This window comes from Eleutherodactylus coqui, unplaced genomic scaffold, assembly GCF_035609145.1.
Source record: "Eleutherodactylus coqui strain aEleCoq1 unplaced genomic scaffold, aEleCoq1.hap1 HAP1_SCAFFOLD_527, whole genome shotgun sequence".
NCBI classification, from domain to species: Eukaryota; Metazoa; Chordata; class Amphibia; order Anura; family Eleutherodactylidae; genus Eleutherodactylus; species Eleutherodactylus coqui.
In genome coordinates, this window is record NW_027102324.1 from 1 (window position 1) to 55,000 (window position 55,000).

The 55,000-nt window shown below is 48.9% G+C and overlaps 1 protein-coding gene across 1 annotated transcript; it reads right to left on the minus strand.

Moving 5' to 3' along the window:
- Positions 1-1,568: 1,568 nt before the first annotated feature.
- On the minus strand, positions 1,569-28,412 carry PEX26 (peroxisomal biogenesis factor 26; the record flags this gene model as incomplete). The annotated part of the gene is made up of 6 exons (XM_066588850.1): positions 28,217-28,412; positions 26,570-26,801; positions 23,874-24,014; positions 16,646-16,956; positions 3,383-3,529; positions 1,569-1,610 (listed from the first exon to the last, which is right to left on the minus strand). Coding segments are annotated over exons 2-6 (844 nt in total), but the record flags the coding sequence as incomplete, so codon positions are not given.
- Positions 28,413-55,000: the final 26,588 nt, after the last annotated feature.

Below are 55,000 nucleotides of genomic sequence, written 5' to 3' on the forward strand. Positions count from 1 at the left end.
TGAGAGAGAGAGACAGACACGCAGTCAGAGAGAGAGAGAGAGAGAGAGACAGACACGCAGTCAGAGAGAGAGAGAGAGAGAGAGACAGACACGCAGTCAGAGAGAGAGAGAGAGAGAGAGAGAGAGAGACGAGAGAGAGAGAGAGAGAGAGAGACACGCAGTCAGAGAGAGAGAGAGAGAGAGAGACAGACACGCAGTCAGAGAGAGAGAGAGAGACACGCAGTCACGCAGTCAGAGAGAGAGAGAGAGACAGACACGCAGTCAGAGAGAGAGAGAGACACGCAGTCAGAGAGAGAGAGAGAGAGAGAGAGAGAGAGAGAGAGAGAGAGAGAGAGAGAGACAGACACGCAGTCAGAGAGAGAGAGAGACACGCAGTCAGAGAGAGAGAGAGAGAGACACGCAGTCAGAGAGAGAGAGAGAGACACGCAGTCAGAGAGAGAGAGAGAGACACGCAGTCAGAGAGAGAGAGAGAGACACGCAGTCAGAGAGAGAGAGAGAGAGAGAGAGAGAGAGAGAGACAGACACGCAGTCAGAGAGAGAGAGAGACACGCAGTCAGAGAGAGAGAGAGAGACACGCAGTCAGAGAGAGAGAGAGAGAGAGACACGCAGTCAGAGAGAGAGAGAGAGAGAGACACGCAGTCAGAGAGAGAGAGAGAGAGAGAGAGACGCAGTCAGAGAGACAGAGAGAGACACGCAGTCAGAGAGAGAGAGAGAGAGAGAGAGACGCAGTCAGAGAGACAGAGAGAGAGACGCAGTCAGAGAGAGACAGAGAGAGAGACAGACACGCAGTCAGAGAGAGACAGAGAGAGAGACAGACACGCACACACGCGCAGTCTGAGAGACGCTCAGTCTGAGAGACGCGCACGCGCAGACTGAGACGCGCGCACGCGCAGACTGAGACGCGCGCACGCGCAGACTGAGACGCGCGCACGCGCAGACTGAGACACGCGCACGCGCAGACTGAGACACGCGCACGCGCAGACTGAGACACGCGCACGCGCAGACTGAGACACGCGCACGCGCAGACTGAGACACACGCACGCGCAGACTGAGACACACGCACGCGCAGACTGAGACACACGCACGCGCAGACTGAGACACACGCACGCGCAGACTGAGACACACGCACGCGCAGACTGAGACACACGCACGCGCAGACTGAGACACACGCACGCGCAGACTGAGACACACGCACGCGCAGACTGAGACACACGCACGCGCAGACTGAGACACACGCACGCGCAGACTGAGACACACGCACGCGCAGACTGAGACACACGCACGCGCAGACTGAGACACACGCAGACTGAGACACACGCAGACTGAGACACACGCAGACTGAGACACACGCAGACTGAGACACACGCAACACGCAGACTAAGAGACACACACACGCAGACTAAGAGACACACACACGCAGACTAAGAGACACACACACGCAGACTAAGAGACACACACGCAGACTAAGAGACACACACGCAGACTAAGAGACACACACACGCAGAAAAGAGAGAGACACAGAGACACACACAGAGACACACACACTTAACCTCACATAATATACTTACCCGCTTCTGTCAGCAGCTCTTCTGCAGCTCCGATGGCGTCACCTGCAATATGAGTATCAGGACCTCTCCCATGGTGGCCACGCTCTCTGGCCTTCTGCTGCTTCGGTAACTGCTCTCTTTACTTCTCTTCAGCCGCTTGACATATCCTTCCAGTGGCTTCTCCTGGTCTTCTTGTAGCGCTGGTGCCAGCCTGGTGTTCCCGCGCGCATATTTAGGATTTCAGCCGCAGTTCAGCAGCACTGCTGATTAGAGCCACCTGATTGGCTCTTCGGCACCACGTGACTACACAGCGTGCACGCGGATTACCTTCAGCAGCCGTGCGCTACACAATACACTTAAGCAGCACGGGGTTAGGTTTAGGGTTAGGTTTTGGGTTAGGGTTACCTAAACCTAAACCTAACCCTATCCCGAAACCGAAACCCTAAACCCTAACCCCGTGCTGCTTAAGTGTAGTGTGTAGTGCACGGCTGCTGAAGGCAATCCACGTGCACGCTGTGTAGTCACGTGGTGCCAAAGAGCCAATCAGGTGGCTCTAATCAGCAGCGCTGCTGAACTGCGGCTGAGATCCTAAATATGCTTCCGCGCACTGCTCCGCTGGCTCCCGCTGACGTCATGTCTGGTATGTCACCTCTGTGCCTCCTCCACAGGAATAATCTGCTGTACCCAGCCCTCTAGTAGTATGGCGTCTTAGGTTAAGGAAATGTGAGCTGCAACTAACTACATGCTCTTCCCTCTGCTGTGCTGTAAAAAGTGCATCCCTACATTAACCCCTTACCAACAAACGTTATGCATGTACAATGCACATTGAATACCATTGTATGGAGCGGGTTTAAGGAATACTATGTTTGCTCCATATACAGCCAAGTATCATCTCTCTTTGAGAGCTGACACCCACCCACAACAGCCATGATTGAAGAGAACACTGATTGCAGCTGCTAGCCCTTTGAATACCACTATCAATTCTAACAATGACATTTAAATGTCCCGCTCAGCATAGAAAAGTCCTTAATGACCTCTCACAACGAGGTGTCATCTGGATGTCATGGCAGCCGAGTGCATCTAATGGCTCCCAGTGATGCAAAGACTGCCTGCCCATTATTATGTGCCTGTGGCACATCTTAATAGAGCACCAGTCAAAATATAATAGAATGCAATATTGTAATATAGTATTCTACTACATGAATATTCCACCCATCGCAAAAATAAAGTTCCTTATCAGGACAAAAAAAAAAGTCAAATTAGGTCAAATATTTTTTTTCATATTATTAGAAAAAAAAATAATTATATATTATATATATATAATATAAGTTTAGCTCTGTTCCCTTTTTCCAGTCTTCACATTAAAGGAAAAAAAAAAAATTAAATCCAATATCTTATGTGGTATGTTAAATGGTCTCTTTGCAAAACACAACTCATCCTGCAAAACACAAGGGGTCATGAAGCCATGTCACCAGAAAAATGAAAATGATTTTTTTTTTAAAGTGGGGGAGGGAAACAACTGGAAGACAAAAAGGGGTGCAGCGTGAGCGATTAAAATGGCTGTCCCACTTGCAACCATTTTGCTGTGGGAAGCAGACAGCGCTAAGTGGGACAATCCCTTTAATAATTTACAATAGGTTTTTGATCACCTTCTGTGACTTGTCTACATCTATGTAAAACCAGTTGGATGTCAGCAGCCACTTTTTATTAGCACGATGTGATTTGCAGACACTCTGTCACACATGGAGATCACTTTTTATCCCCACATCCTGATCATTGCTGACTGAAATGTCCTGTAATCCGCTATAATGCACCTGTTGGCATTAGTCTCTTACCTGGATCCATGCGCAGCACAATGACAGCCAGGAGCAGGAGAGCGAGCAGCGCCGGTCGGACGGGAATGTTACGAGTCCACGTCAATGCAGCAGTCAAGGTAGCATAAATCAGCCGAGCAACCTGTAAGTATCTCGCTCGTACATTTCCTGCAACGCAAAAACAGTTGGAAAGTCACAGAAAATCCAGAAATCGCGTAGCGACTCAAAGACCTGAAATAAATCCACCACATCATCATGGACAAGGAGCTACAGTAAAACCTAATCTCCATATCCCAGCCATTAAGCCAGGATGCCTCCAGACTACATCAAAATCTATTACGTTGCATACTGTAGATCTCTACTTGCTGTCAGTGAATGTGCAGCATCCCATAGGGAGACACCTGACATATGTGGGGAGCTGGGAGGGTAAAGTGATGGCTTGTCATGGCGGCACTTACCAAACTCTTTCCTGGAGGGAACACACGCAGCCAAGGACAGAGTATCACTGCAAGCAACCCCTAGGATAGGGAATGTCAATACACCCGTGACTGTAGTTGTCACGGGTGATGCCACCATTCCTCCACACACCAGTATGACCCTCAACGGAGAACTAAATGCAGTTTCAGACAGTTTTTGAGTACCACAGGTCCATAGGAACGGTTAGAGCCCAGTTTAAACTTTACTTAAAAATTTTAACAGATTATACCAGGCAGTTTACTTCTTTAATCTTTCTCTAAATCTTTACAGTGCAGGCAAGGCACAAAACTTGAGGTCAGGGAGGAAACTCAGGATGACACCCGTCCTGCAGTCTATGTTATCTGCCAGGAACTGCTCCTGGTGGGGAATACTTCAGAGGAGGCAATGGGTAGGGTCACTCCACAGACACTGACAGAAGTTAGATTGAAGTACCTCCACCCAGCCTTGGAGATGCATGGGTGTGACAAGTAAAGGGTGTACCTCTACACGGTGATCCTGGCTCTGGACGACCACATAGGAAAACTTGAGGACTTATTAGTACATTTGCATTGGCCTTGAGAAGAAGTAGTTACTTACAATTGCTCTCTCACTTTTGGGGGCCTCACTCCATTCATATCCAGAACACAAGCTAGACGAGAAATCTCTCCTCCTCTTCAATACTCCAGTACATGAGGACTAAAGGTGTCCCCATGTACCTGGACCTCCTAAACAGCAACACTCCTGAAGACATGGACTCCTTTCCCGCTCTCAATCACTCCTATTTATACCCTCTTTCACACTACATGACATAACTTTATACATTTACATGCAGGCTTTGATTTTAGCAGACATTAAAGGGGTGGTCTCGCGAAACAAAGTGGGGTTATACACTTCCGTATGGCCATATTAATGCACTTTGTAATATACATCGTGCATTAAATATGAGCCATACAGAAGTTATTCCACTTACCTGCTCCGTTGCTAGCGTCCTCGTCTCCATGGTTCCGTCTAAATTCGCCGGCAGCTTGCTTTTTTAGACGCGCTTGCGCAGTCCGGTCTTCTCCATTCAGCACGAGCCGCTTCAGTGTGCTCCCCGCTACAGCTCTTCTGCGCATGCGCAGACGAGCTGTCACTGCTCGGGAGCGCGCTGGAGCGGCCATTCTGTACCTTCCTCTGTTAGAGGAAGGTGCAGAGCTGCCGAGCTGTCCGGAGAAGCCGCCCAGCTGTCAAGCCGCCCAGCTGTCCCGCCGTCCAGCTGTCCTGGTAAGTGATGGGCCGGGGGGGCTGTCGCTGCGCCGGGGGAACTAGCGCTGGGCCGGGGGGGCTGTCGCTGCGGCGGGGGAACTAGCGCTAGGCCGGGGGGGCTGCCGCTGTGATGGGGGAACTAGCGCTAGGCCGGGGGGGCTGCCGCTGGGCCGGGGGGGGCTGCCGCTGGGCCGGGGGGGGCTGCCGCTGTGATGGGGGAACTAGCGCTAGGCCGGGGGGGCTGCCGCTGCACCGGGGGAACTAGCGCTAGGCCGGGGGGGCTGTCGCTGGGTCGGGGGGGGCTGTCGCTGGGCCGGGGGGGGCTGTCGCTGGGCCGGGGGGGGCTGCCGCTGGGCCGGGGGGGGCTGCCGCTGTGATGGGGGAACTAGCGCTAGGCCGGGGGGGCTGCCGCTGCACCGGGGGAACTAGCGCTAGGCCGGGGGGGCTGTCGCTGGGTCGGGGGGGGCTGTCGCTGGGCCGGGGGGGGGCTGTCGCTGGGCCGGGGGGGGCTGTCGCTGGGCCGGGGGGGGCTGCCGCTGTGATGGGGGAACTAGCGCTGGGCCGGGGGGGGCTGCCGCTGGGCCGGGGGGGGCTGCCGCTGGGCCGGGGGGGGCTGCCGCTGGGCCGGGGGAACTAGCGCTAGGCCGGGGGGGCTGCCGCTGTGATGGGGGAACTAGCGCTAGGCCGGGGGGGCTGCCGCTGTGATGGGGGAACTAGCGCTAGGCCCGGGGGGCTGCCGCTGCGCCGGGGGGGGGCTGCCGCTGTGATGGGGGAACTAGCGCTAGGCCTGGGGGGCTGCCGCTGTGATGGGGGGGGGGGGGGGGCTGCGCCGGTTACCTTCTGCCTGGCGGTGGGTGACAGGTCGGCCGTGTTCACTCCAGGGGTCCGGTCGGCGGCTGCGGGGCGTCTGGTTGCCATGGAGACACAGCTGGTAGCGTCTCGGGAGCGCGCACGTCGGGCTACAGCAAGCGATGCGAAAAGAGCTGGCGGCCATCTTGGGAAAAAGTTTTATAAGTTGCTGAAACGCTGGAACGGTAAGTAGAAACCAGCTAGGAAAGTAATTTACAGGGGTAATTAGTAATGTATGTTTAATTAGGGGGACTGGGCAAAAAAAAAAAATTCACTGCTTCCTCGAGACATCTCCTTTAACCTCTCTAGTGCTGCAGCTGTGCAACATACATACTGGGAATGACAAGACAGGCTTGCACAGTGCATCAACATAAGATTAACATGTATGATATTTATGGAGGGGACCAGGATGGTGTACTGGGCCACTACAAATGTGCATATTCTTCTTGTACAGACCTCATACTTCTCACAGAAGAGGGTTGACAACAATTATATCCACATTAGTCAATACTTTGTGGACTCCAGACTGATACATTGTAGCAAACTGAAAGGACAGGAGGGAGATTTGTGCTTCTGATGTGTGAGCTGAGAGGGTTAGGAAGGATTTAAAGGGGTTGTCCCGCGAAAGCAAGTGGGTCTATACACTTCTGTATGGCCATATTAATGCACTTTGTAATGTACATTGTGCATTAAATATGAGCCAAACAGAAGTTATTCACTTACCTGTTCCATTGCTAGCGTCCTCGTCTCCATGGTGCCGTCTAATCTTCAGCGTCTAATCGCCCGATTAGACGCGCTTGCGCAGTCCGGTCTTCTGCTTTTCTCAATGGGGCCGCTCGTGCCGGAGAGTGGCTCCTCGTAGCTCCGCCCCGTCACGTGCCGATTCCAGCCAATCAGGAGGCTGGAATCGGCAATGGACCGCACAGAAGAGCTGCGGTCCACCGAGGGAGAAGATCCCGGCGGCCATCTTCACCAGGTAAGTAAGAAGTCACCGGAGCGCGGGGATTCAGGTAAGCACTGTCCGGTTTTTATTTTTAACCCCTGCATCGGGTTTGTCTCGCACCGAACGGGGGGGGGGGGGGGGGGGGCTATTGAAAAAAAAAAAACCCGTTTCGGCGCGGGACAACCCCTTTAAGTCTCTGAACATGAACAACAATGTTGGCATTCAATGACAACAAGCAAGAAGCTTGTTTCAACTCTGCGCAATGGTATGTTTCACTCATCCATTGCTCCACTCCATCTGAATTTGATTACTCCGCCTTCCCTCCACTGAATCTGCTGTGATACCTTTAAATTTGTCATAATCTGTGCGCAATGGTATGTCCCATTGCTTCACATAAATTGAATTGACTCTATTTGTACTATATGTATTTTCCTCATCACCTCCACCAAATAGTTTTCTCCCTGTCTCATCTTAGTGTTGCTGGACACAGTTTGTTTTTGTAAGGCTGCATTCACACGAACGTATATTGGCTCGGGTTTTACGCCGAGCCGATATACGTTGTCCTCATGTGCAGGGGGGGAGGCTGGAAGAGCCCAGGAGCAGGAACTGAGTTCCCGCCCCCTCTCTGCCTCCTCTCCGCCCCTCTGCACTATTTGCAATGAGAGGAGGCGGAACGGGGGCGGGGCTAAATTCCGGGAATTAGCCCCGCCCCCGTTCCACCTCTCCCCATTGCAAATAGTGCAGAGGGGTGGAGAGGAGGCAGAGAGGGGGCGGGAGCTGAGTTTCTCTCTACACTCGACCGAAACTGCCCTTACAAAAGTAACAAATGACCTGATGACTGCAAAGTCGAGAGGTGATTACTCTCTACTAATCCTCCTTGACCTGTCTGCTGCATTTGACACTGTCGACCATAATCTCCTTCTCACTATGCTCCACTCTATTGGTCTAAAGGATACTGCTCTCTCCTGGTTCTCCTCCTACCTCTCTGACCGCTCTTTCAGTGTTTCCTTTGCTGGTTCTATCTCTGCTCCACTTCCTCTCGCTGTCGGGGTACCCCAGGGCTCGGTCCTTGGTCCCCTTCTTTTCTCTATCTATACTGCCCCAATTGGACAAACCATCCACAGATTCGGCCTCCAATACCATCTCTATGCTGACGACACCCAACTGTACACCTCCTCTCGTGAGATCTCTGGACCATTCCTCCAAAATATCACCGACTGTCTGTCCGCTGTCTCTAACACTATGTCCTCCCTTTTTCTCAAACTAAACCTCTCTAAAACTGACCCCCTTGTCTTTCCACCTTCTAACCGACCTCCCCCTCAACATCTCCATTCCAGTGTCTGGCACCATCATAACCCCCCGACGGCATGCCCGATGCCTTGGGGTCACACTGGACTCTGACCTCTCCTTTGCCCCCCATATCCAATCTCTGGCCCAAACATGCCACATGCACCTCAGAAATATTGCTAAAATACGTCCGTTCCTAACCACGGACACGCTAAAGACGCTCGTGGTTGCACTCATCCACTCCCGGCTTGACTACTGCAACTCGCTACTCATTGGCCTCCCCCGCACTAGACTTGCTCCGCTCCAATCCATACTAAATGTAGCAGCTAGACTCATTTTTCTATCCAGTCGTTATTCAGACGCCTCTGCATTATGCCAGTCGCTGCATTGGCTGCCCATCCACTGCAGAACTAAATTTAAACTCCTCTACCTCACTCACAAAGCTCTGCATGGCGCTGCGCCACCATACATCGCCTCCCTACTGTCAGTACACCACCCAGCCCGCTCACTCCGATCGGCTAACACACTTAGACTAAACACCCCTGTAATACGAACCTCACATGCTCGCCTACAGGACTTCACTAGAGCAGCACCCATCCTCTGGAATGCTCTACCCCAAGGCATCCGGACAATTCCCGATGCACGAAATTTCAGACGTGCCTTAAAAACGCACCTCTTCAGGGAAGCATACCAAATCTCCTGACCTAGTCCCTCGCCCCTCCCTATGGTGCTCCACCCTGTTTGCCTTCTGATAAATGATCTGTACATAAAATTTCCTATTGCCTGTGTTCCCCACCCCCTGCACCTCCTGTACCACCCTCAACCCATTTGTGTCTAACCCAATGTACCTTATATTGTAATTGTTGTATTGTTTTGCATTTATCCATGCCTGAAAGCGCTGCGGAATAAGTTGGCGCTATACAAATAAAGATTATTATTATTATTATTATAACTTCTGACCATTTGCAACCTGTCTATCAGCATAAATTCACAGAAGGGGCAGTCGAAAAAGTCTCCAAAAGTATATATTAAAGCCCTATCACAGAGGGGACTTAGAATAAAAGAATACATTTTTATTAAGAAATATATTAAAATCAGGCACACTAGTGCAGGTCGTTAGGTGGACGATACGACTGATTATTTTAGGACACACATTAAACAATCATTGGAGATATGTATCAAGTGATCACTATGATGGGTCTCACGTAATGTATCTGTCTCTGCATGGACCCAAAGGTGATTGACGTGGTAACTTGACACTGTGACCCTTAAATTAGATCCACTTGAAATCTTGTCCAGAAGAAGGGAAGTGGTTATATGATTAAACAGTGGATCGTTGTGGATCTATATGGGAAGGGTTCTGTCTCCATCAGCTGGTCAGCTTCTGATTAATTTGTGGTGTTCTTATTACCTAGACACCATCAGAAGTACTGAGTTGTATAGCTGTTTGGTAATTTTACAGTGTCAATAGTGCTTAATTCTAGTTCTTCGAGCCTTTTGATATAGGGATCGAAGTGCTAGACTCCAATTAACAAAGTTGTTGAGATCTAGCACCGTATCCAATGTCAAATCTCAACTCTTCGAGCCTATTGATAATATAGGGGTCGAAGTGTTAAACTCCAAAATTTCCTTGGGGGCTGTTAGACTCAACGTGTTTCACCACTATATTAGGTGGATCATCAGGAGTGTTACAGAGCTTTAATGTCGCTTATTAGGAGTATACGTGAGTAAGCTTAGTAATGCAAGAGAGTAATTTTTTTCAGAGTCTAAATAGACAGAATACCAAGATGATGTGTCCTAAGGACAGGAACAACTGCACTTACAGATATGGTTGAAAATGACCACAATGAGTCAAAGAGAATGTATTGGAGGGATGGAAGACTGCCTATGAGCTGGACATTGGTTTTCTCCAGCAGGTTTCGGGGTATTTTGTAGCTTCCAAATTGTATAGTGTGCACACATCATCGACCAGATCAGACACAAGCTATCAGTCTCCTATCCAAAATGGCTCTCTGGGCAGAAACACCCAGACGGCCCCTTTTATTGTAAAGCATAACACCTGCCCTTTAATGGGCGTGCAACAGATTACATCAGTAACATATAGAATTCTCATTTGTCGGATCAAATAGAATCCCCCCTCCTTCCTGCCCACCTTCTCTCAACTCCAATGTATAAGCAAGCCTTTGTCTTACGTACTTTCAGTTTTGAGCACATGTTTGTATCTCTTTGTTGTGAGCTGGATTATGGAGAAGTTTCTGTGTGGGGGATGGGAAAGGACTGGGGAAACACTCAGTATTGAATACAAGCAATAACATAGAATACTGTGATTTAACTCTTTCCTTATGCAGCAGAGTTCCACATTAGGCTGAAGTCCCAAAACGCACATAATCCGTCTAGTTTAATACAAATCGATAGACATTTTACACTGACTAATTATCATGTCTATCACACCTATTGTTCTCACAGGTCGTACTCTTATATCAGATGCAACTGGAGAGCTGATTTCTTTCCGTTTTCAAATCTAGAGTCCTACAGCCTTCGCCAAGCCTCACTCGGGTGGTCAATCTGGAGGGGGCCTGACTAATTGTCGGACTGGTCAGATGGTAAGACTCTTAGCCCTAATCTATAACAGGAGGGCCCCAAGGTAGAGGTGACCATTAGGGGTTATTCTAAGTATATGGAGTCGATACTCCCAAAAAGCACCTGTTTGTTTTACAGGAAGCTTACGCCAAGCAAACCTAATTACAGTTCACTTGATGCAGCTGATTGCTAACCTGGTTGGCGCTTGGGCGCTTTGCCAGGATCTACAGCAGAATAGTGCAGAGCAATGCAGCTATACCCATATTAATTGGGATATAGATAGAGGTAATGCTCCAGAGTAGCACCTGTCTGTTTTAGAGGAAGCTCCGTTGAATATCACTGAGCTATCTAGTTTGCAGCTTCGTCCCTATAGTATACCCAGAGGTTCCCCCTTGATTCGTATATAATCTAAGTAAAAGATGGATAGATGGAAAACAAAAAAGATGGTGTCCGTAGCCCAGATGGTAGGCTAGGGAATGAAGCCTTGTCCAGTATTGACCTGCTTATATACCCAAGTCACCTCCTACAAGGGGGTTGGTTTATATTAGTTCACCAATCATAGTGCGGTACGCCCATCTGTCATCTAGCCATGTGTAACAAACATGTTCATCTGTTCCTCATTAATCCAAAAGTGATATAGTCATCTCACATCCTGACTTAATGTGTCCGATATAGATCTCTAAATCCTTATACTAAGTTCACGATTGTACGTATCGGCTCATAGTAGCGGGAGAGGGTGGAGGCAGGACTTCGCACGTCAGCCGGTGGGGGGGCCGAGTTATAGCGCATTATCGTGACGCGATGCTTCACTGCGTCATTCCTCACGCCCAGTATTTGGGCCAATCAGAATGGTAGGGTGGAGCTAGAGCGCACCACATTGGAATGTAAACGGGCGTTAGTGCGTCGTGACGTAATTATGTTACGTCATGACAATTCCTGCGTTACGTCTAGTGGAACGCATAGGGGGCCAGTCAAGATGGTGGGGCTAGAGCGCGCCACATTGGGATGTGATGTGATCGGGCGTTAGTACGTCGTGACGTCATTCCATTACGTCATGACGTTCTTGCGTTACGATATAGTCATCTCACATCCTGATTTAAAGGGGTTGTCCCGCGAAACAAAGTTGGGGTATACACTTCTGTATGGCCATATTAATGCACTTTGTAATGTACATTGTGCATTAATTATGAGCCATACAGAAGTTATTCACTTACCTGTTCCGTTGTTGGCGTCCCCGTCTCCATGGTGCCATCTAATTTTCAGCGTCTAATCGCCCGATTAGACGCGCTTGCGCAGTCCGGTCTTCTCCGTGTTGAATGGGGCTGCTCGTGCTGGAGAGCTGCTCCTCGTAGCTCCGCCCCGTCACGTGTGCCGATTCCAGCCAATCAGAAGGCTGGAATCGGCAATGGACCGCACAGAAGACCTGCGGTCCACCGAGGGTGAAGATCCCGGCGGCCATCTTCACAAGGTAGGTAAGAAGTCACCGGAGCGCGGGGATTCGGGTAAGTGCTATCCATTGTTTTTTTTTCTACACATGCATCGGGTTTGTCTCGCGCCGAACGGTGGGGCTATTGAAAAAAAACAAAAACGTTTCGGCGCGGGACAACCCCTTTAATGTGTCCGATATAGATCTCTAAATCCTTATACTAAGTTCACGATTGTACGTATCAGCTCATAGCAGCGGGAGAGGGTGGAGGCAGGACTTCGCGCGTCAGACGGTGTGGGGGCGGAGTAATAGCGCATTATCGTGACGCGAGTCGTCACGGCCAATCCTCGTCATGCTTCCCCGAGTCATCCTCACGCCCAGTATTTGGGCCAATCAGAATGGTAGGGTGGAGCTAGAGTGCACCACATTGGAATGTAAACGGGCGTTAGTGCGTCGTGACGTAATTATGTTACGTCATGACGTTCCTGCGTTACGTCTAGTGGAACGCATAGGGGGCCAGTCAAGATGGTGGGGCTAGAGCGCGATCCATACCCGTAGGGACCTTCGCATGCTCAAATTGCATGGCATGCAGATATATAAGAAAGGGAAGTTCATTTGAATCCACAGCAACCGGGAAAAAATACGAAATACGTGATTTTATAAATTGTTTATCAACAAATGTGGTCTACCTTATTACATGCAACTGCAATAAACAGTATATAGGAAAGACCCGTCAACAACTACGGCGTAGAATCCTCGGCCACATCGGAAATATTGGGAGAAAAGAGGCGACCTCGGTATCAAGGCATGTATTGGGACCAATACGGCGGAAACGCAGACTACTTAAAATTCCAAGGAGTAGAATTGATTAAATCAGACGGCATAAGGGGGGACGTTGACAACTTACTCCTCCAAAAAGAGGCCGGTTGGATATTCCGATGTGAGACCACTCAACCAACAGGCCTCAACGAATTATTATCCTTTAATTGTTTTCTCTGATGAATAATTGAGACACAGCCTTCACCTCAGACTAGGGCCCTATATCAGCTTTTTCGATTTTTTTTCGATATTTGACCTATGGCCTCCGTGTGCAATGAGAAACAAATACTTCTGATCACAAGTGATGATCTAAGTTACATCTGCATGATCGATTATAATATGTACCGCCATTCTTGTGCCTGTATCAGTTGAATCTCACAACCTTTAGGGATGTCGATCATCGCAGCATCAAATTATCTCACCCTAAGTTATATTTATCATCATTAACATATCAAAATCGAGTACTTACCTCATACATAAAACCTTTTGGTTACACTCGTGATGTGCCATAATCCTTTGAATCAATTACTACTTTACGAATGGGAATCAACTGTAACCAACTATGATTAACAACCATGTTTTGTCTTTTTAGTAATCTTATTCGTCATATCATCCCCCGATAATCTATTATTTTTTTCATATAGTTCCACCTCTAGCTACAAGAACCATAAATAGATGGTACTGTTAACAACTGATCTGCGACACAATTCCATTCATCCACTTCCCTCTAACATTGTATTAAGGGGAAGGGATTATGTAAATAGACACCGCCTCTTTCTTTATCGGCAATAGGGAGCTTCTATACCACGAAGACGCATCATTCATGACTTCCTACACGCCCCAATAGATGTAACGCAGTCACGTCATGATCCCACGTGATGGAGCCATAGTCTTCTATGCGTTCCACTATACGTAACGCAAGAACGTCATGACGTAATGGAATGACGTCACGACGTACTAACGCCCGATCACATCACATCCCAATGTGGCGCGCTCTAGCCCCACCATCTTGACTGGCCCCCTATGCGTTCCACTAGACGTAACGCAGGAATTGTCATGACGTAACATAATTACGTCACGACGCACTAACGCCCGTTTACATTCCAATGTGGTGCGCTCTAGCTCCACCCTACCATTCTGATTGGCCCAAATACTGGGCGTGAGGAATGACGCAGTGAAGCATCGCGTCACGATAATGCGCTATAACTCGGCCCCCCCACCGGCTGACGTGCGAAGTCCTGCCTCCACCCTCTCCCGCTACTATGAGCCGATACGTACAATCGTGAACTTAGTATAAGGATTTAGAGATCTATATCGGACACATTAAATCAGGATGTGAGATGACTATATCACTTTTGGATTAATGAGGAACAGATGAACATGTTTGTTACACATGGCTAGATGACAGATGGGCGTACCGCACTATGATTGGTGAACTAATATAAACCAACCCCCTTGTAGGAGGTGACTTGGGTATATAAGCAGGTCAATACTGGACAAGGCTTCATTCCCTAGCCTACCATCTGGGCTACGGACACCATCTTTTTTGTTTTCCATCTATCCATCTTTTACTTAGATTATATACGAATCAAGGGGGAACCTCTGGGTATACTATAGGGACGAAGCTGCAAACTAGATAGCTCAGTGATATTCAACGGAGCTTCCTCTAAAACAGACAGGTGCTACTCTGGAGCATTACCTCTATCTATATCCCAATTAATATGGGTATAGCTGCATTGCTCTGCACTATTCTGCTGTAGATCCTGGCAAAGCGCCCAAGCGCCAACCAGGTTAGCAATCAGCTGCATCAAGTGAACTGTAATTAGGTTTGCTTGGCGTAAGCTTCCTGTAAAACAAACAGGTGCTTTTTGGGAGTATCGACTCCATATACTTAGAATAACCCCTAATGGTCACCTCTACCTTGGGGCCCTCCTGTTATAGATTAGGGCTAAGAGTCTTACCATCTGACCAGTCCGACAATTAGTCAGGCCCCCTCCAGATTGACCACCCGAGTGAGGCTTGGCGAAGGCTGTAGGACTCTAGATTTGAAAACGGAAAGAAATCAGCTCTCCAGTTGCATCTGATATAAGAGTACGACCTGTGAGAACAATAGGTGTGATAGACATGATAATTAGTCAGTGTAAAATGTCTATCGATTTGTATTAAACTAGACGGATTATGTGCGTTTTGGGACTTCAGCCTAATGTGGAACTCTGCTGCATAAGGAAAGAGTTAAATCACAGTATTCTATGTTATTGCTTGTATTCAATACTGAGTGTTTCCCCAGTCCTTTCCCATCCCCCACACAGAAACTTCTCCATAATCCAGCTCACAACAAAGAGATACAAACATGTGCTCAAAACTGAAAGTACGTAAGACAAAGGCTTGCTTATACATTGGAGTTGAGAGAAGGTGGGCAGGAAGGAGGGGGGATTCTATTTGATCCGACAAATGAGAATTCTATATGTTACTGATGTAATCTGTTGCACGCCCATTAAAGGGCAGGTGTTATGCTTTACAATAAAAGGGGCCGTCTGGGTGTTTCTGCCCAGAGAGCCATTTTGGATAGGAGACTGATAGCTTGTGTCTGATCTGGTCGATGATGTGTGCACACTATACAATTTGGAAGCTACAAAATACCCCGAAACCTGCTGGAGAAAACCAATGTCCAGCTCATAGGCAGTCTTCCATCCCTCCAATACATTCTCTTTGACTCATTGTGGTCATTTTCAACCATATCTGTAAGTGCAGTTGTTCCTGTCCTTAGGACACTCATCTTCTTGGTATTCTGTCTATTTAGACTCTGAAAAAAATTACTCTCTTGCATTACTAAGCTTACTCACGTATACTCCTAATAAGCGACATTAAAGCTCTGTAACACTCCTGATGATCCACCTAATATAGTGGTGAAACACGTTGAGTCTAACAGCCCCCAAGGAAATTTTGGAGTTTAACACTTCGACCCCTATATTATCAATAGGCTCGAAGAGTTGAGATTTGACATTGGATACGGTGCTATATCTCAACAACTTTGTTAATTGGAGTCTAGCACTTCGATCCCTATATCAAAAGGCTCGAAGAACTAGAATTAAGCACTATTGACACTGTAAAATTACCAAACAGCTATACAACTCAGTACTTCTGATGGTGTCTAGGTAATAAGAACACCACAAATTAATCAGAAGCTGACCAGCTGATGGAGACAGAACCCTTCCCATATAGATCCACAACGATCCACTGTTTAATCATATAACCACTTCCCTTCTTCTGGACAAGATTTCAAGTGGATCTAATTTAAGGGTCACAGTGTCAAGTTACCACGTCAATCACCTTTGGGTCCATGCAGAGACAGATACATTACATGAGACCCATCATAGTGATCACTTGATACATATCTCCAATGATTGTTTAATGTGTGTCCTAAAATAATCAGTCGTATCGTCCACCTAACGACTTACGTGTATTTGTGTTATTTGTTGTGCCCTAGTGTGCTTGATTTTAATATATTTCTTAATAAAAATTAATTTTATTTTAAGTCCCCTCTGTGATAGGGCTGTCTATCAGCATGGCCGCAGTGGGCTGTGAACTGTATGGAACAGTGGTCAGGCACATGCATTTATTCACACACACTGGACCCCAATCTCCTTCCATCAGCTGCCCCAGAATGACAAGATCATACCTGACAGACTGACTGACTGCACCTGCTGCTGTCGCTCTCTTTCCACTTTGGCCTCCTCCTGTTGTAGGCGCTGCTTCTCCTCTCTCACAGCGGTTAGCACCACTTCCTGTTGCTCTTTGTTACGCACTCGATAATCCTTGGCCAACTCCTCTGCCTCTGACAAGTGACCAAGAGGGAGGAGAATGTTTAGGAGGTGCAGCTCTGCCACTCGCTTATACTGAGGTGAAGGGTGGTTGACGTGACCTCTGAGCCAATCTCTGCTTAGCTCCACCACCACATGAGGCTGTTTCACCCTGCTATATAGGAGGAGGCTGCAGAAACAGAAGGAGGGTAAAATACATAACGGATCTTGTACTGATCCTGAAATATCCTCCAGAGCTGCACTCACTATTCTGCTGGAGTCACTGTGTACATGCATTACTTATCCAGTATTGATCCTGAGTTAGATCCTGTATTATACTCCAGAGCTACACTCACTATTCTGCTGGTGGAGTCACTGTGTACATACATTACTTATCCTGTACTGATCCTGAATTACATCCTGTATTAGGGCCAATGCTCACGGACAGATTATTGCTGCGGAATCCGTAGCCAGACATCCGCTCCGGATTTCGGAGCAATAGCCGCCCATAGACATGCTATGTTAAGGGACTCTCCCCTGTCCATGAGTGGAAATCAAGTGTGTTTTTCTGCTCGCGGGGGAGAATCGCAGCATGTTCTATATTGTGCGGAAAACCGTGCGGATGGCTTCCATTGCAGTCAATGGAAGCTGTCCGTTCCACAATACTTCGATTGTGAGCACACTAAAAGTATAGCGGGAAAACACGTCACCGCCCAGCACTGGTGCGTCATGCGCTGTGCATGTGGGCCGAGTCCTTGGACGGGACACTTGCAGCGGTTTTGGAGAGGCGAGTATGGGGTCTCTAGGAGGGTGGGTGTGTGTTGATTACACTGCAATATTTTGCAGGCAGCATCCGACACGGCCATGAGCATGAGGCCTTATACTCCAGAGCTGCACTCAGTATTCTGCAGTTTCAGAGATGTAATCCCCCAGGATTCCCTGCTTGTTATTGTTAGCACAAAACCTGATTGGGCAATTTGCATTCTGCAAAGCTTCATCTTATCATCAGTGGCTGTAAAATCATCTCATAGGTAAAGCTATGCCCCTACATTAAAGACGTGTGTCTAGATCGCTCCAAAGCAAGTAGCGAGGGAGCAAGGGACTGGGGGGCGGAGGTTAAGACAGGAAGAGTAGGTAGCGACCAGAGTAGGTAGGAGGAGCTAGAAAAGGAAGAGGAGCAAGGAGGAGGAGGAGGACCGGCCATTCTACATGGAGTAAAGAAGAGAGAAGACGTGCCGAGTTCAGCGAGGAGGAATCAGCGATGGATCAGCTCATGCAACAGATCAAAGAAGCGGTTGCCAGCCAGGGACCGGAATGGCTGATGCGGATGGCCGCCGAAATTGGAGCAACGCCGTCGGGTGAAGCCGGGGCAGGAAGGGATCCTCTGGTTCAGGCCGAGAGCAGCGAGCCCCGCGGAAAACCACAGAGGAGAAGAATCCCCCCTACCAGGCTGAGCCCGAGCCCAGCCACGAAGAAGGGGGGCCAGAATGAGAGCCCGAGACTGGTGAGAGCAAGCGGCGGCGGTGGAGCGCGGTCGCAGCGCACAACGGCGGGAAGCAGTCAGGGCGCGACCGGAAGAAGCGCCGGAGTGATCGTGGAAGAAAATCCAGGATCTACCAGGAGTAGAGCGGCGGTTTCCAGGAAGGGTAAGTCCAGCGCGGGAAGGGGTTGCCCCACGGCTGTCCAGCGTCCGTTAGAGTCAGACCCTCGCGCCGCGCCGGCGGAGGGATCTGCGGGCCGGAATGAGTTCCGACGCCGGGACTCGCGAGCGTCGGGAGACGAGCGATAGCTGCGCGAGCGAGTCCCTCAGCAGCGCGGGCGGCAGCAGCAACCGTAGTAGGGGGCAAAGGAGCGAGAATGCAAGGGGGGGGGGGTAGCTAGCAGGTATTGGCCCACGGCGGGAAAACAGAGGGGACCGGGGGGGGGGGGGGGTGGGAAAGAGGGAGGACGCAGCTAGCTCGGCTTCTATATCGCCCCGGGGCTCATGTGCTAAAGTGAGGGGCACTCCAATGAGGCTGGATGAGGCCACTACAAGCCGGCAGAGGGCTTACGGGGCAAGGCAGAAGAAACAGAACAACCAGGGGGGGTATAAGGGGGGGGAAGGGGGAAGCTACGTGCCCGGTAGTCATGGGGCCTGTAGCGGAATAATTAGAGGATTAGGTCATAGGCAAGGAGAGTTTAACGTAGCGGGCAGGGGACGGCGCAGCGAGGCAAGGCAGGGCAGTTCGTCGTCAGGGGAGTTTTGCGCAGGCCGCGAGGCGTCCCCCGTTGGCAAGGGGCGCCAGAGATCGGAAGCAGTGCAAAGGAGCAATAGGTGTAGCGGCCAAGGGTCTTCGGCTTGGGCTACGCGGCACACTTTACCTTATTCACCGGCTTCCTCCACAGACGAGAGGCGGGCCGTCCGCACCAACAGGCAGAGCGAACCGGTCGCGGCCACCAGAGCCTCACATGGCTATAGCATGATACCCCGTGGTGTCTCTCCCAATAGGGACATGGTACGACACGCGGTGGCGAGCCCATCACGGACCCAATTTAGACCGAGCGACCCGTCATTTCCCTCGGCAAGGCCGGAGGACGAATTGGAGGGTGAGTTTTCATGTGATAAAGTGTGGGGTGACTCGTCACCCGGTAATATGAGTAACTTTATGGTAGCGCTGAGAGTGCTGGTGAATGATTTTGAGATAGAAAAAGGACAAAGGGTGTCCCATGGTTATCTGAGGAGACGAGACTTGCCCGTCGTTGGTAACGTGGCTCACGCTCCCGGGTACTCGCCAGAGGTGGCGGGCGGGAAAAGCGAAGAGTCGGTGAGAGGTGGCTTACGGTTTTTGGATTCACTTTTTTGTGGCGTGGCCCCCCTGGGGATGGGCCTCGCGGATGATACAATGGAGAAAATAAAAAATGGAGTATATGTTGACATTTGGTCGCTCCTATCGGTGGAGCACGTGGCAGTTGACAAGGAGCGTTTTTCGGAACGGGGAGTCGACAAAAAGCCTAGAATAGCAAAGACGTTTAGTAATTGGTTGCAAGCCATGTTGACCCTGGCTCACGTGATGTGCCAGCAGCAGCCGTTCAAGGGTCCGGAGTTGCTGGTATACATCAATACGATTCATAGCGCTTACAAGCTGCACGGTGGTGCAGCTTGGTGGCGTTATGACAAAGATTTTCGTCGTCGCATTTCGGGTATAAAGGAGGCGAGCTGGGCGACGAAGGCAACTGATGCCTGGATCCAGCTTATTCTGGCACAAAAGCCGGCGAAGCCGTTTTTTCAGACCAACACCACGGGAGCCGGAAATGGGCAACAGGCACCCGTGGCGCACAAGCCCTCAGGGTCCTGTTGGGCCTTTAACGAAGGACACTGCCGGTTTCTTGCCGCTTGCAAATTCCGGCATGAATGTTCCTTCTGCGGCGGTTCGCACGCAGCGGTACGTTGCTTCCGGAGACAAACAAAATGCGCCTTCGGGCACACCCGTGCCTGGGGGCAATGCCAGTGAACGCCCAGTTCCTGGAGGATTGGTTAGACAAGTATCACAGGAGACGGGAAGCAAACCTGCTTAAAGTAGGTTTCGCTTCGGGTTTCGTAACTCCGCATAATCCAAGTTCTGCGTTAACGCTTAGCCGCAATCTAAAAATCGGCATACGAGAACAAGGAGTTAGTGATGGAGAAGTTGCTGAAGGAGGTGGAGTTGGGTCGGATGGCGGGGCCGTTCCAGGAGCCGCCATTCGAGAACTTGCGAGTTTCACCTTTGGGCCTGGTACCAAAGAAGGAATCGGGCAAGTTCCAGCTTATCCATCACTTATCCTACCCGGCGGGCGATTCTGTAAACGACGGTATCTCAAAAGAACAGACAGCCGTATCGTACACTTCGTTCGATAGGGTGGTCTGCCTAGTCCGGGAGGCAGGAAGCGGCGCGCTATTGGCAAAGGCCGACGTCGAGTCAGCTTTCCGGCTGCTGCCGGTGCATTCAGATTGTTTCCACCTATTGGGCTGCCGCTTGGAGGGCCTTTATTTCGTGGACATGTGCTTGCCGATGGGATGCTCCATCTCGTGCTACTACTTCAAAGTCTTCAGTTCGTTCCTAGACTGGATGTTTCGATACGAGACAGGCATGCGATCGGTTTTACAGTATCTGGACGATTTCCTTTTCGTCGGGCCATCAGACTCGGAGGTATGCGGTTTTCTACTGTCTTCCTTTCAAGGTTTGATGGAAAAAGCGGGAGTGCCGTTGTCGCGCGGAAAGACGGTCGGTCCGGTCACACGCCTAACGTTCTTAGATATAGAGATTGATACGGAGGCGATGGTTTTTCGGTTACCTGAAGAGAAAGTAGCGCGACTACGTCAGGAAGTAAAGCTGGTTGGCGGATCTAAGAAGGTTACACTGCACCAGCTGCAAGTACTCCTAGGCCTGTTAAACTTCGCATGCCGGGTCATTCCAATGGGCCGCCCTTTTGCGAGGCGGCTGTCATTGGCAACGGCAGGAGTAAGGGAACAGCACCACTTTGTCAGAGTGACAAAGGGCATGCGGGAGGACTTGCACGTATGGCAAGTATTCCTCCGGGCATTCAACGGACAGGTGATTTGTCAGGCGACGGAGGTTGCAAACGAGAAACTTGGACTGTTTGCGGACGCATCAGGTGCGTGCGGTTTCCAGGTAATTTTGGAAGATAGTTGGTGCAGTGCAGCATGGCCCAAAGAGTGGGTCGAGAGACGATGGGTTAAAAATATAACGCTTTTGGAAATTTTCCCATTGATGGTGGCCGTGGAGATCTGGGGTTCGGTTTTGGAAAATAAGAACATCTGCTTCTGGTCGGATAACCAGGCAGTAGTGACAGCAGTGAGTAAACAGTCATCCAGATCTCCATTGGTTTTGGCAGTGGTACGCCATTTGGTTTTGAGATGTTTACAAAATAGCATCAAGCTGAAGGCAAGACATGTACCCGGAACAAATAATAATACGGCCGACGCTCTTTCTCGTTTCCAGATGGAGAGATTCAGGGAACTTCACCCGACAGCGGATATCGAAGGGGTATGTTGCCCGTCGTTCTTATGGGAGATAATAGAAAGGAGCTTATAACTCTGATTCGCAATTCGGTTGCGGAATCTACGTGGAAACGTTATAACGCAATATGGAAAGCATGGCTGGAAGCCGCGGGGGGGCATTTCCCCGTAGGAGAGCGGGCAAGAGCAGTGACGTTGGACATATTAGCAGGAATGCGGCGACGGGGCGCGTCGGCAGATGCGGCGCGCAAGCACTTATCAGCAATCGCATTTTGTTGCGCATGCACGGTCAACGCGACGTGACAAAGGAATTTGTCTTCGGACAGATCATAAAAGGTTGGAAGAAAGAGAATTCGTCAAGAGACGACAGGCGGCCGATAACTTTTGAGTTGCTCAACGCGATGCTGAGAGTTTTGGAGTGGGTGTGTAAAGACGAAGGAGAGGTGCTGCTTTTCAGAGTCGCGTTTTCGCTAGCATTTTTCACGGCGCTGAGACTGGGCGAATTAGTAGCCCCCAGCAGAAGGAAGCTGGGGGGGGGGGGGGGGGGGGTTGCTTTTTGCGGACGTGTTGTGCGGTGAAGCCGATATAAAATTACGGATTCAAAAGTCTAAGACGGATGTGTATGGCGCAGGCGAGTGGCTACGCATAGCCGCACTAGGGTCAGCGTCATGCCCAGTTTCGTTGCCAAGAAAGTTTTTGGCGCGTCACAACGGTAAGGGACAACTGCTGGTGCATGCTTCCGGGGCCCCGCTAACAAAGTTCCAGTTCGGGGCGGTCATGCGCGCATGCTTGCGAAATCTAGGTTTCGAACCCAGTGAGTTTGGCACGCATTCTTTTAGGATTGGCGCAGCCACGTCGGCATTTGCATGTGGCCTGAGAGTAGAAGAAGTGAAGCGGGTCGGACGCTGGAGGTCGGAGGCGTACAAGTCGTACGTCCGACCTGACTTGCGAGTTTTATAATAGTGGGGTGATGATTTTAACCTTTGGTGTTCCGTTATTGTGTTTGCTTTGCAGGTTCGGAATGGACTATATGGGTGGTGGGACATTCTTTTATACACTGGGCTGAAAAAAAGAGCGGGGACCAGGCCTATTGGCAGGAACCTGGGCCTGAAAGAGGTCCAGGTAAAATGGCATGGTATAAGAGGACTGCAATGGGCCAGGCTGCTCCATGAGATTTTGTGCGTCAGCAGGTGGTCCCAAGGAAAGGTGATTCTAGTCATTCACGCAGGTGGGAATGACTTGGGGAGAGTAAAAGTCACGGAGTTGGTGACGCTCATGAAAGAAGACATGCTGCGATTCAGAAAGTTTTTTGAGCAGACCATTCTGGTATGGTCTGACATAGTCGCAAGAAGAGTTTGGAAGGATGCGAGGGACGTGGAAGCTATTGATAGGGTCAGGAAGACCGTTAATTTTAAGATTTCAAAATTTGTTAGGTCAATAGGTGGGATAGCTATTAGGCACTGGGAGTTGGAGAAGAAGGTGCCAGGGATGTGGAGGAAGGATGGTGTTCATTTAAGTGACATAGGTATGGACACTTTCTTATCAGGGCTGCAGGATGGGGTCGAGGCGGCTTTGTCGCTGGCATGTGGGGGGCGGAGTGCAGCGTAGGTAGGCTGCATTCCTTTGTGGCGTTAATAGGGGAATTTCCATGCCAGCTGGGGAATTGAGGGCGTCTACAGGCCATAATGGGCTTTCTCACGCCTTGAAAGAATTTGAGCGTTAGCAGTTAATAAATAGTTGATAGGCATGGGAAGAGAAAAAGATAAGTTAAGGTTAGAATAATAAATAAATAAAGCTGTGGCCTTCTCACATAGCTTTTGCCAGCATTAAACAAAATGGATGTTCTGTTTTCAATAAAGAAGTTTATGCAACAAGAAGTAGTCACGTGTATTTAATAAAAGGGAGCAGGTTAAGGGATGGGAAGTCCCCCCAGTCTCCTGACATGCATGCTGACTGTTTCCGCTGACAATCATGTCAGTACTGATCTAATGTATTTACAAAGTGCCTGCACTGTAGATTCCTTCTATACATAGACACGTGATGATAGTAATGAGTGGACATCAGTATTATGTATTTGGTCACCATTGAAGGATTCTGTCCAGGGACATTACCACATCTCCATGATATTGTGTGGCACCTCCTGTGGGCTCCGGTAGTACTGCAGCAGCCACGGCAAGACCTCCCGCCATCTCTCCATTTCAGCCAGAGCCTGGATCGCTATCACCGCAAGAGACGCTTTCATCAGATCATTCCTGGGGGCGCAAAAGACGACGGACCCGATTATAGAAAAAGTGACTCCTAGTGAAATTGTTCTCACTTCTATGAAAAGACTTTTATAGGTTTTATGGTCAAAGAAACTTCATCGCCAACAAATAGAAGAGTTCTACAACTTTCTTACATATTTTCTATTTCGATTCCTTTGCAATGCCAAAATCTATGCTTGCTGTCACTAAGAGGGAATATTTTTTGTCTACACGGAAAACACTCCAGACCTAATCGTGCTGAACAGCAGGGGATTCACTATCCATTAAGATGTGCCTGTTAACTGCTCTTGCCTTCTCAAGCAAGAGCTGGCGATGGCGCTGCGTACAAAACTTTATATCTTCTTCCACAACGCTAATTCTCCTTTTCCAGCCCAATTATTACGCAAACCATTACAGGAGGACATCACATGACAGGAATATCAACACTGAGATCCTCGTCGTGCTTGTTCTCACTCTTTAAGTTATGCATTATTGATGATCCTACAAGGACCTCCTGTGACACAGCAGAAGGTGTAAAACACCTAATAAATCACACATAGCCTTTACAGAAACTGGCAGACAGCAGCGACTCCCAGAGGGCAGGTGTCTACTACAAGGACTTCGCAACAGAATATATGTTACCATTCCCTACAGGGAAATGTGTGCGAGCTGCAAAAAGTAGTTTCTACATGCAGGGCTCTGGCTCCAATACCCACACCCCTCCCCTTGTACAAGAATAAAACTCCTGTAATAGTGCCTCCCCCTCCCAACCCATGTACAAGAACAAAACTCCTGTAATAGTGCCTTCCCCCCCACCCCATGTACAAGAACAAGACTCCTGTAATAGTGCCCCCCCACCCTATGTACAAGAACAAAGCTCCTGTAATAGTGCCTCCCCCCCCCACCCCATGTACAAGAACAAAGCTCCTGCAATAGTGCCTTCCCCCCCCCCACCCCATGTACAAGAACAAAGCTCCTGCAATAGTGCCCCCCTCCCCCATGTACAAGAACAAAGCTCCTGCAATAGTGCCCCCCCTCCCCCATGTACAAGAACAAAGCTCCTGCAATAGTGCCTCCCCCCCCCCCATGTACAAGAACAAAGCTCCTGCAATAGTGCCTCCCCCCCCCAACCCATGTACAAGAACAAGACTCCTGTAATAGTGCCTTCCCCACCCCATGTACAAGAACAAAGCTCCTGCAATAGTGCCTCCCCCCCCCCCCATGTACAAGAACAAAGCTCCTGCAATAGTGCCTCCCCCCCCAACCCATGTACAAGAACAAGACTCCTGTAATAGTGCCTTCCCCACCCCATGTACAAGAACAAAGCTCCTGTAATAGTGCCTTCCCCCCCATGTACAAGAACAAAGCTCCTGCAATAGTGCCTCCCCCCCCACCCCATGTAAAAGAACAAAGCTCCTGTAATAGTGCCTTCCCCACCCCATGTACAAGAACAAAGCTCCTGTAATAGTGCCTTCCCCCCCCCCCCACTCCATGTACAAGAACATAGCTCCTGTAATAGCGCCCCCCCCTCCCCCATGTACAAGAACATAGCTCCTGTAATAGTGCCCCCCTCCCCCATGTACAAGAACATAGCTCCTGTAATAGTTCCCCCCCTCTCCCCCATGTACAAGAACATAGCTCCTGTAATAGTTCCCCCCCTCTCCCCCATGTACAAGAACATAGCTCCTGTAATAGTTCCCCCCCTCTCCCCCATGTACAAGAACATAGCTCCTGTAATAGTTCCCCCCCTCTCCCCCATGTACAAGAACATAGCTCCTGTAATAGTTCCCCCCCTCTCCCCCATGTACAAGAACATAGCTCCTGTAATAGTTCCCCCCCTCTCCCCCATGTACAAGAACATAGCTCCTGTAATAGTTCCCCCCCTCTCCCCCATGTACAAGAACATAGCTCCTGTAATAGTTCCCCCCCTCTCCCCCATGTACAAGAACATAGCTCCTGTAATAGTTCCCCCCCTCTCCCCCATGTACAAGAACATAGCTCCTGTAATAGTTCCCCCCCTCTCCCCCATGTACAAGAACATAGCTCCTGTAATAGTTCCCCCCCTCTCCCCCATGTACAAGAACATAGCTCCTGTAATAGTTCCCCCCCCTCCCCCATGTACAAGAACATAGCTCCTGTAATAGTTCCCCCCCTCCCCCATGTACAAGAACATAGCTCCTGTAATAGTTCCCCCCCCCTCCCCCATGTACAAGAACATAGCTCCTGTAATAGTTCCCCCCCCTCCCCCATGTACAAGAACATAGCTCCTGTAATAGTGCCCCCCCCTCCCCCATGTACAAGAACATAGATCCTGTAATAGTGCCCCCCCCCTCCCCCATGTACAAGAACATAGCTCCTGTAATAGTGCCCCCCCTCCCCCATGTGCAAGAACATAGCTCCTGTAATAGTGCCCCCCCCTCCCCCATGTGCAAGAACATAGCTCCTGTAATAGTGCCCCCCTCATCTACAAGAATATAAGTACTATATTACTGCCTCCTATGTACACAAACACATTAGTGCCCCCTTTGGTCAGTGTATTGGGTGATGATGCAGGTGACGCTCACTTTCTGTCCCCTGGTTCAGTGATGACGATCTGCAGTCCTCTTTCACACAGCTCCAGGGCTCCTGCAAAGTTCCTGTCTAGCAGCAGCACGTCGGTAGCTGTGTTCAGTAAGGACAGCGCTGGTGGTGTCCCTGAAAGTGACAAGTGTGAGCAGTCCCACATGGCGCTGAGGGAACAGCTAGACACGTTCTCGGTCACCGCCATGGTCAGGTGATGCCGGCACTGGCTTGGACCTACAAAAGGAAAATAGCTCGGTTACTATACACCATAAATAACGCATTTTGGTAATAAGTCTCAGTGGTAACAGTACAGTGCAAATAACAGCAACATTTGGTGTAATTTTTTTACAATACTTAGAAAGTGGCTTGTAACTTTTTTCGAAGTGCAGCTGCATTGCGAGAAACTTTACCGTGACTCCCAAGCAACTAAGTTCGATTATGGAGAGCATTTTTAGAACCATGATGCTTTAAAAGATGACATCCCATTCTTACATCTTCAGCGCCCCCTGCTTGTTCAGCATATAGCTCTCTCTAGTGACGTCACGGTCAGTAGTCTTATTCCCCTGACAAAGGTCCAATTGGGGGCCGAAACATCGCCTTTATCTGTTTATGCTATGGGGGAATAAAGCACTTCTTGTAAATTGTTCACATCCATGGATGCTGCCACGACTTTTCATTTCTCAAAACACTGCGGATGACGTTCGATTCCAGGTGGCTGCTGGATCATTTAACTCTTTCCAATCCACTGTCTGACGTCTGAAGACATTCTGGTTGAAGGCTGTACAGCTCCGATATCAGAAGACGTCTGGCAGGGCATTCTTACTGTATATTACTAGCCGCTTTGTTGTCGGGGGCCTCTCCAGCATGTCACATACTGCAGTACTGGCTCTAGCCAGCAGATGGTGCCATTGTATAATGGCAGAAAGAGACAGCCCCCTAGGAAACCCTGAATCCAAAATTGGATTGCAAAGGGTTAAAAGGTCCTACCATAACTGTGGTTTATTATATGTGCGGCTGGTAATTTTTTCTGCTCTAGTCTTATCCCATTAGTGACCACCCATATGTGTTTTCACATCCTAGGTGTCTGGACTTCATTCTACAAGGTTGTGAAAACACGTTGGTCCTGTAGAATAAAGCTGCGGGGTTTGGGAGTGTTACAGTGCCTTGCTATTGGCTACTAGAGGTAGCTGACAGTCTGGAGCTATCACTGGGGACCACAGTGTGTGCTCCTCGGTCATATGATTGCCATTATTTACCAGATAATGGCGATCAAGTGAAAGTTAAAAAAATGTTTAAAAAGTTAACGTTTCATCCGCCCACGGATAAGTGAAGTGAGATGAAGGTAAAGGTAAAGTCCCCTGGTGCAAGCACCGAGTCATGGCTGACTGGATTACATCACATTGTGCCGCTTTCTTGGCAGACTGTTTTTGTGGGGTGGTTTGCCATTGCCCTCCACAGCGATCTATTTACCCCCAGCAAGCTGGGTACTCATTTTACCGACATTGGATGGATGGAAGGCTGAGTTAACCTTGAGCAGGCTACCTGAACCTTCAGGTTGTGAGTGAGAGATTAGGACTGCATTTTTGCTGCCTTAACATTCTGGACCACACGAGGCCATAGGATCTGTGAGGTGAGATCCAACTACTTACCTAAGGTCTCAGTGATGTCCTCCAACGATCTCTTCCTGCAAGGATCTTTCCTCGGCTTCCGCCGGCCAGCAAAATGGTCGATGCATGCATAGAAACCAAGGAGGGCCTGGCGAATTTGAGATCTCTTTGCTTCTGGCTACCAAAGCTAGCCGACAGCCTGCAGATGTCATCAGGGGCCGTGGTGAGCGGTCCCTAATCATGCGATCGCCGTTATCCAATGGATAATGGCGATCACGTAAAAAGTTTTAAAAAAAAGTTGAAAGTTAGTTTCGTCTTCCCTCACCAATTCGATCGGTCCTCCAATAGGATCTTCCTCCATAAATCTTCCACGGCTTCTGCACATGCTGACAGAATGGCTGATGCATGTGCAGAAGCCAGGGACGGTCCAGGAAATTTAAAATCTCCTTGCTCCAAACTACTATAGGTTGGAGCAGTAACCAGAGGCCCCAGTTAGCAGGACCCGATCACGTAATCGCCGTTATCCCATATTATAAAAAAGTAGCAATCTGTGTTATTCAGATCATTACCTATAAGGCCACTCTCATACATGAATATGGAAAAGCACTGCAATTTCAATCACAGAGCTTTGTCGCGATTTTACATTCGTTTTCGGCCGCAGTGTGTTTTAGCACACCCCATTATTGTGATGGGTGAGGAGATGTGATAAACAGACAAAGAGCAGGCAGCGCAAAAAAAAAAAATAGCAGCGCTGAAAAGCTCCATCCAGCAGCGCGGTCGAGCGAATGTCTGCAACGCCCCTGTCATGTCTCATCTACCTGACTATTCATTGACATGTATAACCTGTACTGTATCTGCAAGTGTTTGCCTTCTTTAGTTTGTCCCTTCTGGTTCTCTGTACCCTCTGTGTTGCATAACCCCTCCTTTTCCTCCTGCTTGGGAGTTTCCTGTCTATAGCCTATGTGCTAGGTCTCTATTCTGTGCTTTGGCTAACCATCATTCTTTTTACCTACTGCTGAATGTGCATTATACAAGATTTCTACCTGAATAAACCCTGGAATCTTCTCACATGCCTCTGCAGTCGAGTTGGATGCTGTCTGACAACATATACCTGGTGTGAGTACTGGTTCATAACTACAAGAGGAGTTACTTCAGCCGATACGCTTACAGCCATGTTATTGAGTCAGAATAGTAAAAAGAATGTATAAATACAGCCAGACACTGCTGTAAAGACTCCTCCAGCAGCTCCACATACAACCACAGCTGCAGCTCATAATCTCCCACCAAGTTAGCTATAACTCTCCTCAGTGTTACCTCCATCCTGGGTGCTGCATCATGGCTGAAGAACACTCTGAGGCACAAGCTAGCATGGACCCTAGTCTGCAGTCTAGTGAGAGAGACAGGCGCTCTAATAAGCCAACCTGGAAAGTTAGAGAGAACCTTGAAAGTCTCAAGCAGGAACTTTCCTCTGACATTTTAAAACTGTGGGATTACTAAGTCATGTCTCCAACATTCAGCAGAGTCTGTCTTCACTCCATGTGTCACCACTAGAGGGAGCCCTGCAACAGCTTCGCGCAACGTATGAACATTATAATATAAAAGTTCAGGAGTACGAAAACGCTTTGAGAAAATTAAACACAGAGGATTCCATAGTGGAATTGCAAAGCTTCCAACATCTCAGTGTAGAAAGAGCAGCTTAGTACGCGACATTAAGTCTAAGACAAAAGCAAGAATTGTGCAACTTCAGAAGGTGTCATCTCACATTTCTGACTCTACCAGGCACTCCAAGCGTACATCTAGGTCACGATCTTCAAAGCATTCCACCCTCAGTGAGCAGCTTCTAAAAGCACGCGTAGAAGCGGAAGCGACTAAGATACAGGCCGTCTTTGCGCAGAAGAAAGCAGAAGTGGAAGCTGCACATAAGAAAGCGAAAGCAGAAGTGGAAGCTGCACATAAGAAAGCGAAAGCAGAAGTGGAAGCCGCACATAAGAAAGCGAAAGCAGAAGTGGAAGCCGCACATAAGAAAGCGAAAGCAGAAGTGGAAGCCGCACATAAGAAAGCGAAAGCAGAAGTGGAAGCTGCACATAAGAAAGCAGAAGCAGAAATGGAAGATGCACATAAGAAAGCAGAAGCAGAAATGGAAGATGCACATAGAAAAGCGGAAATAGAGGCTCTGGAGAAACAATGTGAACATGCTACAGCCGTAGCAAGGTTAAGAGTTTTAGAACAAGCCACAAGTCAGAGCGAAAGAGACAGCATTGACTTCAGCGGACTGGATGCAGAGGAACCTCTCGAGCGTACAAGAGACTATGTACTAAGCCAATGCTTCAATTCCCCATCTGCCACAAACATTGCAGACAAAACAGATGTCTCTCCAGAGCGACAGGCCGTACATTCTTCCACAGCACCAGGCACGCAAAGTCAGCACAGAACTCCGCTCGTTCCTCACACCAACCTTCCAAGGCTCTGCACCCCAGCAAGCTCAATATACGGGTATTCATGGACAATTTAAAATACCAGCGGTTCTCCAAACCTCTAGCAATTACATGGTTCCATATCCACATGTCACCAAACCTATGGACTTCAAACCAGCTCCCAGGCTGAACACCCTGACAGCCCCATATGTACCTACGTCTCTCACGCAAAACACCACAAACGATGTGATTAGCACCACTCAACCAATTTCACACCTGAAGTCAGAGAAAACCGACATGTCAGAGTTTGCAAGATACATGGTACGTCGTGAGCTCACCAAGACAGGACTGATAAGGTTCGACGACCAGCCTGAGAATTACAGAGGCTGGAAATGTGCCTTCAGAACCGCAACTCACGATCTCGGCATTAATTCTTCGGAAGAACTAGATCTCCTGATCCGGTGGCTTGGCCCACAGTCTACAGAACGAGTAAAGAGACTCAGATCTGTCCACATTGAAAATCCAGCAGCAGGCCTTGCAGCCGCTTGGGAGAGACTGGAGAGAACCTATGGTAGTCCTGAAGCAATAGAAAATGCTCTGTTCAAACGTCTGCAAACCTTTCCAAGGATATCTGCTAAAGACAATCAGAAATTCCAAGAGCTCTGTGACTTACTGCTAGAGCTACAGCTGGCCAAGGGAGACACTCACCTACCTGGCCTCAGTTACCTGGATACTGCTCGTGGAGTGAACCCAATCGTGTCAAAGCTGCCATACAACCTTCAAGAGAAGTGGACCGCTCTGGGGTCAAGATATAAGAGAAAATCAAGTCTCTTTTCCTCCATTTTCCTACTTCTGTGAGTTCATCAAAAACATTGCAGAATCCAAGAACGACCCAAGCTTCTCCTATGAGGAATCCAATCCCGGTCCACATCCATTCAAGTCTGACAACTCACGCGTCGACTACAAAGGCCGCAGAGGTCCAGTGTCAGTAAAAAAGACTGATATTTTTCCCTCTACTTTGTCAGCTTCACAGGGAGTCAGTTACAAGAGCAATCAAGATCAAAAGGTTGAAAACCCTAATCGCCTGTGTCCCTTACATAAGAAGCCTCATCCCCTCAAGAAGTGCATCGGCTTCAGGAAGAAACCACGCCAAGAACGCAAGGAGCTTCTAAAGAAGTTTGGGGTATGTTTCAGATGTTGTGCTTCTACTGAACACATTGCTAAAGACTGTAAAAATGCCATGAAATGCATTGAGTGTGGTTGTAAAGATCATGTACAAGCTCTTCACCCATCTCAAACTAGTACTGCACCAGCTACAAGTTTCCCTACCCCACCAACGTATGGCAGGGAGAACACAGATCAAGCAGCAAGTCCTACCACTGTATCTTCTTCATGCACAGAAGTCTGTGGAGAAGGCATTTGCGACCAGTCCTGTGCAAGGATATGCCTAGTCGATGTGTACCCCCAGGGTCAACCAGAAAGGACTATGAAGGTGTACACCATCCTCGATGACCAGAGCAACCGATCACTTGCAAGGTCAGAACTAGAGATGAGCGAACGTATTCGTCCGAGCTTGATATTCGTGCGAATATTAGGGTGTTCGGGATGTTCGTTATTCGTAACGAACACCATGCGGTGTTCTGGTTACTTTCACTTTCCTCTCTGAGACGTTAGCGCGCTTTTCTGGCCAATTGAAAGACAGGGAAGGCATTACAACTTCCCCCTGCGACGTTCAAACCCTATACCACCCCCCTGCTGTGAGTGGCTGGGAAGATCAGATGTCACCCGAATATAAAAGTCGGCCCCTCCCGCGGCTCGCCTCAGATGCCTTGTGAGTTAGATGAGGGACAGTGCTGCTGGTACCGGAGCTGCTGTAGGGAGAGAAATCGCAGTTAGTGTAGGCTTCAAGAACCCCAAAGGTCCTTATTAGGGCCAGTAATACCTGTGTGTTGGCTGCTGTTAGCAGTGCCTTTTTTTTTTTTTTTCCTCAAAATCGCCTCTGCAGAGCGTTGCACCCGGCATTAGGGACAGAAGTGTTGGATAGGCAGGGAGAGTGTTAGGAGTGAGTGTAGCCTTCAAGAACCTCAACAGTCCTTTCTAGGGCCATATTTAACCGTGTGCAGTACTGTGCAGGCTGCTGTTAGCTGTGCTGCATATTTTTTTTTCCTCAAAATCGCCTCTGCAGAGCATTGCACCCTCCATTGATACTACAGGGAAAGAATTGTGTAGGCAGGGCCACAACACAGTTATTATTCATTGAATATACGCAGTGGGTCCTTTTGGTGTAAAAACAAGTGAAAACATCTATTTGTCCTGCCTCTGTCCGTCCTAAGGGCTGTGGACACGTGTGAGCTGCGTGTACAACGTTAAAAAATCAGACGCACCCAGCTACGCTTTACTGCTGGCTTCGCCATTTGCTTTCCTTAATTGGGAAAAAAATACCTGCTCTGCCAGAGTTAATAACTCTGCTACCCTCAAGTTCTGTGACACATTAGCAGGGACACAGCACAGTTATTAAACTTAGATTATTCATTCACTAGAGGCAGTGGGGCCTTTCGTTTTCAAAAAAGGGAAAAAATTATATTTGGCCTGCAGTCCTGCGCCAATTTATTTCCTGCCTGTGAAATCAAATCACTGGTAATACAGCATGCTGAGGGGTAGGGGTGGGCCTAGAGGACGTGGACGCGGCCGAGGACGCGGAGGGCCAAGTCAGGGTGTGGGCACAGGCCGAGCTCCTGATCCAGGTGTGTCGCAGCCGACTGCTGCGCGATTAGGAGAGAGGCACGTTTCTGGCGTCCCCACATTCATTGCCCAATTAATGGGTCCATGCGGGAGACACTTATTAGAAAATGAGCAGTGTGAGCAGGTCCTGTCCTGGATGGCAGAAAGTGCTTCGAGCAACCTATCGTCCACCCGCAGTTCTGTGCCGTCCACTGCTGCAAATCAGAATCCTCTGTCTGCTGCTCCTCCTTCCTCCCAGCCTCATCACTCCACTCCAATGACACCTGCTGAGCTGCGTGAAGACTCCCAGGAACTGTTCTCTGGCCCCTGCTCAGATTGGGCAGCAGTGGTTCCTCTCCCACCAGAGGAGTTTATCGTCACTGATGCCCAACCATTGGAAAGTTCCCGGGGTCCGGGGGATGAGGCTGGGGAATTCCGCCAACTGTCTCAAGAACTTTCTGTGGGTGAGGAGGACGATGACGATGAGACACAGTTGTCTTGCAGTCAGGTAGTAGTGAGGGCAGTAAGTGCGAGGGAGGAGCGCACAGAGGATTCTGAGGAAGAGCAGCAGGACGATGAGGTGACTGACCCCACCTGGTTTGCAACGCGTACTCAGGACAGGTCTTCAGAGGGGGAGGCAGGGGCAGCAGCAGGGCAGGTTGCAAGAGGCAGTGCGGTGGCCAGGGGTAGAGGCAGGGCCAGACCGAATAATCCACCAACTGTTTCCCAAAGCGCACCCTCGCGCCATGCCACCCTGCAGAGGCCGAGGTGCTCTAAGGTCTGGCAGTTTTTCACAGAGACGCCTGACGACCGACGAACAGTGGTGTGCAACCTTTGTCGCGCAAAGCTCAGCCGGGGAGCCAACACCAACAGCCTCACCACCACCAGCATGCGCAGACATATGATGGCCAAGCACCCCACAAGGTGGGACGAAGGCCGTTCACCGCCTCCGGTTTGCACCCCTGCCTCTCCCCCTGTGCCCCAACCTGCCACTGAGATGCAACCCCCCTCTCAGGACACGGGCACTACCGCCTCATGGCCTGCACCCACACCCTCACCTCCGCTGTCCTCGGCCCCATCCACCAGTGTAGTTCAGCGCACCGTCCAGCCGTCGCTTGCGCAACTGTTGGAGCGCAAGCGCAAGTACGCCGCCACGCACCCGCACGCTCAAACGTTAACCATCCGCATAGCAAAATTCATCAGCCTTGAGATGCTGCCGTATAGGGTTGTGGAAACGGAGTCCTTCAAAAGTATCATGGAGGCGGCGGCCCCGCGCTACTCAGTTCCCAGTCGCCACTACTTTTCCCGATGTGCCGTCCCAGCCCTGCATGACCACGTCTCCCGCAACATTGTACGCGCCCTCACCAACGCGGTTACTGCCATGGTCCACTTAACAACGGACACGTGGACAAGCACAGGCGGGCAGGGCCACTACATCTCCCTGACGGCACATTGGGTGAATTTAGTGGAGGCTGGGACAGAGTCAGAGCCTGGGACTGCTCACGTCCTACCCACCCCCAGAATTGCGGGCCCCAGCTCGGTGGTGGTATCTGCGGAGGTGTATGCTTCCTCCACTAAAGCACACTCCTCCTCCGCAACCTCTGTCTCGCAATCAAGATGTGTTAGCAGCAGCACGTCGCCAGCAGTCGGTGTCGCGCGGTGTGGCAGCACAGCGGTGGGCAAGCGTCAGCAGGCCGTGCTGAAACTACTCAGCTTAGGAGATAAGAGGCACACGGCCCACGAACTGCTGCAGGGTCTGACACAGCAGACCGACCGCTGGCTTGCGCCGCTGAGCCTCCAACCGGACATGGTCGTGTGTGACAACGGCCGTAACCTGGTGGCGGCTCTGCAGCTCGGCAGCCTCACGCATGTGCCATGCCTGGCCCACGTCTTTAATTTGGTGGTTCAGCGCTTTCTGAAAAGCTACCCACGCTTGTCAGACCTGCTCGTAAAGGCGCGCCGGCTCTGCGCACATTTCCGCAAGTCCCACACGGACGCTGCCACCCTGCGCACCCTGCAACATTGCTTTAAGCTGCCAGTGCACCGACTGCTGTGCGACGTGCCCACACGGTGGAACTCTACGCTCCACATGTTGGCCAGGCTCTATGAACAGCGTAGAGCTATAGTCGAATTCCAACTCCAACATGGGCGGCGCAGTGGGAGTCAGCCTCCTCAATTCTTTTCAGAAGAGTGGGCCTGGTTGGCAGACATCTGCCATGTCCTTGGTAATTTTAAGGAGTCTACCCAGGTGGTGAGCGGCGATGCTGCAATCATTAGCGTCACCATTCCTCTGCTATGCATCTTGAGAAATTCCCTGCAAAGCATAAAGGCAGCTGCTTTGCGCTCGGAAACGGGGGCGGTGGAAGACAGTATGCCGCTGGATAGTCAGGGCACCCTCCTGTCCATTTCTCAGCGCGTACAGGAGGAGGAGGAGGAGCAGCATGAGGAGGATGAGGAGGAGGGGGAAGAGACAGCTTGGCCCGCTGCTGACGGTACACCGGCTGATTGCCTGTCATCCTTTCAGCGTGTATGGCCTGAGGAGGAGGAGGAGGAGGAGGAGGATCCTGAAAGTGATCTTCCTAGTGAAGACAGCCATGTGTTGCGTACAGGTACCCTGGCACACATGGCTGACTTCATGTTAGGATGCCTTTCTCGTGACCCTCGCGTTGCACGCATTCTGGCCACAACGGATTACTGGGTGTACACACTGCTCGACCCACGCTATAAGGAGAACCTGCCCACTCTCATTCCCGAAGAGGAAAGGGGTTCGAGAGTGTTGCTATACCACAGGACCCTTGCGGACAAGCTGATGGTAAAATTCCCAGCCGACAGCGCTAGTGGCAGAAGGCGCAGTACCAAGGGCAAGGTAGCAGGGGAGGTGCGGAGATCGAGCAGCATGTACATCCCAGGCAGTGCAACAGTCTTTAAGGGCCTGGCCAGCTTTATGGCTCCCCACCAAGACTGTGTCACCGCTCCCCAGTCAAGGCTGAGTCGGCGGGAGCACTGTAAAAGGATGGTGAGGGAGTACGTAGCCGATCGCACGACCGTCCTCCGTGACGCCTCTGCCACCTACAACTACTGGGTGTCGAAGCTGGACACGTGGCCTGAACTAGCGCTGTATGCCCTGGAGGTGCTTGCTTGTCCTGCGGCTAGCGTCTTGTCGGAGAGGGTGTTTAGTGCAGCTGGGGGAATCATCACAGATAAGCGTACCCGCTTGTCAACCGACAGTGCCGACAGGCTAACACTCATCAAGATGAACAAAGCCTGGATTTCACCAGACTTCTCTTCTCCACCAGCGGACAGCAGCGATACGTAAGCAATACGTAGGCTGCACCCGCGGATGGAAGCTACGTTCTCTCTCACCATCCAAAACGGGGACATTTCTGCTTCATCAATCTGTGTCTAATATTCCTCCTCCTCCTCCTCCTGAAACCTCACGTAATCACGCTGAACGGGCAATTTTTCTTAGGGCCACAAGGCTCACTCAAATAATTTTTCTGAACAATTTTTAAAAGTTTCAATGCGCGTAAAAGCGTTGGAACTTTAACTTGAACCAATTTTTCGTTACACTGGGCTGCCTCCAGGCCTAGTTACCACTTAAGCCACATTAACCAAAGCGATTAATGGGTTTCACCTGCCCTCTTGGCTGGCCATGGCCAATTTTTTGGATGTACATTACTACTGTTGATACAGCAATTTTTGTGGGCCCTCGCCTACAGTGTAATCAAATTAATTTTTAGCCCACCTGCATTACAGCTGACGTTACCTCAGCTGTGTTGGGCAATGCAATGGGATATTTTTGTGTACCGCCGGTGGCTTCCTGGCACCCACCCATGCTGTGGGTCCACAGGGAATTATAAATGCATGTGTTTCCACTTGTAAAGAACCCCAGTCTGACTGGGGCATGCAGTGTGGGCCGAAGCCCACCTGTATTACGCACAACATTACTACCTCAGCTGTGTTGGGCAATGCAATGGGATATTTTTGTGTACCGCCGGTAGGTTCCAGGGAGCCACCCATGCTGTAGGTGCACACGGAGTGTAACCTACATGTGTCCACTTGTAAAGAACCCCAGTCTGACTGGGGCATGCAGTGTGGGCCGAAGCCCACCTGTATTACGCACAACATTACTACCTCAGCTGTGTTGGGCAATGCAATGGGATATTTTTGTGTACCGCCGGTAGGTTCCAGGGAGCCACCCATGCTGTAGGTGCACACGGAGTGTAACCTACATGTGTCCACTTGTAAAGAACCCCAGTCTGACTGGGGAATGCAGTGTGGGCCGAAGCCCACCTGTATTACGCACAACATTACTACCTCAGCTGTGTTGGGCAATGCAATGGGATATTTTTGTGTACCGCCGGTGGGTTCCAGGGAGCCACCCATGCTGTAGGTGCACACGGAGTGTAACCTACATGTGTCCACTTGTAAAGAACCCCAGTCTGACTGGGGCATGCAGTGTGGGCCGAAGCCCACCTGTATTACGCACAACATTACTACCTCAGCTGTGTTGGGCAATGCAATGGGATATTTTTGTGTACCGCCGGTGGGTTCCAGGGAGCCACCCATGCTGTAGGTGCACACGGAGTGTAACCTACATGTGTCCACTTGTAAAGAACCCCAGTCTGACTGGGGCATGCAGTGTGGGCCGAAGCCCACCTGTATTACGCACAACATTACTACCTCAGCTGTGTTGGGCAATGCAATGGGATATTTCTATGTACCGCCGGTGGCTTCCTGGCACCCACCCATGCTGTGGGTCCACAGGGAATTATAAATGCATGTGTTTCCACTTGTAAAGAACCCCAGTCTGACTGGGGCATGCAGTGTGGGCCGAAGCCCACCTGTATTACGCACAACATTACTACCTCAGCTGTGTTGGGCAATGCAATGGGATATTTTTGTGTACCGCCGGTGGGTTCCAGGGAGCCACCCATGCTGTGGGTCCACAAGGACTTCACAATAGGGAGTTGTACCTGCCTGTGTCTATGAATTAAAAACCGCGGTCTGACTGGGGCATGCAGACACCTTGACAGAATGAATAGTGTGTGGCACATAGGTTCCCCATTGCTATGCCCACGTGTGCAGCTCCTGATGGCGGTGGCACAGGATTCTATTTCTCATTGCTTCTGTACAGCATTGTGGGCTATCGCCCCGCCACTTTTAAAGAGGGTCGCTGCCTAGCCGTGCCAACCTCTGCAGTGTGTGCCTGCGGTCCCTCGTCATGGCAGACGCACTTCTAAATAGACATGAGGGTGGTGTGGCATGAGGGCAGCTGAAGGCTGCGCAGGGACAGTTTGGTGTGCGCTGTGGGGGGGAGGGGGTGCGGTTGGACAGCATGTAACCCAGGAGAAGTGGCAGCGGAGTGTCATGCAGGCAGTGATTGTGCTTTGTTGGAGGTAGTGTGGTGCTTAGCAAAGGCATGCCATGCTAATGAGGGCTTTTCAGAAGTAAAAGTTGTTGGGAGGGGGGGGGGTCCACTCTTGCCGGTATTGTGGCTTAATAGTGGGACCTGTGAACTTGAGATGCAGCCCAACATGTAGCCCCTCGCCTGCCCTATCCGTTGCTGTGTCATTCCCATCACTTTCTTGAATTGCCCAGATTTTCACACATGAAAACCTTAGCGAGCATCGGCGAAATACAAAAATGCTCCGGTCGCCCATTGACTTCAATGGGGTTCGTTATTCGAAACGAACCCTCGAACATCGCGGGAAGTTCGTTTCGAATAACGAACACCCGAGCATTTTGGTGTTCGCTCATCTCTAGTCAGAACTCTTTGATTTGTTTAACATAAAGGGAGATGTTTACCCATACACCTTGGGTACATGTAGTGGAGTGACAGAGGTCTTGGGGAGAAGAGCCAGCGGACTTGTAGTAGCCAATCTTAAGGGCAATCTTGAGATACCCTTGCCCACACGTGTTGAATGTAATCAGATACCATCCAATAGGGGAGAGATCCCTACACCAGAAGCCGCTTTCCATCATCCCCACCTAAGGGCTATAGCTAACGAAATACCAGCCCTTGACAAGAGCGCAGAGATTCTACTTCTGCTGGGTAGAGACATTCTTAGGGTGCACAAAATACGTCAGCAAATTAATGGACCTCATGATGCACCATTTGCCCAGCGCGTTGACTATGGGTCATCATAGGCAATGTCTGTATAGACAAGATGAAAAAGCCAACCAAGATTTCCTCATTTAAAACACACATCTTACCAAATGGTCACAGTACTTATTTTCATCCATGCCCACACCATTATCGGGTGAAGGAGAAACTGACTAACAGTAAGTGGCACCATGACCAACAAGACAGTACAAACACTTTCCTCTGGGATGACAGTCTTGGATCAACAGTGTTCAATACAACAAGTGACGATGACAAGTTGGCACCTGCTAGAGAAGACATTGAATTTCTCAAGGTCATGGAAAGGGAATTCACCCAAGATGACTCCAATAGCTGGGTAGCTCCCTTACCCTTCCGTTCTCCAAGAGTAAAGCTACCTAACAGGCAGCAAGCTACCACTAGATTCTCCTCTCTTAAACGCACTCTTGAGAGAAAACCAGTAATGGAAAAACATTTCGTAGACTTCATGCAGAAGGCATTCGATAGAGACCATGCAGAACCTGCACCACCGGTAAGGGAAGGAGAAGAATGCTGGTACCTTCCGTCCTTTGGAGTGTATCACCCCCGCAAGCCTGAACAAATCAGAGTTGTGTTCGATTCCAGTGCTCAGCATGAAGGTGTCTCTCTCAACAATCTTCTCCTCACAGGCCCTAACCTAAACAACAGCCTCATGGGCGTTCTAATTCGCTTCAGACAAGAACCCGTTGCGGTCATGGCTGACATCCAGCAGATGTTCCATTGCTTCATCGTTAAGGAAGATGACAGAAACTATCTCAGGTTCCTATGGCACAAGGACAATGATGTCAGCAAAGAGGTCATAGATTACCGGATGAAGGTACATGTCTTTGGCAACAGTCCATCACCTGCTGTAGCAATCTATGGACTGAGAAGGACAGCCCAAGAAGGTGAGAAGGAGCACGGATCGGATGCTCGGCAATTTGTCGAGAAGAACTTCTAAGTAGACGACGGACTTAAATCCTTACCCATAAGCGCAGAGGCGATTGATCTCACCAGAACCAAGGAAATGCTGTCTGTCGCGAACCTTAGGCTTCACAAGATTACCTCCAACAGCAAGGAAGTAATGAAGGCCTTTCCATCTGATGATCATGCAATCAACTTGCGGGACCTTGACCTCAGCTCTGAGGTTCTTCCTATACAACGCAGCCTAGGATTGCTCTGGAATATCGAACAAGATACATTTATATTTCAAGTATTAGCTTGCGACAAACCTTTCACCAAGCGTGGAGTTTTATCGGTCGTGAACAGTTTTTATGATCCTCTCGGGTTCATAGCCCCCATCACTATTCAGGGCAAGATACTTCTGAGACAGCTTACTACTGAGAATATGGATTGGGACGCTCCCTTACCTGTCGAGAAACAACAAAGGTGGGAAAAATGGAAAAGGTCCTTGAAAGTATTAGAACAACTGCAAGTACCGCGCTGTTATGCTGCAAGTTCTCTTTCAGCTGCTGTCAAAAGGGAAATACACATCTTCTCTGATGCATCAATGGAAGCCATAGCCGCGGTGGCCTATCTGAAGATCTCAGGAACCAACAATGAGCTACACTGTGGATTTGTACTAGGTAAGGCCAAACTAACCCTAAAACCTGCGCATTCCATACCAAGACTTGAACTCTGTGCAGCCATGTTAGCAGTAGAGATTGCCGAAGTGATAAGGGATGAAATGGACGTCGCATTTGATTCATTCACCTTTTACACAGACAGTAAGGTTGTTCTCGGTTATATACACAACCAAACAAAACAATTCTACGTGTATGTAGGACACCGAGTAGAAAGGATCAGAAGGTTCTCCACCCCTAACCAGTGGCATTACATCCCCACAGAACTTAATCCAGCCGACCGGGGAACAAGAGCCGCACCAACATCAAATCTGCTGGACCACATATGGTCTTCACCTCCAAGTTTTCTATACGAAGATCCTTGTTTGTTACCTACCAATGCCATCTATGATCTGGTGGACCCTGCGTCTGACAAGGAAATCAGAGCCCTAAGTTCTACACTCTACAGTTCTGTAACTTCTAAAGGTGAAGCTGAAGTCACATCGCTTCGAACGTTTCTCGACATGGAGATCTCTCGTGCAAGCTATTGGCAGACTAATTCACATTGCTCAGTGTTTTGCAAAGAACGCATCATCAAGGTGTAGTGGTTGGCATATGTGTAAAGCACACCCTACAGTCACAGAATCTGAACTAGTGCCTTTTCTTCCAAGGCAGGAAGTCACTTGAGGAAGCCATGATTATCCTACACAGCTCATGGCGGGGAGCATATCACCGCAGACTGCAACCGAGAGAAACTGAAGAAGTCCACCTGTGGATTACCTTTGCCACAACAGTTGATTTGTTCATTTATTATTGCCGTTGCATTTGTTTATTTTTTTTTTAGGTTGAACAAGAATTTCTGGACTTTGAAGGACATTATGTCAAAACAGTATTCAGTGAAATCTAAAGATTTCAGACGGGGAGTGTCATGTCTCATCTACCTGACTCTATTCATTGACATGTATAACGTGTACTGTATCTGCAAGTGTTTGCCTTCTTTAGTTTGTCCCTTCTGGTTCTCTGTACCCCCTGTATTGCATAACTCCTCCTTTTCCTCCTGCTATGGAGTTTCCTGTCTATAGCCTATGTGTTAGGTCTCTATTCTGTGCTTTGGCTAACCATCATTCTTTTTACCTACTGCTGAATGTGCATTATACAAGATTTCTACCTGAATAAACCCTGGAATCTTCTCACATGCCTCTGCAGTCGAGTTGGATGCTGTCTGACAACATATACCTGGTGCGAGTACTGGTTCATAACTACAAGAGAAAAGTTACTTCAGCCGATACGCTTACAGCCATGTTATTGAGTCAGAATAGCCCCATTGGTTCAAAACGATTTTAAAAAATACCTGTTGTGAGGGAGTCCTAATGCCTATGTAATTTACAAAAAGTCCCTGGGAACACTCACTTTCCTGCAGTTCCAGAAGCAGCTTGTTGACAGCTTTCTGTATGAGACCGCCACACCTTCGCAAGCGTACGAAGCCTCACATATCGCCACTTTTCACACTCCATCCCTTCCACTGAGGTCAAGAAATACCCCCCCAAAAAGTGCTGGGTTTGCAGCAAGCATGGGAGGAGGAGGGATACCCAGTCTTATTGCCCCATGTGCCCATCCCAACCAGCCTCCGTTATTACCTGCTTTGAGACATACCACACAGGGGGAGTTCGGGGGGCAAATCTTCATTTTCATGTGCATTATAGAAAAAAAAACTGTTTAAAATGACATTTGTGGGGAGGGGGACGTAGTTTGCCAATGACTGGATAAGTCATGCTGGGGTCTTCTTACCTAAGCTATGGGGAAGAAGAAAAGTCCACGTACCAGCTGGAGCAGCACTGCACTCCTCTCAGGAGTCAGATCCCTGACACAGGAGTCCCAAGATGGCGACGGAGAGAGGAGATGCACCGCTGAAAATCCCTGCAGCCCTTGTCCTGGTCATAACAGGGAGTGATCTTCTGCACTGGGGATTAGACAGACCCTAGAGCTGTGCTGGAAACACTGAGGAGCACAGCAGCTGCACCCTGACAATAAAAGGTGGGGGCAGGATGCAGATAGCAGGGAGACCATTGACCTGGAAGTTCTCTCAGAAGCTGCCAGTAAGGAAGTTAACCACTTGTCGTCCAGGCCAGCGATTGCTAAACCTTCAGCTCCCGCCCTGAAGAGCAAAACTTTACTTTCCCATCCCCTCCATAAAGTCAGCAATATTATGGAAGATGATTGGGATTGAAAAGTCCTGCATGCTGCGATTTGCCCCCCCCCCCTGAGTAGAGAATCGCTATGATTCTCCGCTCGTGGACAGGGGGGCTGCGCTTTCCATACAACACTATGGAAAGCGTTCACTGCGTTCCCCGCTGCCAATTATTGCCGCGGGGAACACAATGAAAATACGCCTGTGGACAGGCAGCCTTAGCCTGGGTTCACACAGGGCGGATTTGCCGTGGTTTGCCGTTGCATATCTGCACTGCGGCCAAACCGCTGCGTTTGCAGTGCAAATGTGTTTGGGCAAAAAGCTGTTCTCACATGGCGGATTTTTTTCCGCACAGCCGCAGTGCGGAAATGCAACTGCGGTGCCGTTTTTCAAGACGCAGCATGTCCATTCTTTTGACTTTTCCGCAGCGCTTTTTTTTCCATAGGCCCTCATGAACGCAGCTAAAACCGCTATTAAATCCGCAGTTGCTTTTGTTGCTGCGTTTTTTTATAGCGGTTCCGCAGCAGATTGTTTGTCATTGAAAAGTGAGCCAATAAAGTTTATAAAACAGGAAATGCTAGTGTGGCCATTTTAAGAACAGAGGAAGAAGATTGGCGCCATTTCCATCGGGACAGCGGCATGGTAAGCAGCAGAGACCCAGAGCTCCTGAGCCACCAATAACCACCACCATCATCCCCCAGGCTGAAAAAAGTAAATTATCAACATGCAATTTTTTTTACCCTCTTCTGTCTTCCCTGCTGCATTGTGTGCTGTTGCATGGGTGCGGCCTCTGATTTTTTTCTATTTGCAATGCTCTCCCCTGCTGCATGGTGTGCTGTTGCATGGGCGCGGCCTCATTTTTATTTGCTTTTTTTCTATTTGCAATGCTTTCCCTTGCTGCATGGTGTGCTTTTGCATGGGCGCAGCCTCTGTTTTTTTGCTTTTTTTCTATTTGCAATGCTCTCCCCTGTTGCATGGTGTGCCGTTGCATGGGCGCGGCCTCTGTTTTTTTTCTTTTTTCTATTTGCAATGCTTTCCCTTGCTGCATGGTGTGCTTTTGCATGGGTGCGGCCTCTGTTTTTTTGCTTTTTTTCTATTTGCAATGCTCTCCCCTGTTGCATGGTGTGCCGTTGCATGGGCGCGGCCTCTGGTTTTTTTCTTTTTTCTATTTGCAATGCTTTCCCTTGCTGCATGGTGTGCTTTTGCATGGGCGCGGCCTAATTTTTTGGGGGGTTGCTTTTTGGGTGTTTGAGGTCATGTCACCGTGTGCATGTTGTGTCTTAGATTTGCATCACTATGGCGGCCTGATTACTAATATTTCCATATTTTTCTCTTACACCCCCCCCCCCCCTCCCCGTTCAATACCCCAGCCCACAGCAGAATTGGAGGCAGGCACCGATTGGGCATTCAGATGTTGCAACCAGAACTGGCCCTTCATTTTTTTTTTTTTTTTTATTATAAAGCATCAGATCTATTCCGTGCTATGGCGTGGTACCAGCGGATGGGGATTAATGTGTCGCGGATGATTATGTTGGTGAGATTCCCAGCATCAGCCACTGTACATTTTACTTGCACAAATTATTTAATGCTATTAACTTTTCTTCTCTCTATTTTTGGCAGGTTGAAAGCAAGGCCCAAATCTGGAACCCAGATGACGAAGGGTATAGTGATTGGGATGTTAAAGCGGACGCCTGGCTGGCCATGTGTTCAGGTATGTACCCAGGTTTTTAACCCCTTAACGACCGCCCCATCGGGAAACTACGTCCTCAGAAAGTGGGCCTTAATCCTAGAGGACGTAGTTTTATGCATCCTCTTTGGATTGATGCCCACTGGCCTGAGGACGTGACAGCTCCATGCTGTCGGTGCCCGCAGGTAGCCGACAGCATGGAGCTGTCATCCCAGGATGCGGGCAGTCCCCCCCAGTATTGCGATCGGCGCTATAAAATGAATAGCGCCGATCGCAAAAAAGTAAATAAAACAGTGTAAAAAAGTAGTAATTCAGCTGCTATGATGGATCGGATCCATCACGGCAGCTGAAAATACTCACACGGCTTGTCGGCGGTGTTCCCCGGAGATCTGGTCCTCCCGGACCCACCGGCGGCCTTCTGCGCATGCGCGCCAGACGATGACGTCACGCGCACGCGCAGAAGCCCGGGTGTCCCCGGCAAATTTAAAATCTCCTGGCTCCCGGCTCCTGAAGGTAGCCGGGAACCAGGAGGTGTTACCGGGGACCACTGTGAGCGGTCCCCGGGCCCGCGATCACCGCTATCCATTGCGATAGCGGTGATCGCGAAAAAGTTGAAAAAGTAAAACAAAAGTAAAGTTTCACCTCCCCTCATGGATCGGATCCATGAGGGGATGTGAAGATACTCACCCCCGGTCCTCTGCGATGTCCCGATGTCCCGGGACCCAAAATCCCCGTCTGCGCATGCGCGCCCGATGATTGACATCGGGCGCGTGCACAGAGGGGCTCGAGCCCCGGGAAATTCAAAATTGCTCTGCTCCTGGCTGCCATGTGTAGCCAAGAGCAGAGGGATGTCACCAGGGACATGATCACTGTCATCCATTGGATGACAGTGATCATGTAAAGTTAAAAAAAAAGTGCAAAAAGTTAAAAAAATAAAATAAAAAAAGGGGTAAAAGGTAAAAAAAAAAAAGTGCAAAAAGTAAAAAAAAGTTTTAAAAAGTTAAAAAAAACCTTGCGTTTCATCTCCCCCCACGGATCATATCCGTGAGGGAGGATGAAATGACATACCTAAGGCCTGCGGATTTATCCGCAGACCTCACCCCAGCTTCTGCGCACGCGCCCTTCGCCAATGTGGCAGGCGCATGCGCAAAAGCCGTGGTTTTTTAAAATCTCCCTGCTCCTGGCTACAAAACTTAGCCGAGAGCCTGGAGATTTCACGGAGAGCCGCGGTGAGCGGTTCCTGATCACGTGTTCGCCGTTATCCAAAGAATAATGGCGATCACGTAAAAGTTAAAAAAAGGGGAAGGTTCATCTCCCCTCACCGATGCGATCGGTGAGAGGAGATAAAACTTTTTACCGGAGGCCTCCATATTTGCACCCCGACGCAATCTTCTTCCGTGAACTTTCCCGTATTCTGCGCATGCGACCGCCGGCAAAACACCGCACACATGCGCAGGAGTCAGGGAGCCCAGGAAACTTAATATCTCCTTGCTCTCGGCGACCAACGGTCGCCGAGAGCCTGGAGCAGTGACGGGTGGCCTCGTTGAGCGGTCCCCGGTCACGTGATAAAAAGGTAGCGATCTACCTTTGGCCGGTCTCACATGACCGGATAGGAATTACGGATTCCGCATGCGTTTGATTAGCGGTAATACGCAGATCAATCGCATTGGATTACACAATTCCACTCACATTAGCGGGTTGGAATTGTGTAATCCACTCGCAGAAAAGAGAACGCAGCATGTTCTATTTTACTGCGGATATCAGCAACATAGAGCCCATTGTGCTCCATGGTCGCGGATATACCCGCAGCCCATACGCAACTACGTTGTATACGGGCTGCGGGTACCCACGTCATCGCTAAGCGACGGTGCGGGAAATACAAACAACAACAACAAAAAAAAAGTACTGCGCATGACCGCCCGTGTAAGTGCGCAGTACATTATGCGGCCGTACGCAGGGTCACAGCCGGGATCCACCTACGGCTGCGTAAGCCCGGCGTTATTCAGACCGCTACCTGTAATACGCAATTTACAAGAAGCCCCGGGAACACTCGCCTTCCTGCAGTTCCAGGAGCACCTTGTTGAGCGCCTTCTGTGTGAGACTGCCGCACCTCATCAAGCTTACGGAGACTCACGGAACGCCACTTTTTACACCCCATCCCCGCCACTGAGGTCAAAAAATGACCCCCAAAAAGCATGAGAGGAGGGGGGATACCAGATTTTATTGCCCTATGTGCCCATCCCAACCAGCCTCCATAATTACCCGTCTTTGGAAATACCACACAGTTCACATTATTACTTTTATCTAAGATTTGGGGAACGCCGAAAAGGGTGTGGAGGGGGGATTTTTAGGGAGTCAATTTTTATTTCGTACAAATGAGCAATGGGGCAATGGAATGTATTCAGTTGTGCCCTGCAATCCAACAGGTGTTCCCTCCATTACAGGCCTTGCCATGTTTCCTGTAAGTAGATTAGGGCCACAATGGGTATGTTTTTGAACACGGGACAAACGGGGGTATCCATTTTGGGGTGAAGGTCTTCATTCCTATGTACACTGTACAAAAAAAAACTGTTTTTAAATTGACAAAATTGCCAAAAAAATGAAAATCGTAATTTTTTCCTTCTGCTTTGCTGAAATTTATTCAAATACTGTGGGGTCAAAATACGCAGTACACTCCTAGATGAATTCGTTAAGGGGTCTAGTTTTTAAAATGGGGTCATTTGTGCGGGTTCTTTATCGTTTTGGACGCTCAATGGCTCTATAAGTGGGCAATGGGGCCTGGAATTTATTCCGTTGTACCCTAAAATCCAACGGGTGCTCCTTCCATTATAGGCCTAGCCATGCGTCCTTTAAGTAGATTAGGGCCACAAGGGGTATGGTTCTGAACACGGGACAAACAGGGGTATCAATTTTGGGGTGAAAGTCTTCATTCCTATGTGTGCTGTACAAAAAAACAGTTTTTAAATTGATACAACTGCCAAAAAAATGAAAATTGTAATTTTTTTCCTACTGCTTTGCTTAGATTTATTCAAAAATTGTAGGGTAAAAATACACAGTACACCCCTAGATAAATTCGTTAGGGGGTCTAGTTTTCAAAATGGGATCATTTGTGGGGGTTCTCTGTCGTTTTGGCCGCTCAAGGGCTCTACAAGTGGGCAATGGGACCTAAATCACCTTCATGCTAAATTTCTGTTCTGAAAGCCACCGACTACTCCTTTCATTTTGGGCCCCGTTGTGCATCCAGACAAAAGATTAGGGCCACAATGGGTATGTCTCTGAACACGGGAGAAACAGGGGTATCCACTTTGGGGTGCAAGTCTTCATTCATGTGTGTGCTGTACCAAAAAAGCAGTTTTTAAAACGACAGAATTGCCAAAAAAACGAAAATCACAATTTTTTCCTTTTGCTTTGCTTCAATTCATTCAAAAACTGTGGGAACAAAATGGTCAGTACACCCCTAGATAAATTCGTTAAGGGGTCTAGTTTTCAAAATGGGGTCACTTGTGGGGGTTCTCTTTGATTTTGGCCGCTCAAGAGCTCTACAAATGTGCTATGGGGCCTAAAACGCCTTCAAGGAAAATCTATGTTCTGAAAGCCACCGACTACTCCTTTCGTTTTGGGCCCCATTGTGCATCCAGACATGAGATTAGGGCCACAATGGGTATGTCTCTGAACACGGGACAAACAGGGGTATCCATTTTGGGGTGAAAGGCTTCATTCATGCATGTGCTGTACAAAAAAAAGCTGTTTTTAAAATGACAGAATTGACAAAAAAACGAAAATCACAATTTTTTCCTTTTGCTTGGCTTGAATTCATTCAAAAACTGTGGGGTCAAAATGGTCAGTACACCCCTAGATAAATTCGTTAAGGGGTCTAGTTTTCAAAATGGGGTCACTTGTGGGGGTTCTCTTTGGTTTTGGCCACTCAAGAGCTCTACAAAAGTGCTATGGGGCCTAAAACGCCTTCAAGCAAAATTTATGTTCTGAAAGACACCGACTACTCCTTTCATTTTGGCTCCCGTTATGCATCCAGACATGAGATTAGGGCCACAATGGGTATGTGTCTGAACACGGGAGAAACGGGGGTATCCATTTTGGTGTGTAAATCCTCATTTTCATGGGCTCTATAGGAAAAAAATATGTCTTTAAAATGACATATTTGCAAAAATATGAAATTTTATTTTTTCTCCCCTAAATTGAACTAATTCCTGAAAAAAACTGGTGGGGTCAAAATACTCATGACCCCCCTCAGTGAATACACTAAGGAGTGTAGTTTTTAAAATGGGGTCATTTGTGGGTGTATCTATTATTCTGACACTTATGAGCCTTTGCAAACTTGCCTTGGTGCAGGAAAACAAAGTGCTCCTCAAAATGCTGAAAAGTAATGTTAAATGTGTACGTCCTCTAAATGGTTAAAAAAAACACAAAAGTTTTTCAAGTGTGCATTCAGAATAAAGTAAACAGATGGAAATACATATCTTATCAAAAATTTGTACAGTATGTTTGGACATATTTGAGATATTACGGTTGAAAATGTGAAAAAATGACAATTTTTTCAAAATTTTTCCAATATTGGTACTTTTAATAAATATACACAAATTATATCGGTCTATTTTTACAATCTAAATGAAGTACAACATGTGGCGAAAAAACAATGTCAGAATCACTGGGATATGTAAAGCCTTTACGGAGTTATGCCACGTTGAACGACGCATGTCAGATTTCCAAAATTTGGCTCCGTCACTAAGGCGCAAACCGGCTGCGTCACTAAGGGGTTAAACCGCTTGCTACTCACCGATGTGATGAAAGATGAACTTATAAAATTCTTCTCCCAAGATGGCCGCCGGTCCTTTCCCAGGGATGCACTGCGGTTTTCTCCCATGGTGCACCGCGGGTCTTCTCCCATGGTGCACCATGGGCTCTGTGCGGTCCATTGCCGATTCCAGCCTCCTGATTGGCTGGAATCGGCACGCGTGACGGGGCGGAGCTACGCGATGATGCGTAGAAGGGGGCGGAGCCAGAACGCCCCTCGTGCGCGGACCGTCCAGAAGGCAGAAGACCCTTCTGCGCAAGCGCGTCTAAAAAAAGCAAGAAGACCCCGAAATTAGACGGAGCCATGGAGACGGGGACGCCAGCAACGGAGCAGGTAAGTGAATAACTTCTGTATGGCTCATATTTAATGCACGATGTATATTACAAAGTGCATTAATATGGCCATACAGAAGTGTATAACCCCACTTGCTTTCGTAAGACAACCCCTTTAACTTGATTCTTTATTGCAGTAAACGATGGGAAAAATCGTTGGAGGTCTGTGTCCACGACAGATTTAAAAAATTTGAAAAGGACATGGAGAAGAGTGATGCTTCCTCTTCCTAAAAAAATGTGCCCATTATGACAAATTGACGTTTCTACGGACAAGTAGAGAATTGCGCACGTAAGTGCACTTCCGAATTTACATGCTTCTATGGGGCCTTGTCTTGTGTTTAATGTTGTGATTACTATATCTAACTTTTTCTTCCTTTTCCTTCAACAGATCCAGTGGGAATGTTCAATCGTCGCAAGTCTCTGAGAAGTCTGAAGTTCGGGAGAGTACCCCAACCTTGGATGACAACCAGCTGAGCCCGACAGATTTGAAAGCCTCTTCTGTTACCCCAGAAGGGGTGGATCGCATAGCGTCTCGCAGTAGTAGCAGAGCAGGGAGTAACTGGGATGTCTGTTCCGAGCGGTCCGGGCGTAGCATTTCAGCTAGACTGCAAACAACTTTTATTTTTGTATATAAACTTGAATGTAACTCAATATCTAAAAAAAAAAAAAACACTGCTGTGAAATATTGCTTTATGGCTGCCTGTTCACGTGTGTTTTGGCATTGCGTTTCCCGCGGTATAATCCGAACGTGGGAAACGCAATGCTTGCTTTCCATGACGTTGCTATGTTAAGCTCTACACCCCCCAACCCATGAGCAGTTTGACACGCCGTAGGATAAAACACACGTGTCCTCCATGATTGACGAAGACGGAAGATATATCTTTTTGAAAATCCAAATCTGTAATGAAATCATTACCATTGCTAATGTATATTTTCCCAATCAAGCACAGGTACGCTTTGGTATCCGGATACTGGGGGCCCTAAGGACCTTCGCTGATCGCTCCAATATACTACTAGGCGGGGACCTCAACCTCTGCATGGAACCCTCGCTTGACTCCTCTGGGGGTAAGTCAGCAATTGCACACACAGCACTGCGCAGACTACGCAGAGAACTAGCGAGTCTCAGACTCATAGATCTCTGGAGGACCCTGCACCCTAAGGAGAGGGATTACAGTTTTTTCTCCCCATCACACAACTCATACCAACGCTTAGATCACCTATTCATTTCACATAAACTCCTAGACCGAGACCCCTCAAGCTCCATAGGCCCCTTCATCTGGTCGGATCACGCTCCGGTATGGGGTTCGATCAGATGCGCCACACTAAGTACCACTAATATTAGCTGGCGCCTAAATGACAATCTCCTGATGGACACAGCCTGTATGCGGGAGATACAACGGACTATAGAAAATTTTAACACAGACCACTTAACTGACAACACCCCGGACCCTATAAAGTGGGAAGCTCTCAAATGCGTGCTCAGGGGAATTCTTATCTCCCATGGGACACGCCTGAAAAAGGAAAGAGCTACCACTTTGGAGGGTTTCATATCCCAATTACACCATCTTGAAAACACAAACAAATCTGATCCATCGAACGCTAGGGCGTCCGAAATCTCAGAAATACGCAACCAAATTCTACGACTATTAGACCAGGCCTCACTATGTCAGAGGGACAGAGTTAGAGGATACTTTTACGAATTTGGCAACAAATGTGGGAGAGGACTAGCCAAGGCACTAAACCTGCATGCTCCACAGACATATATCTTCGCAATTAACACACCAGAGGAAGGCCTAGTCAACACTAATGCCAAAATTATAAACGGCTTCCACAAATATTATCATGACCTGTATAATCTACCGGGTAGTTCAGGGGACCAGGACGCAGACCTACTGCAGGAGAGGGATAATTACCTACTTAACTTCACTCCCAAATGCATCCCAGAAACGGATAGGGGAGCGCTCGAGGGCGACATCACAATTGAGGAAGTAAAAGAGGCTATCCAGTCACTGAAAATTGGGAAAAGCCCAGGGCCAGATGGCTTCACGCCTCGCTTTTATAAGCTCCTCATAGAAAGTCTAGCCCCCATGATGCTCAACACATTCAACTCTATATCCAACTCCTGCCCCTTCCCGATTCAAGCTTTACAAGCAACAATCACAGTAATTCCCAAGACAGGGAAAGATCCCGCCTCTTGTGGCGGATATAGACCAATATCTCTCCTAAATGTCGATACCAAGATCTTCTCAAAGATCTTGGCTACCCGCCTCCAATCCTATATCCCCTCATTAATTCATAAGGACCAGGTGGGCTTCGTTCTGGGGAGGGAGGCGGGGGACAACACAATCAGAACACTCGCCCTCGTGTCCCGGGCGCGTGCCTCCGGAGATCCTCTGTGCCTTCTTTCTGTAGATGCAGAGAAGGCATTTGATAGGGTGAGCTGGGGGTTTCTGGAGGCGGTGCTGGGACGGGTGGGCATAGGCCCCAGACTGAAGAGCTGGATAATGGCGCGGTACAAACGTCCTTCCGCTCGGCTCTGGGTCAACGGTCAGCTCTCGCCACCCATACAAATAAGTAATGGCACGAGACAAGGTTGTCCCCTGTCCCCCTCCCTATACATACTGGTGATGGAGACCCTGGCGAACGCTCTCCGAGCAAACACTAATATCAACAGCGTTAGAATAGGGAACACAGAAAATAAAGTAGCTTTATACGCGGACGACCTGCTGGTATACGTCACAAATCCCAGAATCGCCCTCCCTAGTATCTTAGCGGAGTTTAAACGGTTCGGGAAGCTCTCAAATTTTAAAGTGAACCTTAGCAAGTCAATACTCTTTAATGTCACTCTGGCAGACACAGAGGTAGAGGCCCTGAGACCCACCCTTCCGTTTAAATGGAAACAAGACGACCTCAAATATCTAGGGGTAATAATCACGAAAGACTTAGAAAAGCTCTTCCCAAAAAACTACAAACCCCTCCTCTCGACACTGGAAGCAGACTTCAAAAAATGGCAATCAGTCCCCATGTCCTGGTTCGGCAGAATAAGTACAATAAAAATGAATGTCCTACCAAGATTCCTTTATCTGTTCCAAACTGTGCCTATCCACTTGCCAAGTACATTCCTATTACAGATCAGGAAAGCTATCATGGCCTTCATCTGGGGGGGCAGCAGACCTAGGCGCAATTGGAGGGCCCTCGCAGGCCCCAAAGACCAGGGAGGCATGGGTATCCCAAACATTGCCTTATACCACAAAGCGACACTAACCAAACGGATCCTGGACTTATTCCACAACGGATCCCAGAAACAATGGGTGGAAATGGAGCGGGACTCGGTTCCCTTCGGTGGCGAGGGTCTCATCTGGATTCCAGGCAATGGAAAACACAAAGGCCTGGGATGGTCTCCATTTTGGGAAGACCTAGTCTCGACCTGGCTAAGTTCAGCAACCAAGATGGGAATGATACAAAGGCCAGGCCCACTCACCCCCCTGGTAGGCAATATAGATATCCCCAACTTCTTAAAGGGTACCCCTCTGACAAACATTATCACAGACACGATTTTAAGGGTTAGGGACATAACCCTAGATGACGGGCTCAAAACACTACAGGAACTACTGGAGGGGCAGAGACCCCCATCCGGAGCGTGGTTCCAGTACTTACAACTGCGTCACTACACAGGGTCCCTGGGGGAGGCACGCCAGATAAGCCGCCCTCTGACCACTTTTGAGAAGATGTGTCTTGCGGCCCCTATGGCCCAACAGAAAATATCATCACTGTACAGGATGATAATAGAAGAAGACACCCGTGATAGGAACAGGGACCTGATGCAGGAGTGGGAGAGGGACCTTGGAATCACACCCCCAGAGGAGTCATGGAAAAAAGCGTTCATCTTAACCCACAAAATAAATGTATCTAGCAAAGTGCAAGAACTTAACTATAAGCTTCTGACAAGATGGTACCGAACCCCAGCGAGGCTAGCAAGGATATTTCCCTAGTATCCGGATACCTGTTGGAGATGCCAAACAGAAACGGGCTCAATGGTCCACATATGGTGGTCTTGCCCCCAGATCTGCCCCCTCTGGCAGGAGGTCAATGCCTTATACTCCTACGTGTGCAGATGCAAAATTACATTTACGCCAGAAATGGCTTTGCTTTCCATGTTCCCTGGCTCAATAGCACGCTCTAAAGGTTCCCCACTCAGATTTTTTGTAATAGCTATGCGCCAGATAATTCCCAGGAACTGGAAATCGACGACACCACCCTCAAAACTGATGTGGCTGGAAGCGCTGGACCACATGAGGTACATGGAGGAAATGTGCGCAAAAGACGAAATGAGGCACAATAAATACATCTTGACATGGCTGACCTGGAATCAATTTAGACTCTCCCCAGACCTTAACACGTGGCTCGACAATGGAACCTTGCCCACCCCCACGACCACCAATATAGCCAGTCTTATCACTCCATAAACCGTAATTCTATTACTCATCTGAAAGCCAGGACCGCCTCCCCCCCCCCCCCCCCACCCATCTGCCCCCCTGCTCTTTTCCTACTCTCCCACCCCCCCCCCCCCTTTTTTTTTTTTTTTTTTTAATTTTTTCTTTTTGGTTTTACTGTTCCCCCTTTTTTTTTTTTATCTCCTCCTTCTTTTCTTTTTTTTTCTCATATCTGTTCAAATAATTAGTTATATGCCCGTCGGAGCACAAAACTGGGATAACAGATTTGTTTATATAGAAAAAAGAAACTGCCCTATACGCAAAGAATGTGGATCGAAAAATGAAGACAGATTGAGTATATGTTAATTATATCTGTTTATTCATAATATTTTTCCACAAAGTTGTAATCACTGTTTATTCATGGCAGACAAAATAAAAACCGTTTGAAACATAAAACAACACACGTGGACAGGCTTCCCAAGCAAACCTGCAGATTTTAATTAAAAAAATGTAAAAAAGAGAACTTGGCACAATTTGAATTGGCACAATTTTGCA